Genomic DNA, 55,470 nt, shown 5'->3' with positions numbered 1-55,470 from the left:
ACAACCGAAGTGTTACGTCCTGTCAGATTTTGTACAGATGAGTGATGGGACACGACAACGCTGCTCTTTAAATGTAAGTTAATGATAGCTTCTCTAACAGTGGAAGACGTGAAGCCTAATAGAATATATAGCATGATATAGATTACATATTTATCTGATTTCTCACCCTCTGACACACCATTAAGATGCTAATGCGATTCCGTCTCTCATTTTGCGAATGGTTTGTGTGTCGGTCGGGTCAACTGCTGTAACAAAGTTTTGTATTAGTCTTAGTTTCAAGTTTCTAACATGTTGGAATTTGTTGTTGAATCAGTCTAGTTAACCCTAATGCTAGTGCTTTACGTCATTACTTAGTGTGCATGCATGCTGTGTTTTTTCTTAGTGGAAACTTAAAGTAGAGGTTTTTATATGTTGTCCTGTTAATCGAATCAATGGTTTGGTTCATCCCTTTTTGACACATGCTGGGTTATAAATAACCAAGCATTTTGGCCTGTCAAGATTCCAAAAAGCATAATAAAAATCAGCCTTGTCTAATTGTTTATACGTAGGTATTAGTACATAACGTTTATAAGCTGTAAAATGTTTTTATTGATGCTGAAACATACCATTTGGACATATCGCACCGTATAAAACAGAAAAATAGCGAAATTTTTATACTTTATTAAAAATGCAATATACCTTTTATACCATTACGATATTTGCCTCACAGTGCGTTTCAATAATTTATTGATAAGTGATTTAGATTTTCCCCAAAACTAAACCTAGTTTTACCCATAGCAAATACAAAAAGATGTCAAAAGTAAAAGGAAAATTACCGTTTTCGTAACAATTTAGCATTAAAAAGATATTTAGCTATTAGGCTTCTGATAGAACTCCTCTAAAACTAACCATAACGGTTACTTAAAGACATGTACCATGTACAAAGAAACATGACAGACAGATAAAATAGTATAGATTTTAGGTGTTGTCATTGCGTTAGTATTGTACGTTTAGATGCTGTAAATACAGTATGCCAGTATTGTACGTTTTGTGTTTGTGCAAGCGTAAGGAAATTTAAGTTTCTAGAACCACATTTTACATAAAATACATACGAATTCTCATGAGATCATATTATAAAAATAGACAAGTATTTGGAATTAAAATGTAACAGCTTCGCGCAAGAAACCGAACAGAGTTTAAGTTGTCATTCACTGATAATTCTTACCTCTGCTGAAGCTTGTGTCCATCTCTCATACGATTTAAAATAATTGTGTGTCACAGTATTCCTGTCCATCAGTTTTAACGTATGAAGAAACGGAGTAAAATTTGTTTTGATTCTAAACGCACACACGCTTAGAATAAAGACAGTGAATAATAACTTCCGTTTGTTCCCTGCAAAAAGCATATCGTTTTTTGAAGACATGGAATGTAATTTTCAAACTTGAGAGCCCTTGGTCACTTTGAGCTGCTGTTGAGTTGCAAATGCTGCATAACAAACATAAAAAACCTACCAATCTCTTTCGCAGCAAAAAAATAAGCGTATGAATTAAGAACAACATGAGGGTGAGTTAACAATGACAGAATTTTGGATGAGCCTTTTTCTTTCAAATACAGAATTTAGTAAAAACTTGCCAGCTTATTTCACACATAAATGATAACTGCTCTTATCAAGAGTTGTAATTGATGCAGAGTCCTACTTTTTCGCAACTGCAAGTTGAAAAATACTGCATGTCAGGACAGGCCACCCGCAGAGATATGATAATTTTATTTATGAATTTGAATACGTTCGCTCGTGTGATGCAACCAGAATGTTCTAGTATAAGCGGAAACGGGACAGAATGACACAATGCATTATGGGTATGCCATGATACATGTCACTGTCTGTTTTTTGTTTTAGACAAAACACAAAATAGTTAATTTCCTTGCACGCTCCAGTGAATCCATTTAACCTCGTTTTTTCGACAAAGAACAAATGCGACTTTTAAACAGATGCCGACTAGATGACCATGAATGATGTGCAAATGGTGCAGTTGCCACAGATGAGAGATGCCAATTTTTGTTTAGTACTCAGCTGTCTACTTTATATGTCTTTCAGATCCAAGCCTAAATGCTTGGACCCCATTTACAATAGTAATAAATTATTAATCACAGACACTCAAAGTTCACTACAAGGACCGGGTTAATCGCCTCCGGCGCGGAAAACAGGCACACAGGTAAGCGTGCACTCATGAGCGTCACGTCTGAACCTTGTTTGCTCAACCGTAGAACTAAACTAAAGCAGACAGGCGCATTAAAAGAGAACGTTCATGCATCAGAGCATGCAGACGTCAGTTTCTAGCCAATGCACTTTAACGCGACCTGAGCAATAAACATAACCTCTGCATTAAAAATTCACGACACTCTGTATCGCAGTCAAGCAGATGCTTAATGTAGATATCCGCCGCTTCAAGAACAACTGAGAACAAACTAAATTCTTTGGCAGTGCAGAAGCCCTTATGCCCTCACATAATCCCACAGGGCCAAACTGAAGATGCGAACAGCTGAGCCCGTGATGGTTGACTTTTATGGTACGAAATGATCCGCCTAACTAGATCACAATGGGCATGTTGGTTTGATGTAAATCCGGTGTTTCACCGTATTTGATTGCTCATTTTCGACCGATTTATATAGTGTGAGCTTCTGTCAGCATGACTGCGCGCATAACAAAGCTTAACAAAATGCGGTTGGTGAATCTCGCAAAATCCCATAGCGAAACATTTCTGCCAAAAGCAAGAGTATGTCTACACAAAGAGCAAAGTAACAATGCAAAAAGAAACCATCTTAATAGTCATTAATTGGGTTCCATCTTCATGACATTACTCCCACATGTTCTCATTACTGCAACGTGAATGATACTTTACATTTTTATTATTTGCATTGATGGTTCTCATTAGGAACTGTAATACAGTAATGAGAATGTTCCTGTCCTGAACAAAATGTATATTATTTTCGTGAGCATAAATTAATTGTGTTTCTTGTTGTTATGCCTTTATGTGTGGATACTTGTCACTAATATATTTTATATAATATAATGCTCAGTTATTTCAAATCATAGCTGGGTCACATATGGACCGACCCACCTGTGGGGTTAAATTAAACTATATTTGAAGAGTTCATTTGAATCATGTTTTAATTGTGGATTCCAATTAATATCAATCAAACTTAAGTTAGGTTGTTTTGATTAAGTAGTAATAACTTAATATAGAGCTAACAAACACAATGAAAACACGGTAACATTAAATAAACTCTTCTATTTTACAATATATATTTTCAGTCATTACATAATGAGAAACAGAGTTGTTTAAATTACAGTATCAGTGTGAAATATGCATGATGACAATGCAAAAAAACAACTAGTGGTTCATGCAGAATGTGTTTGTTTTCATCGACATTTGACTTTTTAAAGACCAACAGAGCCTTTGTCATAATAATTTTCATACCATAATGTGTGTGCATACAGTACACTGTAAACGTTTTTGGTAAAGCTATGCAGCTAGTTACCAGTAACTTACTGTAGATTTATATTTATCTAATTTATTGGCAACAGTTTGTTAAAAGATAAATTCACATTAAACATTAACAAGTCTTTATCTTTACAGAAAAAAACTATACAATGACAGCCTCATGCAAAGCATTCTGGCAAACAGAAATCCACATAAACGTTTTTCTAATTTTGGTTCCCAGAATGCTTTGCACGAGGTTGTTATTTTGACGTTTTTTCTGTAAGCATAAAAACTTGTTAATGTTTAATAACCATTTATCTTTGAACAAACTGTAAATCTACAGTAAGTTACTGGCAAACTACTGCCAGTAATACTGTAATTTCTACAGAATATATTAACAGTGTAGGCATGTGTTACAGTTCGACTGGGTGACATCTTCACGTCTAACAGCTGTAGTCCAATGAGCCAAGGGCACCATTGTTTCTGGCTTGTCGTTGCTTTTTAATACCTTAAGTGAAAAAGCAAATAGGATTTGAAGCCCAGCAAACACGGCTGCTCTCAGGGACATTGCTTTGTCACTTTACATTAAACACACTCCATTGGATTTGCTCTGACTAACATATAGCCGCGTTCGGCAGCAGTTTGCGCATCAACATGATATCAGCATGGAGAAAAACAACCGATAGTGATACTGTATGAAATTTCAAGGCATTTCTTTTGCTTGAAATACTGATTCCTTAAGAAGATTAACTTACTTGCACATGAAGTTAATAAACTAACCTTTCTAACTGTGTATTAAAAGAACAGTTCATCCAAAAAATGAAAATTCTCTCCTCGTTTATTTGACCGAATTGTGTAGACGTGTATGTTATAAAAGCAATTTCTATCGCTTTCAACCCGTCTCTTGTATGTTTGTGAAGTATATATTGCTTGACAAGTATTAAACGCAATGCCATCCGCACTTAAATCCAATCTAGGATCCTTCAACACAATATACTATAAATATAAACTTTACAATAGGGTCCCTAGTTTCTAATCTTCCTGTCGGAAAGCTTCCAGGCTTAACGTCATCAATCAAAGGCCTGGATGCATTTGGTCTATTTCTTTTGAATGTGATTTCCGGTACTGCCGGGGACTTTTGCCCTTATTAAAGATGCCCTTTATTGATCTGTGATAGCCACCCCAGGTTGTCTCTCAGATGGCCACCTTTATAGCCAGAAATGGCCAGATATTGATTGCAAAGTAAGAAACTGAGGGGATGGTGATAATCTACTACAGATATACAGCGCAACACCAGATACCTTCAATTCTGGGTATTCACTGGGTATTCACTGCACTGCTGATTATATCTTACTTGGTATGGAGACAAACATTTGTACAGGACTGCATCTCTGTGCCCGGGGGGGATTATGTGACCTGTTTAAGATATACATGAGAATGAGAAATCTTTTCTCACCTTTTGGTAGAAACAAAGACAAAGTCAAGCAAAGGAAGGTTAAGCCCTCACATGAGATATTAAACTAGATTTTATTTATGTTAAATCTGACCATAGATCTATGAGAGACATTTCATAATAATTGTGCCGCCTTTAAAACGTGCCTGTTTGTTTCATATGCATAGAAATAAATTTGGCATCATTATTAGGGATGCACGATACACTTTCAGCCATATCGGTATCGGCCGATAAATCTTTTAATCTGGTTTAACTTCACAGTTAAAATACTGTACAGTACTGGCTTCATGTTGTGATCATTTACTTACTGCTGTTAGCAAAACATTGTTGATGTAGGTACAGTATGTAGATACAGTATTTATGAATGTGCAAATTATAGGAACAAAAGCATATTGTTTGAATCCGACTGATGTCTGAGTGCTTTCGGTCTTGAGACCTGTAAGACACATGGACTTAAAGAACATTTTTCTGGGTCGCTCGGGAAGAACATCTATAATTTGTCTGTTGAATAAAAAATATACCTGAAAAGTTTGAAGGTTAAAGAATCTTTAACTAGCGTAAAGTAGACCTGTAACATGACTTTCATTGGGAAAATAGAGAACTAACGGTTCCCTTGTTTTCTGCAGTCAATGTTTTGGGTTTGCTGCGCATGGTTAATTCTGTCGACGGGGGTGGTTATGCGGGGAAAGCCAAAGTTTCTTTTGCTTTCGTTTTGCGTACGCTCGCATTAATAATTCACCAAAAACATCCGCTACCGGCCCCAAACGATAACGGCCGACCGGGAAAATGCCCAGTACGCCAGATGGCCAGTCCGCCCCGGTAATCGTCAATTTTGGCCTTCATCAATTACAAAAAGGTAAACGATTATTGTGCGGCATTCCATTTAGCAAGGATCCTCTCTTTTCTTGTAGTATAAATCCACAGTGCACCCTTTCCTTTACAGTGGTTCAGCAGTGCTATTTCTTTACATTTATTTCTCAGATAAATTCAGAGTTTTAAAGCCAAGTTTTTGAAATTTTCTATGTTGTTTTAAAGGCTAATGAGTAATCGTGTTAAATAATCGGGCTCTAAATATCGTCCGAAATAACCCACGCTTATGATTGTTGTCATAATCGAGCAGCCCTATAACTAGATACTGTATATCGGTTATCGACTTCCCATGTTAAAGAATTATCGGTTGTCGGACTAAATTAACATATCGGTGCATCCCTATTTATTATTATTATTATACTCTAAATAATAAAAGTAAATATAATTTATAGTAATAATAATATCCGTCTGTCTGTTACGGTCTGGGACGCGGAGCACAGTAGCAACAAGAGGTGGAGGCTGTTAAGGGGTGGAGTGTAAAGGTATATTCCTCCTCCTCAGTCTGAAGGGCTGATATTCTTCAAAGCACATCCACAGTTACACAGCAAGTGCAGATCAGCTCTCACGTCGGCGAAACCTTCATTTCGCACGGTCGCATCAACCCTCTGCATCGGGATGTCAGTCTGCCGAAGCTCTCGCTCCGCCATGTGATCGCCCTTGACTGTCGTTATGTACTTTCATTTGATCTTTATTTTCGTTTGTGTTCTCCGTCATAAAGACTCGAAGTAGGACTTCTAATCGAGCGGCGCGCAGTCGTCCCGTGGATTTGCCAGGAATAATTCGTCCTCTTTCCCGGTTTGACGTTTCTTAAAAGGGACACGAGACGATCACAGCGCGAGTGTATAAATAAACGGAAGAAGACGGCAATAACCAGCGACATTCACCTGTCGACAAGACGGACCTTTGGTTTAAACATCCATTCATTTTATTCGCGTATCATAGAAGCATTATAAAGGATTTGTTTGTCTCATTTGGGATCGGGACGGTCTTTATTCATCTCTAACGGTAATGTGTGTTTTTGTTATTAGAAAATATCGAATGTGTTTTTTTTCTATCAGATGTTTGTGGGATCAGGTGGACGGACTCTTGCTGGTCGAGTCTTCAAGGTGGCCAGTGATAGTTTTTATTCAAGAAGTACAAATCAGGCCACGGTAGTTTTTTACGTGGAAGTAAAGTCCATTTTTGTATTATTATTATTATTACTGTATTCTATTATTCTTATTGTTGAAATAATTTTTTAAATAATGAAATGGTAGAACACCGAAACACATTTTTGTACTTTGTTTTGTTACAACAAAGTTGTACACAACTTTTAAAATAATATTCAAATAAACCAGAGCGAATAATAAAGTAGATCGAAACTGATATTTCAAAATCAAAGCTAGAAACCTGTGCAAGTGGACAGCAAAAGCACGCGTGAGTTCGTGGATCTTCGCTCGGCTGGTTGAGTCTCGAGGCTGCACGGTGAGGTGTACAGATCGACGCGAGCGTGTCGGCGTTCGGCTGCTCTGGCCTTGAGGCTGGACAGCGAAAGTGTGTGTGTGTGTGTGCGGATTGATTCGCGTAGATGAAGAGAGGCACAAGGGCGAGATTTCTTCTCCTTCTTGCGCTCGGATGCACCCACAAGTTTGACATCCAGACGTTAAAATAGCCGAGATGTGCAAACGGAGGTAAGAGACCGCGCGGTGGGCTTTCGGGGCAGCTGGAGGAAATGAACGTTACTGGTGGTATTTTTAGGCTTGGCTTGTTTGTGCTGCAGAGAGACTGGCGCTTCTGTCGCGAACCGAATGCAAACAGGTGTAAGACCCGCGTATTAACCGCAAGCGAGCGCCGACGCGACACGCCAGAACGCCTTCGTTATAACCCGTTTGTCGCGACGCGTCGTTGGCGGTTAAGATGGGCTTTTAAATGGCTCGCGCGCTATCGAATAATCGGCGTGATTCGCGTTTGAACGAGCATCGTCCAGTCTAGCGAGCTGTAACGTTAGTTATGGGGTCTTTGACAACTGTCCTTTGGGTGTTTTTGGAGGTCTAACGTTAAACGAAGGTCTCGGGCGATCGATTAAATAAACTGTCAAGTTGGCGACCACTTAATAAGCGAACATTACTTGGGCTTTTGTATTTACGTGCTGAAATCCCCGTATGGGAAACTCATTTTCGGTGTAACGTAACAACATCATCCGCGTTTGTTATCGCTGTGTTCGTTTAGTCGTTAAAGGACATGAGTGGGTCATTTAAGGTGTTATTGATTACAAACAGAATCAATCTTCATAGAAAAGCGATTAAATCTGATATCGCTCGCGTAAATCGTGAATATGGTGCAGCCGACCTTCATTTCCGCGTTGCTTTCAGATGATTTCTTAAGGTGTCATTTTGTACGGTTATTGCGTTTGGCGACCCCGTTGAACGTTTTGGGCTCTTCAAGGTTGTGGTGTTTCTAAAAGACTCGTTTTGTTTCGTTTACGGTTCGCGTTTTGCTTTGATGTGTGGTTTTAGGTTGTAAATAACGTGACGTTGTGACGTTTTGGATGGAAATGTTGTTAAATGAGCACAGGCTGTTTTGGGCTGTAGATCAAAGTGAATCCCTATCAAATCCCCGAAATGTGTTGTTTTCTCTGCCTCCTAATAGAAACTCAACAAAGTGGCCCAGTGTGTACCGCTGATGAACCAGGAGAATTTTTTTGCTTATTGGCTTGTTTGGCTTTTTAGCATGTTCGTCACGTCCGACTCTCCATGGAGACGTTTTCAAACCTTTCAGCTGTGTGAGGGTTTTTTCCCACTTCTGGTCGAGGGACACGAAGACCTCCATAAACACCCCAGACATTTCCACGCTCTCTCTTCTCTCTCTCTCTCAACATTTGCTTTCTTCGTTTAATGCACCTCAGTGAACTTGAATGTGTCAATGTGGAGACACCAGATTGACTCTAAAACAAGGAATTGATGCACTGTAGACATCAATATTTATTCATAGTATCACATGCATTGTTTATAATGTTGTTCCTTTGTGTTGAATAATGATATTCGGTCAGGGGTCTTTTCAGTCATGTTTAGTCTAACCTTGACTAACAAGTTGTGCTTTTGTAGATTTCACAACGATTTTTATGGTTTTAGTGTATTTTGTTTAGGCTTATTCCCATTTAGATGCTATAAAAATAACCAAAAAAAAATATGCATCTAAAATATTTCTATTGTAATAATATGCCATCATATATGAAGAGTTTGGTTCCAAACTTTGATGAGCCGTTTCATTTTTTGTTTATAAATCATGTTTTTTATTGTGCATTCCAATTCATATCAATCAAACTAAAGTTGATTTGTTTTGATTTAAGCCGTAATAACTCAAAAAACACTGCTAGCTAACACAATAAAACAATAAAACCATGCTGACATAAGAAAAAAAGTGATTTTTGAAAAACGGAGTCATCTGATTTTCATATAAAAAAATTCTCGATATGGTTGCAAATCTGAATTCTTATTTTGCTCATAAAGCGGTACACACTTCCAACTTAAGAATATAAGGCTTTAGGAAAAAGGTTGTTTTTGTTTGAAGTCGTTAACGTGACGTGCTAAAGGTTTTATTACATCTCCGATATTACTTTAAGATATTTCCACTAAGAAGTCCAGTCTAACTCAATACTACATTTGCTATATTGTGTATAGGGCTGTCGAACGATTATTTGCGGTTAATCTCATCCAGAATAAAAGTTTGTGTACTGTGCATATTAATATTGTATTTAAAAACATAACATACACACGTGTGTATATATATATATGTATGTATGTATGTATGTATTGAAATGCTATATAAATGTTTATATTTTTGTTTAATATATGAATGTGTTTATAAATACAAAACAAATATGCACAGTACACAGACATATGTTATGTAAACACAAATTTTAATTCTGGATGCGATTAATTGCAATTAATATTTAGCCAAGATGTGTTTAACATGTACCTAGGTTTTTTTTTCTGTAAGCAGATAAACGCATTCTTAACTTTCTCAGTATTGAGACACTTTGTAGTGTAGGCTTTGAATATCTCATATGAACAAGGCTTTACTGAGTTGTTCTGGAATAAGGCCATATATGTGTCTTGGCATGTAGTTAAGTCTATTTTCTGCTACCCCCTCATTCCTTCCCAAGGGAAAATCCAGCGAGTAAAGAGGGATGAAATAAGAGTACAGGTATACGTCTCTTGCCTACCCTTTTTTCTTGTATAAGTTCTGTAATGGCACGACTGCATATTGGGTTTCACGTTCTAAACATAATCTCAGAGGTTCTTCCCCGCCCATTCCAATCCGAGTTTGGACTATTGAAAGATAGACTGAATTAGTCCTAGGTTTTTTCTCCCATGTCCTTAATTTAATTGCGATTGCAGGTATTGCGGTGCCCCTTGGGTTGATCGTCTTGCAGAAGATGTTCTGGCCCGTCGTACTGTTGTACTTGTCAAGAGTTATTGATTTGTTTGCCCCTGAGAAGAACTCTCTTGCTTCTGTAATTGCATGTGCATTTATGTTGTAATTTGTTGAAGCTAACCAGTCCACCGAGATATTTATTTCTAGTGTAGCTTGTAAAATGCCCAATTTTACGGCGCAGCCCTTCTGGAGGAGCGCTAAGAAAACGTTAGCAGTAGGTGACACTATTGATTTATTCTCTCACACGTGACTTCGCCGTTGTTTGGATTTAAAAAAAGAAAACGTATGAGGTGCTTTTCTCCCAGCGGGTGCCATGAAGTTTATTGTACATGATTGTATGGTGGAGTCACAAATATGTGTTTGTGAAGTAGTTATGTGCTTTGTTGCAAATCTCTCTGCTCAAAGCCTTTAAGTTTCATTATACTATACTTTCGTCGACCACAACAAAATTTATCATGTGTGGTGTCGTGCAAAACGGATCTCTCATGCTTTCGTAATCGGACGTTGTAATCTTGCAGCGTGATTGGATTTGAGATGACGCCGCAGCCTGAGCTCCGTGGCGGCGGGCTGCTCCTGCCACAAGCTTGTCTTTCTTTGCATGCACATATATACGTATCTCTTGTTTATTTTCCAGCGACCAGCTTCAGTCTTTTGAAGGACTGTCTGCTGCAGTGTGTGCAATAGTTCACACTTCAATTGCAGCCTAACCTAGATTTCTGTAGCACCGCTTGTAAATAACCCCGGGTCTCTGTTCTGAGGGAGGGGGCTTTAAAGGCAGTGGGAAACAGCTCTAATGCAAGGCTCCGTACGATCTGTGCTGTGATAAGACTTGCATTATCAGCAGAGGTGTGGAGCGCCGAGAGGAAGAAAGCAGAGAAATCCGGATTTCTTACTGGCACGGGGCAAACAGATTTTTTGTCTACTAGCGTGCACATCTGTTATGTGCAATAACACGCAATACCTGTGAGCAGACGTATGTTTTCTTAATGAGTTCATGTTTTGTCATTTTTCTTTGCGCATATGGCCAATGCTTGATTTGCAATTTCTGACATATCCAGAATTTAGAAAAGGGTTCATTTTATAGCATGTTGCAGGTCTTTATCCCCCCAAAAAATGGGTAGCATTATAATCACGATTATTTAGCTAATTTTCAATCACATTTTTATTGCACTTCCACGTATTTGTTATTTAAAACCAAACCGTACAATCCTAATATATACAGTATTTGTATTTGTGATCATATATAAATAATCAACATTAATTAGTCGATTATCAAAATAATTGTTTTGTTGCAGCCCTACTAGTTGTGCACAATTACCATGAAAAATCTATATCACTTGGACGTGAAGTAAACAAACAGGCCATTTGTTGAAATTCTTCAAATAGGCAGATTTCTCAGATTGGTTTTGGCTGTGCCGATTTTACATATTTTAAAAACAAGTTATGCTGCAGATTTCTAATTGACTGTATCATTTGTGACGGGCAAAACCAATATTTGCAACAACAGCTTTAGAGTGTTGAGAAAAGCAATAGTACAGTATCTGGTGAGGAAAAACATGTAGCTGTAATGCCACTGCAAGACTTTCTGTAGTGTTGAGACCTTTGGACCAAAACTGCACTCTGACATTTTTGAGGAAAAACAGCTTTGAGTACAACACACGACCTTCTCTGCGTACCTCGAACACAAATAGACGATTAGAAAAAAAGCTGTTTTTCATCGGTGATCGACTTGCCAAGTTCAGGTTGATTTCTATGGACTCAATGGAGACGTCATGGCCTGTGGTCTCAGCAGAGGGTGAAAAACAGGAGGAAAGAACTGTCTTACAGGGAAGACGGCATGATTCACTAGCTCAGCACGTTGTTGATCGTGAGTTTAATGTAGCATAGGATGTTAGCGCGTTGGCCTGGAGACTAAGACACGTTGTCGGCTCTGGATGGGCTAAGCTGAGCAGATAAAAGCCAACTCACATGAACACACACTTAAATTACCTGCTTAAAAATGCAATAATATTGATTTTTAAAGATGCTGTTTACATATCCTGCCCGACGCTACGGCCGGCTGATAAACAGTGTGTTGTGTCTGCAGGATTTAAGAGGGAAATGAAACGTTGTGCACGTTTAATGTTTGCAAGAGCCAATTTGTGTCCAGCATCCTTTTAGATGAAGGGAAGACCCCTTCCGTGCCCATGCTTTGAGTTGCTTTTAGATTCAAATTGCCCGCTGTTTACCGAAGTGCCACTGTGTCTTCTGTGATCTTTACAAGAATGCTTCAGGAAGGCGACCGTGGAGTTAGTCTTGATCGAGCTTAGATCTGTCACTACCTCCAGAGCTACACCAAGCTGAAGAGGGAGGGGGCAACACCTGCCATTGCTTAACAGATTAGCCTGGTAAACTGTGAAGTGCGAGGTTGGTCGTGGACGAGAAAGCCAGTTGTACTCAAGCCACCTGCGAAGTCACAACAGAGGTCATGTGGATCGCTTCAGGCGCTGAGTTCTGAAAACATCCACTTTAAGAAAATGATTTACAGTGTACTAGGTTTGAACAATTATAGTTTGGCTTGTGTTTTTTCGGGCTGGAGCTATTTATTGCATTCTTAAATCCACTTTTTACTTGTCTCAGTGGTTTTGTGTCCATACAATATAAGTGAATGGGGTCCAGTGCTGTTTGGTAACCAACATTCTTCAAAATATCATCTCTTTGGGTTCTGCTGAAGAAAGAAAGTCTTACAGGACATAGTATTTCGTGCACAATATCTACTTATTCTCCTATGAAGGGCAAACATGTTTCTGCTATTTTATGGCACATACTAACTCTCTCCTATCGTTACACTGCATCTATAACAGAATATTCCTTTGTGGTTTTTGACACTGATCACTCTTAACATCCATATGTGCTAAGCCCAGGTCACATCTTTCGGATCATATCGACTACCCTTTCGAGATGAGCCCTTCTTTAAAAAAAAAGTGTATCGTTATAAATATTTTTCTGCATTGCTGCATGTGTTTCGAGGAAATATGGTTTCTGTATCATTCACAAGCGACTGTGTTCGGCTACGCCATTTGCACCGCTCGATGAAATCAGTGTGGCCAATAAGCAGAGGGTCTGATTAGAGCTTAAAATTCAGGGCACGCGTCCGGCTGCGCTCCGTCCACTCCTTGTGAATCTTAAATCCGTCAATTTAATTTTCCTTGAATGGCACTGTGCGGAGGAGGAGGGGGTGTCCTCGTGCTGCACAACTTGTCAATTTGTAGAATATCGCTTCAAGGAATTATACTGAGTGCCCATAGTGAATTTTTCAGTCGGCTCTGCCCCAGACTAATTCCAGAATCAAATCTGTCCACTCCTGAGACGGTACAATCAAAAGACAGAGTGCAAGGTGAACCAAAAACATGTCTTTGTTCATCTGATTTGTGGTGTTTGGATTGCTGTTGCTCGTATTCTGTTTAGGGAATTTAAGCACAACCCTGGCACAACTGGGGTGTTATTTTTGAAGTGACCAGACGTATGATTTTTCCTGACAGACAACCAAACAGTAACAAATCATTGGCTTATAATGAAAACAAAAAGGTGGCATTTATTCACCCCCACGTTGTTCAAAACTTGTATATGACTTTCTTCTATGGAAAATATCTTTAAAATCATACAGGTTTGGAATGACAAAATAATGTTGAATCTCTTTGCCATATAGACACTTAGGGATGGTCTAGAAAACATCAACATTTTATAGCCTTGCTAGCATCTTGGTGATAAACATTTTAAACAAAAATAAATGTAACTTTCTTGTTAGGGCTAGGTTGTGTAAATTTATATTTGCGACTAAACATGCAAACTGCAACTTCTTTTGTTCGGTTTATACCATTGTATGTAAATAAGTGGGTGTGGCCAACATGTCTGTGTGTTTTGCTGATATTTGTCATTTTTAGTCTAGCGTTGCCGTTTTTCTATTTTGAGGTTGTGACGTGTGATATGTGCAGTAGTTGATCATTAGTAAGGCCTCATCTAACCCAGCAGTCCTTAAATCATTAAACATCTTGGACACCAAACATCACTCCAAGCGTGTTTTTTAAACCGCCTTGTGTTAAAATCTTGGCCTGTGATAAAGAGAAGAGAGAAGGAGGTGGGTAAAAGAGGGGCAGACCAGGTGTGTTTGACACTGACAAACAGTATAAGCTTCCAGCTGCTCGGTAACTCAAAGTGCTGACCAGGTAAATACTGCAGAAGCGCCGTGGAACCAGGGAACCAGAGGAACGCATGTGTGCTATTTCTCACAAGTCAACTACACCGTGTGTCTTCTCACCGAAGGACGTTGTCTGTCTTTATTTGGTTATTGAACATCGGCACATGCACTGTTGGTGGTTCCTCACGTACTAGTGCAAAGACATAACAGATTACATACAGATTGTGTTTTCTGGTAGCATCCATTTTGTCTATGTAGTCTGCCATCAAAAAGGGTGTTGTTCAGATTTTCCATGTGCAATGTGGGAAGGTTGGCAAGGCGATACCACTTCAGGAATGCATGTCTGTACGGAGGAAGTCAGCATTGCTTTGGGAGTATTGTCTGAAGATGGCTGTACATTGGATAGGAAAATAACTAGAGAAGAGGGATGGGACATAATGGTGTCCTGTTTTGACATGCTGTGCGGCTCCAGATCCAAAAGATAAAGAATTGTTTTTATATCATGCAAAGAATTATTTTAGTCAAGGAGTTTTCTACCGTCTAGTTTATGGTTTTTAGGTTGAATAAGTAGTAAGTGGGAACAATGACAGATGTAAAGTTGGCTGTAGTTTTGAAGTCTTAACTTCTGCAACGTTAAAAAGGCATTTAAGGGTTAAAAAGGTATAAGTGTGGAACATAAATTTGTGGCTAAGAAAACATGAAGCCCTGTAAAAAGCATTTTCGTATGTCTGGTTAGTTAGTTTTTCATAGTTTTTAGCCTTTCTTGACTTGAAATATAGCTCTCGTAGCATCACCTGGGGTTGTCATCTAAAAAGTCACAGAAAATGTGATTTATTTTTAGCTTTTTCTCATATTTGGCTTCTTATTTCTTTAATATCTCTGCGCATTTGATTTATGTGGCTTATATTCCAGAAAATATTTTTTTCTCAGGAAAACGCCATGACTTTTCAGTTTAGTCTTCTCAGGTTTTGCAGATATAGAGAGATGCCTCGGCACAGTGTTATCAGTGATGTTGTCCTGTGTTATGTCTGTAGGCTTTATAACAAACAGTGAATTTTCTCCTGCAAGGTTGTGTTCTTGTCTAGCCCAAACCAACACGTATCTAGGCGTCTTTGCTGAGTTGGGAAATAGGTTGTTGATGTCTATTGTGAGCTGTTTATTGACACAGGTTGTTGAACCAAGACACGCTCAACAGATGTGTTTCTGTTAAACAAGTCAGCGGTTGCGTCTCTAAGGCCATCTGTCGGCCCCAGGTTTGGGTTAAGAGAGTTGGCTACCGTTCTCTTCATGTCAAATCTGTGTACTTTTTGGAAGGACAGTGGCCTCTCCTTGATTTGGTCTAAGCAAGCTAAAATGGGTTATTCTATGCTGTCTAGCTGTCGTTTGTTCTGAACAAACACTGATCTTCTTTGAAGAGCTCTTTTTCTCCTGAGCAACATGCACGTGTCAGTAGCACGGTGAAGCACATCCCTGTGCCGTGGGCTTTATAGAGTCCTGTTCTCTGAAATTCTGGTTGTTGCATGTGCCGAAAGCCATCTCGCTTCCCCTCTCATCCACCCTGACTGTCCAGACTAGTGTGCCAAATGTGACAGTCCCGACATTCCACTGCTTCATCCCAGGAACTCATTTACACATCTTCAACATTCCCTCCTTCGGTCACCGAGAGCTGTGAAACCGGGCCATCTGGTCCCTTAAACCATGGTATTCTGAAACCTGAATGAGATTCAGTATAAACTCACAAGGCAGAATGTGTGTCCATGTTTTTGCTTTACTTCTGCTGGAAATAATGAAGCGTATATTTCTTACAGCAATAAAACTCTGTTCAAGGACGTATCTCATTTAATCTTCCTGCCTTGGTCACTTTAGAATATTAGCATTTAACATAGCCATGTCTGATTCATTAGGGTGGGTGATTTGGTTGGCCCACCTTTTGGTTTGTCGTTCACAGAGCAGCTTAATCTTAACTTTGGTTGTCTTCCTGATAACCGTTCTTTGCTGTCTGGTGCTCTTTGAATTTGACCTTGCGGAAACTATATCTGTATGGGTGTTTGTGTTGTTTATAGACTTGTCTATGATAAAAACGGACGGTGACCAAAGACAATATCTTTCATTGGCTGTGTAGTCCAGATATCTTCCCAGAATACCAAAACCAGCAGAGTCAGGTCCAGTTACTTTTGACGACATGAAATCAAACCCACCCTGTTGTAATTTATTGAGAATGATTCATTGCTCGCTTTTGTTATTGTAAAAGAATAACATTTCCAGATCGACATCGCCAAGCTAACATTTTCCAAACCCTCCCCTCTGACCACCTGTCACACAGATACCACTTTTCAGATTCTGATGGATATTTTCCTCTTCCATTGTCCTGTTTCACAAATACGGATGTGACATATTGGAAGCATAATTTAGTTTTATGTTGACTTTAAAAGTTAGATGGTTTGTTAAAAGTTGCATAAGGGAGACATAATGCCAATCTTATTCAAGGCTTTTTGACATGGTTTGAGCCAGAGATGGGTGACTGGCCCTACAAGCAATTAGGATGTATCTGTCAAGTTATTTTGGGTCAGGATGGTGTCTTGGTACATGTTAGGAGCCTGTGGGTTCGCAGCTGTCACTGCCGTCCTTTTACCAACTAGCCCCAATCTTCTCCAAGAATGCGATTGTATTTGTTTTAATTCATTTTTTTAAATGTAATTTTTTTTAATGATCATTGCAAGATATCTGCCCCAAAACGCATCTGCCAATTTAGGTTAATCTGGATCCTGGATTGCCCTGTGGTATGCTGATTCGCACCAGGATGACAGTTTTACATGATCATAGCGGAGTAAAGCTTGTCCCTTACGAAGGTCACCGTGTTCGTAGAGGGACTCCTCTTGCTCTGCATGATTTTTATTGAAAGGAGTGTTATCAATACTATAGCTGCATTTTTGTCCCAGTCACGCTAAGGGTCCGAACCACAATTTGTTGAGATTTAAGGATGCCGTTTGAAGTTCTGAAACGGCTGGCTGGATCGCCCGAGGACAATCATTTCATTAATTGGAGAAATTGGATGACTAGCTATTAAACCTTTTAGAGTCTTGCTGTAAATTGCATCCTGTGATGCATCTGTACTGCACTTTCCCTTCATTTACAGTGTCCTAGGTTAAAGGTTTCAAAACAGTGTTGTAAGCAGTGTAAATGATCCTGCTACCAACTGACTTGTGTGATTTAACAAAAGTTTCTTTTGGTTTTTAATTTCGTAATTGTTTTGTTGCCATCACATAATTGCAGGCAACCGAGGAGACTGTTAAGTGAATCACAGTCAGACACTTCGCGAGCCACACTGCCATCAAAGAGAAATAGCTGACGACCGACTAAGTTTTAATCAAAGGGTACATGCGTTCCTTTTCGTTTGGGAAAGCACTGCAATTCCCTAAAGTGTTTCTCTCAATTCATTTTAGCTCGTCATCAAATTAAAAATGCATTAGAGAGGTGTAAAGCACCGCTACCCTTGCCTGTTTTCATATCTCCAAGCACAGAGGCATCAAACACGGATTCCAATGCAATACATCGACAGCAAACCAAGTTACATCATTCCTGCACGTAGCCATTATCTGATACCGTCGTTTGATTGGCCGCTTCTAACACGTCTTATTAATGCAATGCGCAAAGCGGGGGTGGATATAATTGCTTTGTAATCCATTTAAAGGTCTAGTTTTAAAAAACATATTTTGCGGCGGCTTACAGAGTGATGACACTTGAGATGGAGTTTTTGTAAAAAGCCGGAGGCTTTTAAGACTCCCATTGTTGTAGGAATGAATGCGGGGTCAATATGTCTTCCACACCTCTTTCTCAAGTATCAAGATGCTGTTGGGTCTTCCAGTTCATGTTTGCGCCGTAGACACCGTGTGTTTGCAAGGGCACTTTCCTTTAAAAAAGGACCCTGGGTGTGACGTCCCTCCCCTTGCACCAGTCGACCTGCTGATAACTTTTATTATGTTTTATATCACTCTGTTGTTTTAATATGGATTTACCCCATACCGTTATTTCCTGTTGTGTACCACAAAGAGTCACAAAGCCTCACTCATGCGTGCCATGAATTGAAATATGTTTGGGGATATAGCGTGGCATAAACTGGCTTTGTTTATGTTTTAGTGTGTTTAAGTTTGCTGCTTTAAAGAATCCTGCGAATGCGAATCATGCATAACAACCCATTACAAAAATTATGCATGGTTTTATTAGAAAAAGTTCAGTTACTAGGGATGTAAATTTGAAATGAATCCATTATCGTTAAAGTTATTGATCAATTAATCGATTGATCAGTAAAATCACTAAAAGCAACAGTATCAAGTCTACATAAATGCATGCAACATTACAGGATTGTATATTACGGTTTAAAAGTTTAGGTTGACTTGACTGAAATGTTTTTCATGATCTCAAAAACATTTTTAACTGCATATGTTTGATCGCTTAAAGTAAGGAAAAACATATCAGACATTAGCGTCAGATGCAGTTTCACAGTTTCACCCATTTGCATACATGGTTATGAAATATAAGATTGCTCTAATTCTTATGGAGCCATTCGTTGACCAATGAGCAGTTTTTTTTGCTTCACATGTGATTTCAATCTGTCTCAAAATTTATATTTGTATTCATTAATACATCAACTTTTCTTAATGTGAATTCTGGCCTGCCAAGTTCTAGCCACGTCCCCCGTTTCTACATGTGATGTATTCTTTTAGATAAGTAGCAAAGCTCCCAACATTTTTGTTCTCAACAGCCAGAAACGCACAACAAAATTATCGATTCGTTCACTGCCATATCCATTAACAACATGGCTGTTCAGCCTATATTTTTTACTGCCGTTGCGCATGTATACTGCCCAGAGTCTGTGACTTTCATCCTGTTGATACGGCTAGAGTTCTTTTGCAGTAGAGAATATGGCTTCTCTAAACGGCTTCTATCTTTTTCCTCATGCCCTGCGGTTGCCATTAATAGAAGGCTCAGCTGTGTCGGAGAAGGGCGGGGAGAAGTACAGAGCGAAGCGGAGAAGGTCAGCTTCGAGCTGACCGGGGCTTAGGCGAAAACGGGTCGTATGATTGGCTCCTGGAGGTGTTCCAGTGGCTGCGGACATGCAGGCCGACTGCTCACACGAACGCCCGTGCTATTGATGGCAGCGTATCTGAGTCATTAATCACTGCAGGCAGTCTCTTTAGGGAGAGGCCCGCTCTCTGTTACTCACTCGCCAAATGAGGACTGTGGTTGTAACCTCTGACCCTGCTGAGGGTGCATACCTCACTATAAAGGGAAGAGTGCGACTGAGGGACTCCACTGAACTATACCGGGATAGTGTAAGCATCACCGGATGAACATTTTAGTGTTGTGCTAGCTCTTTTGGGATTTGAAGCTGTGGCATCGGGTTGCTTAGCCATCACCAATGAATACAGAAGTGTTGCATGAATTGATTTAAGTGAGCTGTTAACAAGCGGTTCCGATTCAATTTGGGATCTCTGTCTGTTTAATAATGAATTAATATTACTTTCTTGAATCAGAAATTATTACATTAATGAACAAAATGGGACCTGAGGGTGTGTACATTTTTCCTCACAGTTCAGTTTCTTTGTGGCTTTTTACTGGCAACATAACTCTTAAAGTTAGTTTCTGGAGAAAGACACTAAGTATTCGTGAAGGCAGTTTACTTTGTTTGCTTGCTTTGAAATTATATTGGGTTTATATAACTTTAATAAACTTCTTTGAGATCACCCGTCTGTGGTCATATTCTTAGTTTTCTGCCTGAAGCATTTTAATTGAAGTTATCATCTGAACTCTGTCCGGCTCTGGTTTCAGAATTGTTAAAAATAGATCCGACATCACCTTGCCTATGTTAGGTTACTGGGATCTTGGTTGTTGAGGTTTATTAATATCTGTTTTTTCAGATCTTGGTTCGTGGTGAGATGTTGTCAGGCATTTATATTTTACAGCAGTCAAAGCAGAGCCGAATGCTTGGGGTAAATTGTTTTTTGAGGCTTCAACAGGCTTTCCTTTACCTTACTACAATCTAAATAAAACATATTTTGTTGGATTTATATTTGTAAACCACGTGTTAATAAAAATATTGCACATTTAGTTTTGTAATTTGGTGACTGGGTCCCATATTACTATACATTGTCACATAAACATCCAATCGCTCAGTTACTTGTCAATATAGCGTTAATAAATGTCAGATTTAGCAAATAATTTCTTGAACAATTAATTTGTGAGTATTTCGAAATAAACTAGCTAGCTCTTAAAAGTAACTTGGTTTTGAAAAGGACTGAACCGGTACCCTATACGTTTACTTTAGTGTGCAGCTTGCAAACTGAACAGTGAGACGTGTTGTCTGTTTAATGTCTTAGTATTATTTTGTGGTACCTGGCCTTTTTATCTCAACACATTCAATTCAGGCTGCAAACCCACAACTTGGGTAGAATATAATTGCTTTTGCCATGGTGCTGTAGATTTGGCGGTGACGCATAGCGATGCGGGAAACATTATTTGTGAAGTTCGAATAGGGACGGAGGGTGTGCGGGACTAAGTTTACCCAGTTGGAGAGGAGTGAAATATTTGTGCAGATATTCTAGCATTCCAATTTGGTGAGTAATGTGTTTTCCATTTATAGAAAATAGGATTAAGATGAATGCAGTTTTGTGCATTGTCATTATATAAAAGATCAGATGATAAGTGGCCTTCTAGACTAATCCGGCGAGGCACCTAGGTTCATTTTTCAAAGGTGAAAGCTGTGAGTAAATTATAGCGACTTGCACCAACTGGAATGCGCGACTCCATGCCTTTTATAGTCTTGTCCAATAGCACGGGCCCCTGGAGGGTGATGGACAAGGGGTGTCGCCATGGTACCGGGGCAAAGGGCATTCTCTCGCCTCGCCAGCTCTACTGTTTTCTGCAAACCTATTACCGCCTGCCCTCTCCCCCAACCTACATACATCCCTGTCAAATTCTAATCTCCCCGAGCGTCTAGTGAACTGTTTCAGAGGCCATACACAATGGCCCTCTGTAGTTGTGCTGTCACATATGGGCCTTCAGGATTCAAATTTTTTTCCTCACCGATGAAATTATTTTCATTCCCCTTTTTGAGTCTTGAAATCAGAAAGGTCAGTTTCAAAAGCTTCTCTGGTCACGATCGACTGCTGAAAGGGTCCGTGTGTACCGCCAGTAAGCCTGGCGGCAGGGTTCCTGTGACCAGTGCAATGCCGGACTGATCAAGGGAGGAATGCTGTGATAGGCCTTTTTTTCCACCTTTTTGTGAGCAGCCCACCATTTCTGAGAACTGAAAGGCCGTCTTTATCCGTAACCGGAGATGAAGTTAAAGTACTTTCATGTACCTGCCAGTTCCATCAGGCTCCTTTTGTAAATGCTCAACAGTGGGAATGTAGTGGAAAAGCATGGAAAGCTGAAGAGGGTCATGTCTTCGACTGTACCTCAAGCCGTATCCACAGACTTCCAATCTGAGATTGTTCAAAGTGGATTGGCAGATCCAGGTGGAGTCATTGTCTTAAGTCAACAGCTTGTGCCAATGATATAACACTTGTTTCAAATGTGAATGACAGGTGTTATAAACATGACTGGAGGTGTGGAATGTTTAAAGTGTGTGTCTGTGATTTAGTCTTGTTGAGGGAACAACTAGATTTAGGTGTTTCAGTGGTGGAATGGTCGTGATACTTAGAAAAGTAAATGTGGAATTTGCAACCCTTGTACTTGCATTATAATGTACTCTGCAAAAGAGATCCGGGTCCCAAGAGTAATTTGTTCTTGAACGAGATGATACCGGTTGCGCGGCATGTTTGGTTTTGCCAGTCTCGATTTTATCAAACCACAAACTCATCCATACCTTTTATGAAATATGTATTTGTTGTGGCATAAGATTCAGTGGCCTCAGAATACTACTAAAAAGCAGTGATAGAAATGATATACAACCATTTTTGCCAGTATATCTATTTAACTCATATAAAGCTTTGCTCAATTACAAAAACTTATTTCGTTGAAATCATGTAAACAAATGAGTTTCCTCATCAGTTAATGTCTATAAAAAGCTGCACGATATTAAAGAAAAATGCATTGCGATAATGCCATTGGTTTGTAATGTCAATTTAAAATCTTAAAATTTAAGATTATATGATCAACATACGAATATTTTTTTTTAAATAGAAACAGTCACAACATTTGACCAGAAACTCTGTAACTAAATGCTTTATTTCAAAAAGTGATTTACAGTCAATCTATTGTATGTAAATTGTGGTACTCAAATGTGTGCTATTTTTGATAATGTTGCCTTGATAATCCTGCTTGCAACATGCTGTGTTTTGATGCCGTGTTAACTTTATGGTATCTGAAATGGGAAATACAGGACTTTCTTCGCCTAGAAAAATCTTGAGTACCATTTTGTGGATTTTTTATTTGTCAGCAGTCAAGTTTATCAGCGCTTAGATTAGAAGTTCTTATCTTGCATAACGAAAGTTTGTGTTTGAAACCCGTGTTCTCTCTGCATTCACTGACTCTTTACGGATGAAGTCTGTGGCTCTTAAGATCTGCACCAATTCAAGTTTGTCACTAAATCCCAACGATTCAGCCTGTGGTGTCTTGAAATGAATAGTTTATTGAACCGAACGGATCGGATTTAGATTTACTTTTATCAGAAAGTCTATACAGGAAGCGGCCCAGGTGATTGTGAGCCTTTGATGATTTTTGGCTTGCAAACCGTCAAGTGAATCTGATGTTTTGTAATACGTTCTCTAAAATTCCAGCTGTAGTTTACGAATCTCAGGGGTCCGTAATCCACAAACGCACCTTATGTTCTATCTCAACCTTTAAATGTTTTTGTTCCCTACAGTAGTTCTGTTTTTCCGTTGACCATGTGTCTTTGATTTCCCTTCCGTGTCTTTGTCAACAGTCCGAGACTGTGTTTTGCAAGCGTCTGGTTGAGACGGCAAAATAAACCTGACTTTGAAAGCGGACGTTTATTGTTTGATAATTTTTTAAATAGATAACATTCCCGCTGGTTTTTAGAATGAATCGCAGAAGGATAGCTGGGCGGGTCACATCCACGATGTTGTTCTTTCTGACAAGGATGTTCTTCAGAAGAAGCTCCTCTTGAGAGACAGAGAGCGTGAGAGACCGCCCCACCTTTCTTATATCCGCTCCTGTCGTTCATAGGTTGGACGACACGACTCGAGAGCAGTTCTCTGGGGAAATCATCTGCATTGTATGGAGCTGCTCCCTCTTCACATGTGTAAAATCTGCAGCCCACCCTGCACTAAACCCCATCCCTTCACCGTGGGCTTTCTCCTCCTTGCTTTCTTTGAATGAAAGACCTGCATGAATAACAAACCTCTAGAGTGTAGAGAGCGCCCCCCCCATGAGACAATTCAGTCGGTATATGCATTCTTCTGAAGTGTTTGAACCGGTCGGTCGTGCTGGCAGCCCATTTCTCTCCCATTAGTCTTCCTGTGCAGGGGGCTTTCGTCAGAGCTTAACTTAATGGAGCTATATAGATAAGATGGGCTTTCTTAAAATTAAGAACTTGTTCAGGACAGAAAATCTAAAGCATTGTTTAAGTGCATGTTTGCCTATTCAAATTTTTTTCATCATTGTGTGTTTGATTGTGTATGCGTACTTGTTTATGTACATGTAATACGTTTGTTTATCATTATATCGTTTAGTTATACTCCTCTTACGTATATTTACAAACAAACAACATATATACAATTTCAATATATCATAAGTTCTTAAGACCTCCAAATAATTTAGTTGTAATAGTAATACTTCAAATAAGTATTAAAAACTAGGATCTAGTTGTATTGTAAATTTGCTATATTTTAATATTTTCAATATATTTTTTATCTAAATCTGTTTATGTGTCTATTTATTTATGTGTTCATTCAGCAATATGAACTTTCATTTAATTTGATGTTTACAAGAAAATGTTGATAGGGCAGTTAAAATTATTTTCTGGCTCATCCCTGCCTACTGTAAAAAAACAAATATTTTCGTTGAACCCTGATGAATGCAGGGAGCAAATAAAAGACACAGTGCGTCAGGGGAAACAATGCAGAAGAAATCTCTGAATGGTAATCAGATTAGTCTTGATCCACCTGTGTTTGTATGTGAGTAAGCAACCGGTGCGAAACCCTGACGCTGCCAGGCACCCAAAAAAATAAGATCTGGCTTATACCATTAACCCAAAGTGATTTACGATGCAGTTGTGATACGTCACGGATGCCTCAGTCGGACATGTCGGTATGTTCTATTGCTATTGAAATGCCTGCTAATGAATTCCTCTCTTTTTCTTTCGCACCACAGGTCTTCGAGGCAGCCCCTAAACTATGGGATTTGAGAACTACTGAGGGCGCTTTGACAAAAGGAGGGAAGAGGGGCCAACATCGAGAACAAAACGAAAGGATTGAGCTTTTCAAAAGAGGATCAGTACTTTCGGACTCTGCGGGGTGCATGCTGCCCCCTCAACTGGACGTCCTCTTTTGTGTGAGAGAGAGAATATAAAAGCAGGCATGCGCAATAAACTGAGGAAGTTCTGGGACGCCGGCCGCCCCATGCTGGGGGACAGGACTGATTTGGTGCTGCTGGCTGTGATGGTGCTTTTAGTTGCGGATGTCCGGGCGTCCTGGGAAGTTTTTGGCGATGTGAGGCAGCTTGAGGCATCTATGCAGTCCACCATGCTGGCGGACCTTCGGGAGGCGGAAGCGGCCATGTCACAGTCCAGCGGCTTGCCGGATTCCTCTGCGGTGGTGGGCAGGGTTTTCCAAATGCAGGTGCCCATCAAAGCCAAGGGTTCCGGGAGCAAAGTAAAGGTTAGAGGCTCTCCTTTCGAACCCCAGATGTGTTGCAAATGTATGCTAACAAATATGTCCTCCAGCAGGTATATCGCATCAAAACTCACCAGCCAGTATACTCAGTCGGTGCGAGGCAACGTGACTTTGCCCCGAGCGCTGCTTAAATCTTATTCTACGCTTTGCTTATGACTGATGGACCATAAAATGTGGTGGTCTCCTTAATAATAGTTCGCAAGTAGCAATACTACTTGCGAACACGTGGTCTGCATGCATGATGGGACAGAACTGCGGCAAGACGCATATACATAGATGTAGATGCATAACATAAGCGGGTTTGTATATGTCAAAAATGAAACCAGCTCTACCATTCAAAACTTTTGAAAAGCACTCAACTCACAAATGGTCAAAACACAATGTCAGGCTGACCACCCAGCGCCCATTTTTACTAACCAGTCCCTGTTAGCTGTTGTTAAAAGCACGACCCTTGCCCTTTTCTGGTCATTGTGTTCCTCTGTCCCGTCTGAATGTTAGGCGGTTCTCTCCGGCCCGCTCTGTAATCCTACATTCACTGGATCATTTCTGCCCTGTCAAACGCATTTTTGAGTCGCAACCACAAGCCCCTTTGTGCACTTTGGGAAAATCTGTCTTGACAGCTGTGCCAAAGAATCTAACGCCCAACAGTTAAAGCTGCCTACAGCTGTTCCCTTCTATAACCATTCAGACCTGTCCAGACCATCAGCCCGCAATGAATTTTGCCTTTGTGCCATTTAAACTCGGTTCGGTCATCTATAAATATATTTGTATTCATAAGCATAATTCATGACCTCTCTGTCTTTCATTTCAATGTTGTTTATAAGATAAACTAGATGTTTTATTTTCTGGAGATGGTGCCAGTTACCATATTGTTGTGATCGGTTGCCAGGGCTTTGCATTGCAATGAGGTCAAAGGGACAGAAATGTACTCTACCATTTATTCACCCCATGACTTTCTTTCTTATGCAGAACACAAAATAAGATATTTTGGAGAACATTGGTTACTATACCTTTAAGCATGTTTTGTATTTTTAAGTGGTTTATTATTTGATCCTAGTTAAAAATGCCCCACCCCCAAGTTTCAGTGATATTCTCGTCCGCTAATATGATAGGACTTGATTTATTTATATCTCTTCCCCCAACAAACCGCACTAATGTGTTATCATGATCAGTCCTGCAGTTTTTTAAGCATATTTTGAGAGGCACAACATTCTCGTTGAGTCACTCAGGTCCTCGTCGTTTTGTTCACACCGAAAGCATCACTGCAATTCCCACTAAACACTCGGACCTTCAGATATTGGTAAATAACTCTGTGCACAAGACCCTTTGAAGTCACTGACCTACTTCCCATTTCTCGCTTCATTTTCATCAAAAGCAACCGAGGGGATACAGTTAAAAGAGAGCAAAGCAAAGCTGGTCTCGAAAACATCCCCCTTGTCCAGTTTCGAACATAAATAAAAAGCACAAAATTGGAGTCGAAGGCAAATGACAAGTGCTCATACATCTCTCCAAATCTAATAAATAGAGGCAGATGTTTCTGTTGTCGCTAATGGCGTCTCTGTTTGAACAAGAGAATCGCTCTCTCTCTCTCCACGTCCCTTTTATTTATCTGAATTCCTCTCCCGCTCGTCCGTGACAGCAGGAATCTTCGTCGTCTCCTGCCCCTCCATTTCTTCAGCACACAGACTGGCACTGAAACCTAATTAGCTTCAGCAGCGAGGCAGTGGAAAAGTCGTACCCCTGCAGCCCATAATAAAACGGCTTCGGAAATTTGGAGTCACTTTATGTTGATGTGCAGATGCGAGTAACTCGAGATAGCTCCGTGTTTGCTGTTTTATTTGTTATGAACAGGATGGTCTGCATAGCAACCGGGGCACTGCCATCGCGAGATAGAATTACTGTGCCGCACCGCTGCCTTTTCCCAGAGTCTTTATGCTGTCTTGAACGAGGCTGTCGTTTTCAGAAACAAGGTCCTGTCTTGCCTCATTTTAGTTACGTTTTGAAAAGGGAAGGGAACTAAATGAATCAGAATGACTGAGGAACCTGCCCTGCGGTTTGGTTTATGTCCACTAGAGGGCAGTGAGGGGTTGACTAGTTAAGTGTCCTTGACGGTTCTCCTTGTGATTGTTTCTGGAAATGGAGCTCTGAGGATTTGCTGCATATATGAGCTCCTGTGCTACTCTCTATTCTGCCTGCCCTTATTTTGCTAAAATGACTATAGGAAATGGGACCATGTTAAATTCAAATGTCGTGCCGCTGCATACGCAAGTCTGTTTGCAGCCATGGTAGTCGGAACGGCTGTAATTTTCCCTCTTTCATAACGTGACCGTGTTCCAATAACAATCCAGGATAACAACGCTGCTTAGCATTCATGAGTTTTATCTTCAGTGCCTGAATGTCTTTTCTCCCCGTCTTGCACATTCAGAGATTTTCTTTCTTTGTTCATACTTGCTCCACAGCATAGATCAAAAGCTGACATTCGCGCCTCGTCGCATGGCAATTTAAAGTTTTTATATAAACAAACAGCAGCTCTCTCGGTGAGCCTTTACTGTGTTTGCTTTCTCCGAAAAATGTCAGCGCACAGAATCGACGTTCATTTGATAACTTTCATTGAAGGAAGGGAGCGGAAACGGCCGCTTCAAGTCTGTTTTGATTTCTGCCACACAGAAGTCATGAATACCTCTCTCAGGTGACCTGAACACATTTCGTTTGTAATTTTCGGCTGTGAAATGGGTCACGTTCTGCGGTCCACTCAAAAAGCAGTTTTCCCTAAATGAAAAATTTGTCGTCACTATCGAAATTAGAATCCAAATCCTGCTCTCCGCACAAAATGTGATATCCCTTTATTTAAAGAAGCATGTGCAAATGTATTCAGAGGTCAGGGTTAATTTTTAACCTAAGAAAATGGGTCGGTTCTTCTAAACATCAGCCCAAACTCTCCCTCTTCAAAATTTCCGAGCCAGTTCCTTCACCCCCTGCCTTTGTAATATTAAGAGAGAGAACCGGAGACAAAGAAATGCCTGAGCCTACTCCTTCAGAACTATGAATCTTATCTTTCTGGCTGTCTTCATATCCCAACAATGGGATCTTTTCTTCAGGCAGTCTCCTCCGCAAGTGTGCCTTAACAATGGGCTGCTTTATTCGCCCCGCAACCAGGCAAGTTTCGATTCATCCATGTAATTCCATTTCAGGAGGGAAAAGTTTATTCTTCTCATCAGAGCTTTTTAGATTTTGATATTACCACCTTATTATAGAGATTAGTGGTCCTACGGTATGTTAAATTATAGATGGTCCCTTGTTTTTGTAGCTCTGGGATCTAAAGGAAAGTCTTTCGGCTCAGACTTTTTCTCTTGTATTTTCTATACATGCTGTTCACAAGCACCCTGGCAGGCGTGCAACAGCAAGCAACGTATAAAAGAAATAACTCACTCCCCAACTAACAAAATCCTCCCTCTCATTGCTTTCTTAAGTTAAGAGAAACATGCCTTTGGCAGAAGTTATACGTCTTTAGTGTGGGTTGCATGAATCATCACTATGGAAACTGTGTGGTTTCCTTAATGCTAGTGTACTGTTTTTTTCATGCTGACAGTCCTGTTCTAGTTTCAGAGGGAGGCGGTGAAGACTTGCCGTTACTCTGTTTGCTGCTGAACGGAGCCTTACTGTAAAATCACGTGAAATTGCTAGCGTATTACTTCATAAAGAAATCTTCATCCTCATGTTATTCCGAATCTGTATGGATTTTCTCTGCAGAATACAAAAGATATTTTGAACAATGTTGGTAACCAAACAGCATTAGCCCCCTTATTGACTTATAGACACAAAACCAGAGACATTTCTCAAAATCTTCTTTTGTGTTCAACAGGTTTTGAATGAAGGGCATGTTTCATTGCACTTACTTTCATGAAACAAAGCAAAAAAGGCTATAAGTGATGCCCCAAATGCATATTTGTACTACATTTGCTTTAAAGACCCCTCGTCAAAAACAAAGTAATGAAAATATGAGCTAGTACAAAATTCAAACACTAATTAGTCAAAAATCCTACTACAATAAATCAGGCAAGGTTTTTTTGTATCGACTGCCAAACGGATCAATATATAATTTTTGCTGATTATAAATTGAATGCGCAGAAATGCTATATTGCGCAAGCGTCGCATTCAGTCACTAATTTTTGTCTCCCCCCTTCAAACATACACTTATCTATCAGTACCCCCCCAAAACGTAATGCATGGGTGTTAGAGGCGCATGTAATGCTTTGATGAAGCAGAAGGACAGACAGAGCAAACTGAAATATGTTTTGACGCCTGCAGAATACAATCATTTCCCCGGCAAAGGTACAGAACAGCAAAGATAACGAAATGTATTGCATGCATGTGAGCTAATGCAAGTAACGTGTTTAAACTTTAAGCACTATACTATTGTATAACGCTCTCTAACAAATACGTAAAAATTCACAAAATAACAAGAATCCTTGTAAAAGTAGTCCATTTCGTGAACAAACAGTTGGATCAAAAGGGATGTGCGTTCCAGTGTTGTTCCCTAGCTCTTAAATGGACAGCATTTTATAACGAATAAATAACGGAAGAAAGTAGCTTTAAGAAAGATCGTCAAGTGTTGAACGAATTTTTTATTGTATAGCCCATGTAAACTCTATTATATCACACATATAATACACGTATTAAACACATTTGAATGAACTTTTAGTGTTAATTTTTCCTTACCTCACCCCGTGACTTTGGTGCTACCAGTAGCTTGGTTATTACAAATACAACATTTTAATCAATCTTTAATAATGTATTTTAGGGCGCTATTATGTCCACTGCTGTCGGGAAGGATGCTATTGTGAAACTACTATTAAAATACATTTGATAATACATGGTTTTAGAAGATATGAAATATAGCAACGTCATCATTCACCACAAATCACACTCTCTTTTGTAAACTAATTTTAACATTTGCATTTTAGCCTAGTGTGAAGTGATTTGTTCTACTATATCGCCAATTCCGTTTTAATCATTATTTTAAACATCTTAGCTAATGCATATTCATAAGATTTAGGAGTTTAGTGAATTGAGTTTGTATGGCCTTAAAATACTTGGAATATAGTGCTTAAGTTGTAAGAGCTACTTTTAGAGTGCCGGTCTTTGCTTATTTTTCCTTCATTATACTTTATAAAAACTCCAGGAGCAACATGAGCGAGAAAATGGCAAACTTTGTATGTGAACTAACCCTTTAAGCTTTCAAAATACTGCAGATCTGTTCAAGTCACATACCAGTCGAAGTGCAGCAACGTTGGAGTTTTAAACGCACTATCAATCAACAGGACTGCAGATCAGACTATAATTAGTCTCACACCTGAATTATTAACGTCTCTCTAACCTATCAAACAGGTTCACGATCAAATGCGCGCACATGCTCTGACTGGTTGATGAAAACATTCAAAAGGAGCTGGTGTGGCGCTGGTGGATTTTTAAAAACCTTTGAAGCCCATCAATTTGAAATAAAAGCTCATCTGCTGATGCCCCCCATTCCCTTAGTGACTGCCTTGTACTGGTTAGAGTTTTATTGACCCGACTCATTAGCGCTGGCTCGGCATAATGTACGAATCGGGAATAAACAACAAACTAAGAGAGAATTTACCCCAAAATGTAAATTCATTTCTTTCGCGGTGCAATGCAATGACTATTGAAAAGGCTGGCCTTTTGAGTTTCACAGAATAAATTAATCCTGGTTTAGAAAAACGTGAGTAAATGTGTAAAATTTTCCTTTTTTGGGGTTAACAATCCCTTCACAAAGCTTAGAGCAAAAAACATATTTTTGTATTTGTAAAGAGGCTTGTTTGGGTAATGAATCTAAATGCCATTGATTCATTATTGGTTATTTTTGACTGAGCGCTCATTGAACAGCTCTCCAGCTGGTGAAATATCTCATACTGCAGGGAGCTCTACGCCACTAAGAGGGCTCATTCATTATAGTCTTCTCCGCTCCTGCCGTGATGCAGAAAAGACTAAATATGAAAACTAACAGTGACAGAACTTTGATTCTTCTAAATAATTATTATTCACTTACTTTTAGGTTAAAGTCTTTTGGCTTGCCATTGCATCCCTTGCAAGCACATTTGTCCTGTTGTATTTTAAATACGAATCATTCAGTTGCACTCAGTTTTTTCTTTGTTCTGTTTACAGATCACAGAAGCGAGCAAAGATGAGCTCCCAGCATGGTTGCATTGGGAAGCCGAGAGTGGCACACTTCAAGGCCTTCCTCTAGAGACAGACAAGGGCGTTCACTACATTTCTGTTTCTGTTTCCAATGAGAGCAAAGTCTCCCAAAGCCCAGATGTGTTTTCCATTGAGGTGCACCCAGAGGAGCACGCAGACACAGACCCTTTTCAGCTCGCAATCCAATCGGTCAGCAACGAGGCACAGCCTTTCATATGCGGTGTTGAGAAGCCCGTCACAGTGCTTACTGTTATTCTGGATGCTGACCTCAATAAGATGAGCTCCAAGCAGAGAGTGGAGCTACTTGCCAAGATGAAGAAATTCTCCGGCATGGGGCTGCAGCACATGAAGATTTTGCCCGTGGTTAACAACCGTTTGTTTGACATGTCTGCTTTCATGGCGGGACCGGGAAATGCCAAAAAGGTTGTGGAAAACGGTGCCCTTTTATCCTGGAAACTGGGCTGCAATCTGGATCAAAGCAGCATACCTGATATCAGTAGCATTCAGGTTCCAGCAAAAGAAGGGACCATGTCCGCACAGTTGGGATATCCTGTCGTTGGGTGGCACATCGCTAACAAGAAGCCCCATGTGCCCAAAAGGGTGCGAAGGCAGCTGAACAACACCCCAACTCCAATTCCCTCATTACTCCCCCCAACATCTTACCCTGAACCCCCAATTCGTATTGTTCCCACACCAACGTCTCCTTCCATTGCTCCATCCACTGACAGTTCTGCCCCACCTGTTCGCGAACCTATCCCACATCCTACGAAACAAACCCTTCGGCCGCGAGAACCAATCTCTCACACTCCAACCTTAGGCCCCCCTCAGCCAACACGAGTAATGGAAACCACCAGCACAATCACCATCCAGCCCACCATGACCCGGCCTGTATACGTTGGAGCCTCCGTGACCCCAGCCACACCCACCACTAGGAAACCAGTGAAACCAACAAAGCGACCAGTGAAAAAGCCAAAGACAACCCCTATACTCAAGACCACTACAACCAAGGCCCCGAGACGAACTACGCCGGTAGTTGTCTTACCCAATGGCAATATTAAACCCCAACTCCAGAACCCAATCGATCAGGTGAACGCCTACGTGGGCACGTACTTTGAGGTGAAGGTTCCGCCGGATACGTTTTTCGACAAAGAGGACGGAACTACAGATAGGTTGAAGCTTACCTTGCGATTTGGGAACGATTTGGTCGGGGATGATTCTTGGATACAGTTCAATAGCACAAGCCAGTTGCTTTACGGATTACCCGATCAAGAGCATGAAGGAAAGCACGAGTACTTTATGCAGGCAACAGACAAAGGAGGTCTTTACGCCATTGATGCCTTTGAGGTCCGTGTCAATCGCTGGGGAAACAACGTTAAGCCTGCGGTGTTGTTCACAGCCGTATTCGACGGGGATGCGCGTACTGTCACAAATGACATTCACAAGAAGATCCTCCTTGTCAAGAAACTCGCCCAATCGTTTGGCGATCGTAACAGCAGCACCATTACCTTGAAGAACATCATGAAGGGCTCCATCATAGTGGAATGGACCAACAACAGCCTTCAGCAAAACCCCTGCCCGAAAGATCAAATACAGCTTTTGAGCAGAAGGATTTCTGACAACGAGGGGAGACCTTCACCACACTTCAGATATGTCATGGAGCCAGACTTCAAGGCCTCAAATATCACCGTCAGAGGTACAGGAAGCTGCCGTAACTACATGTTCGTCCCAATGGGCGAAATCCCAGATCCGACCCAATCTCCCGTTACTCCTGCCGTGGGTGCGGGAAGACAGAGCACGGACGACGTGTATCTTCACACGGTCATACCGGCTGTGGTGGTTGCTGCCATTTTGCTAATAGCAGGAATCATCGCCATGATCTGCTATCGTAAGAAACGCAAGGGCAAGTTGACTATCGAAGACCAAGCCACCTTCATCAAGAAAGGAGTACCCATCATTTTCGCAGATGAGCTCGATGACTCCAAGCCGCCTCCATCTTCCAGCATGCCCCTTATCCTTCAGGAGGAAAAACCTCCTCTTCCCCCACCGGAGTATCCCAACATGGCTAGTCCAGAGACAACACCCCTAAACCAGGACCTTTTGGGAGAGTACACACCTTTACACGATGAGGATCCCAATGCCCCACCCTACCAGCCTCCACCACCCTTCTCCGTCCCGATGGAGGGTAAAGGTTCCCGCCCCAAGAACATGACCCCATACAGATCCCCACCCCCTTATGTGCCTCCCTAATGTTTGCAGGAGCCTCCGGATCTGGAGGACATGGAACTTTCGTAGTTCCGAACCGTTGTGTTGTCTGCATTATTGGATTGTTTGAAAGGGTGTGCTGCAAATGGGGAATGTGGGTCTGAAAGTGATGGGATGTTTTTGTTAAACTGGACTCTTATCGAAGGAGTGGTGGGAGTTATGGGGGGTTACGTGGATAATCTGCTAAAGACAGCAAGAACAACCTCAGCCTCTTGACTACTCTGGTTTTTGCTAAACTGTTGGGGATGTACCCTCCAGTCCTGGCGCTTTTGTGTCTAGATGGGCTTTTGACTAATTTGTTTCTGTTTCTTTGTTTTTGGTTTGTTTTTGTTTTCTGACACGGAATCAAAGTCCTTGCCTAACAGCACTCTTTCTATCTTCTAAATTCGTTAATCTTGAATAATATAATCGGACAACAAAACTGACTGCAGGTGCAAAAGATTTCATAGAAAAATTCAATAACGGATGGGAAATAAAAGAATGGCCTTGAGGGACTTGGACAGCGATGCAGACAGTTTCGTGGGATGTCGATTCATTATGGTTTTGCCTTTTAACACAAAATTAAACTGTTTTTATTGTTCTTCACATGTCTAGTTAAAATCACTACAAGAGGTAGCCAAAACGAGAGATTTGATTAATCCAATGTATATTTGAAAGTTGTTATGCTAGATCATCTACATTAATTTTTATTATATATATTTTTTTTACTGTTTCTTTTTTCCACCCTTCGATCTTAGGAAAGTAAAGATAAAAATTAAATCACAGAGAACATATCACAGTGAGTTCTGACTTGAGATCAAAGTATAGGATACATCTCCTTTATAAACCTCTCGTCAGTCATGTGAATGGAGGTGGTAGTCTCGAGTGTGCCATCTATGCAGATTTGCTTTTGACCCGACAGTCTAGATTCTGATATTGATGACATTTTAATCGTATTTCTCATGGGCCATGGAGAAATCTTGGGATTTAATTGGATCTTTGCATCCTTAATTTCTCAAGTCAGAACCACGTATATACTGTACCAGTTCAACTCAAGCAACTGATAGCCCTTGAGACAGTCAACGACTTGATTTAATTAGAAAGAGCCTTGAGACGATTTGTAGTTTGTTTCGTTTATTTTTGTTATTTTTATATATATATATATTTCAGTGATGATTGAGTATATATGCCTTGGATCCACTCGAAATAAATAAAAATAAAGACTGAAGATTTTGATAACGGCAACCCATCTTCTACACAATGGCATCATTTATTAAACGTCATAAGAATATGTTTGCAGTTGAACGCCATATTTTGCCTTGGTGGTGTTGCAGCAAGTGTCTTCTGTACATAATATTCTCTGCCCGTGGATATAACTGTATTTATAGTCCAAGAGTGTGTAAATCAGATGGTAAAAACAATAGAGAAAAACTAGCTGTGTTTAGATGAGGGATGATTATTTTTATATATAGTGATGGTTATTAGAAAAAAAAACCTTGAGCAAATACTTGAGGTATAAGGAGTAAAAAAACTGGTTTAATTTACAAAATCATCAGAAAACCTAAATAAAATATGTTTTTATAAAGTTTTTGAAACAGCCTCAAATCGTTCATTAAGAACACGTCTACAGTGTATAGCGATTTGTCATTACGGGTTGTTTGTTTTTCGATGTAATCGTTTTATGCGCTCAAGTAATTTTTTAATCAGAAGTGTTATTTGCAATAATAAAAGTGTGGCGTAGTTACAGTTGGTTAGTGTGAAGCATGCGGGGTCTGTTTGAAACCTCGAAAGTCTGACAACCCGTTGAATCAGAGACGTCTGAAAAATTTCTCCACAGATATTTTATATAAATGGTTTTTTGGTCGCTACTTGTAATTTGTTTCCTAATGCGTCCATTTAACCCACACTGAGATTTTTTTTACAAAAGCTGTCACTTATGTGGTACTTTTATAAAGGTCCTAATATTCATTATTTCGGTACAAGCGTACTTTTAAAAGGGTACCAACCCAGTGACAGCTTTTGTACCTTTTTCTGCGAGAAAGCAAAGATGTAGTGAGGGTTGATGTTTAAATGAAGTGTGATTGAGGTACAGTATGTTTTTAAGAGCCTATGATGTAAACCCATTTATTTCAGAGTGCTGGTATAATTTCTTTCATTTAAATTCTCTTTCAAACATTCGCTTCATCTCAGTACAGCATACGACAGACTTCGAATATCTGATATCAGAATGGAAGTGTGTTTTGTAGCAATTTTAAGTTTCTTTTATGTTGCGTTGTTAAAATACATGATTTATAAATCAGCGTAGCTATAAGGCTACTACTTTTTTATTACCACAGCTGAATAAATGTTTAGGTGGGGAAAACCAAAGATGCAGATTACAAAACTTAACGCTGTCTTTACTTGCCGTGTCAAATGAAAGCAATGAGAAATAAATATACGTTTTCCTCCATCCCAAGAATGCTGACAAAACAAAAGCACATAAACAGACACTTGTGTATATATTACAAAACTTGAGTTGAAGACTAAATCTGCCTTTAGGTTTGTCAGATCAAGTCAGCCATACATATTTGCAGTATTTTAATCTGCCTTTTCAATACTTTTTTCTAGTATTGATTTAATAAGTTTTGAAAAAATCAGATGGTATGAAAGAAGAGGGGAAATGATAAGTATGTTGTATATGAGTCATGTAATTCACAGAGATATATTTTAAATTTTTTGTTCATTTTCATCGATGTAACCACGTGTGCAAGCTGTATTGCAAAGACGAGTGGAGCTGACAAAAGATTGAATCAGAACATTAAAGCAATGAATTATTTAAGGTGCTGACGTTGCTTGACCTCGGTGCCAGGTGTTACAAATAACAGTGCTGTTTGAGCTCTGTCAAAAACAGAGGAAAGAATCTACATCTACAACATTTCTTCATGTTCAGCAGCGTTGGTCAATTGATGCCTTCAGACACTGTATGATTGAATCTTGTATTAAAAAGTGTTCTCACTGTGAATGTTTGTGGGTTCCTTGATGATGTGAATGTTTGTACGTTTTGCAGTTTGAGATTGACGGCTATCTGTTTCATTCATTTATCATAAAGGCCTCGTGATTGTATACTTGAACTTTGAGGAGGATGGGTTAAAAAGAAACGTTTGGGATCAAAACGGCTTTTCCTCAAAAAATCACTGTTCCATAAAATTGAATAAATCATGCTTCTGGAATGAGACGATGGCAAGTGAACGCAGATAGGTTATGTAGGATACTACATACGAGCATGTTTATCGTAAACTGAAGAAATGTATAATCACAGTGTCCATTTCGCATTCTTTTCATTTAGGATCTAGCGCCATTTCATACGCCTCACAGTATTTACTGCTTTTCAAAAGACCCTCCTCGGTAAAACCCCGCTCTCATTACCATCAAAGAACGTGAACCCTCAAGCTAGTGACCTTTAGTGTGGAGTGCCCTTCACAAAAACCTTTCGTTTTCGAGGATCTGAAGCCCCCACAGTGCACCGCAGCCTTTAAACCCCGTCGACAGCTGAAGATCAAGAACAGGGCTCCCGATTTTCTTTTACCGCTCAACTGCCACAAGATTCATCTGTTTGTAAGATAAAGTGCACGTGCTATACATGTTACTTTACTTTGTCTTCATTTTCAAAGCACAAGGTAGTGTCTGTTTTGTTCGTCAAACAAATTTGAAGGCCAAAGATGAAAGCAAAACGGTCGGTTTCAAAAGCAAGTCGAACGCTTGATAAATGCGTTTTTATTTAGACAATTCTAGACGGGCGTTTTGAAGAAACTTTGCCGATTACTTCCCGGCAGTTTCAGAGGCTTCTGGCAAAGAGAAAACATTTATATCAATGGTATTGCACTGAAAGCGAGATTTTTTTTGAAAGCGCACAAAATCTTGTTACCCACAGTTGATGACCTTGAAAAGACAACACTGCTTCAAGGTGGAAATATTAATTCAAAACAATCATTGTGTACATTCACCTTAATAAAAGCCTCCCTAAAAAACAAGATCTTATAGTCTCCATAAGGATTACATCTCAAAGCCCTTAAAGATTCTAATAAGATGCAATGTTGCGGTTTACAGATTGTAGTTTTAGTCCAAGGTACAAATGAAGATTAAAAGCGTTGGAAGTGAGGAACGCACTGTGTTGAAACGTACAGATGGGTCTGTCTCCATACTCCTGTGTTTACTTAACCATGGCTATTAGGATGGATGAGCCCCTTAGTGTCCCCAGATACTACAATGATATCCAACGAAATACAAACAGGAGGTGGGAAATGCTTGTACGTAATGCCTTTTTGATTTGCTGTATTAAATTTTGCAATAAACATGTACTTGGAAACGTGGCGTCATCTTGGATGTATTAAGAGAATTTATTTATTCTCTAATACACAAAGCACAAGGGTTCTTTGTGTGGTTGTGTTGCTCTTACCTAAGGCTTGGGTAAATCTCAAGAATCACGTCCAAAAGACGTCTGGGTCACAATTCATCCTGAATGAAAAATAAAAAATTAAGACTTTCATTACAATGATGGTTTACGTTCATTGGAAATGAGGCAACAGAACACTACGATCTATGAATACAATAAAGTTTTAGTTCAAGGGTATGAAAAGTCCATGTTTTAACCATCTCATAAGATTAAAGTACTGTCAGAATAGGTTTAGAGGTCTCTTTTCATTGGTATTACATTACCACTAAGCAAACAAATGGCTGATGAATAAGTCACAGATGATATCTAAAAATCTATACATAAAATAACGGGTAAACATACTGTGTTACGTGCTATGTATGACTGTATACAGAAGTGAGGCTGATTTTAAAAACAGAACAGAAATGTGGAACATATTAACATGCAAAAAAAGAGCACTGTTTGTTTTTCCCCATTGTTCTCTTTTTCTTTCTAAAACATTCAGGCGCCACACAGTAGACATTGGCAATTTATCATCGCTTTTGATGCAGCGTCGCAAACATCGAGTGGAACATGCGGAAGTCCACGTGGCGTCTCAGTGAGGATTTATTCCCGAGATATGTTCACAATGTGCAAAGAATCTGGACTGGAACCATACCCACTGTCAGCATTACATGCATGCACGATGTTGGAGAAGAGGAATAGTTTACTACAGTCATCTGTGTTGTGCACAGCAAGTAAAATGTATTACTATGAACCAGCTTGTCACACTGCTTGAAGTGCCGGAGTTTAATAATAAATGACTTTGAGTCAGAATGTTGTTTGTTATTAAAATGTATGTGATCTGACAGGAGCCCCTCGCCGTGTTTTTTCTATTAATAGTACTAGCTATAGCAATACCAAGGTGTTTTAATAAAGTTATTTAGTAAAACTAAATATCATGCTATTACTATTCGGTACATCACTCAATGTAGTTTATTATAGGGTATAAAAATGCAATTTAGAACGTATTGTCTAATGTACTTCTCAGTGAAGAAAAGAAACTGCATGTTGGATCTGAAGGGAGAACTCATTATGAGCCGGAAATATTCATGAAGTCAATCAATGCAAATTCCAATCAGACACGCGCTGTGCTGGAGAACCTATCTGAAGGACCACATAGACAAAAATTACCTAAATTAAGTCTGTTGTTAATTTTGAATTATACCCACATGCGAAGAGGTTGTATGGTTACCAAACACGTTCTCCTCAGGATGTCACAGTACGAGTGGGGTACTAAAAGGATTGAACATTGAAGATTTACTAATAGAAATTACTTCTTTGATCAGTGTGAATTGCATTTCACTTTCCTAAACTGTTGCTACTTTCTTTTAAAGAAAATGTAAAAATACAATAAATTTTGCACTATCTGAAAGAACATTCATAACATTTTTATTACAAATGAAAAACCGAAACCGTAAACAGGCCATATGACACCTGGCATTTAAGGGAGCTATGTAAGGGATAATGTATAGGGAGCCGGTAGTTAACGCAGAAATAAGCCTTGACGCGAAGTAGAGGGTCTTGTATCACACTGAAGGGGCTAACAGCCGGCTGCTCGTACATTATCCTACGTATTAACGGCTACTTGCCACATGAAAGTAAACGGGACATTGTGTTATTTTGAAATAATTTATTAGCTCATTTTTACCGACTGCAGACATTCTGAAATGAAAAGCCGTTTACTTTTGGTTTTCAGATAAGAAACGACGTTCAGATTTCACGAACCGGTAATATGGTTTAATAATTTGTAAATTTAAAGACATAATGTTAAAAAAACCTGTCAAAATGATTTGCTGCTTTGAGAGATTTGAGAGGTTATCTGGGAATAATGAACCTGCAAATGTCGCGACTTGCCAATCAGAATCAAGCATTCCAACGAGCCGTGTAATTAGGTAAAGATATATGAAAGGGTTGCTGACGTGTTGCACAAACCTCATATTTTCTTTATTCTATTAAAGGAATTGTTCACCTAAAAACATCGTATATTCACTGTCAAGTCATTCCAAACCTGTATGACTTTCATCTGCAGAACACAAAAGAAGATACTTTGAAAATATTTTGTAACCAAAAATAATTGACCCCCATTGACTTCCAACGTACGAACACAAAACCACTTAACATCTAAAGCACTCTTCTTCAGATTATAACAAAGTAAGAAAGAGATGGGTGTTTTTGGGTGACCAAATTCAATGGTTGGTTTTTCTAATCACCATTTGTCATACTTGCACATCCATTGAAAAACGGAAAAATTGACATTCCACGCTTTTGCGCTTTATGAAAAATACAGATAATGAAGCGTTAGAGCGACACAGGTTCCATTTCCTGGTAAACTTTTTCTTTAAGAGCATTATTTAACACACAGATCAGATGCTGTCCATACACAGCAGGAAAAATAAGGTCAGCATAGATGGACTAGAAGATTAAAGACCAGAGGACATCAGATGAGTATGTTCCTCTGCACTCTCGCTCTCTCTGATACATGGCAAGCTCATTCAGATTCATCCTTGGTAACCCAGGTGTCCCCTCTCGTTGCGCCGTTCCAGGCATGATGAAGCACTGGGTCTCGAGAGCTCCACGCAGGCTGTTGGCACAATCTATTATGCATGATGAGATTTGGCCTCTCTCGATCTCTCTCTCCCTCTCTTCCTATCTTGTTGGCCAGCTAGCTAGAACTCATTACTTTGTGCTTGTTGAGTGGAAGCCGTTATTTCAGGCCCATTAGTTAGCCATAAGGGATTTTTATGTGACCGCAGATGCACATTTTCTACATGCTAGCATGGAATCGTTTTTTAATCTGTCGAAGCGAATGGACGTTTGTGGCAAAGCGCCCCATTTTGTTGCTCGCCCGCGCCTCTTGCGTACTTCCTGCCATGATTGAAATCTGTCCAAGTAGTTCAATGGGTATGAAGGGCTGAGGTGCCAAAATGAAAATCGAGGAACATTTCAATGCGAAAATGAACATGCTGTCGGGGACACAAAATGAAGATGTTTAGAAGAACCTTTCTAAAAAGCGCAATAATAACAGTCAAAACCATGTGTGGGTTAAAATTCAAGTCTTACAAAGATTTTGTGTCGTTTCAATTTTTTAAATGTTGTACTAGCTCTGATAGCACACCTTAATCTGGAAAACGGCTATTTGATGTCTGGATTTACATCTGTAAGAATTTTTTTTATTGTTTGCTCGTCCAGGAAATGTTTATAGAATGGATGTAAAACTGCTCTTATAAGTTTATCAGGCATTTTCCAGATCTTTAGCAGACATCTTACAGATTCACTGTGCTATCTGGGAGGTTTGAAAACACAATTTCTTAGCAATTTGTAGCTTTGAAGTCGCATATTTAATCGTACAATCTTTGCTCCAGTAATGGCGGACGGGCTTCATTATTGACAAATTCTAACAATAGTTTTTTTGTATAACATTCCAAACATTACAAATTCATACAATTCCTGTGGAAAAAACTTCCTATGAGATCATGCTGTTTGACATTATTAAATCTTCTTTTACGTTTAGCCTGTTTTAAATCGGCACACCTGTGTTTGATTTAGGGCTGTACAATGATCAGTCTAAAAAAATGATCAAATAAAAGCTGTTGTTTACATAATATATATATATATGTATATAGAAATACATGCATGTATAATTTAAGATGATATATATATATATATATATATATATATATCATATAAATATAAAAATGTTGTAACGTAAATATTTCTATGAAATAAAATTAGTCGCGACTAATCGTTGTGCAGCCATTACCAAAATTGTCCAGATATCCTACTTTATGAACGGCTTTGGTATTTATTTTTTGTCCTGAAGTATGACAGACATCGCTATGAATTGTCATTATATGGCAAGAAATGCGTAAAGAAACTAAATAGAAGTCAATTAACAATAGGTTTCTTCCCAATACTCTACAAATCAAAATAGGCGAGCTAATCCAGTAATCTCCCATAATGCGTGTTTACGTTTAAATGGGCCACAGCCTCTGCTGTGGATCTCATGAATCCTCTTTCAACGGTTGGAATGGTAACACGAATCTTGTCAACGATGAGCAGAATTAATGCAGCGCTGATAACTCCACGATGGCCCTTCAGCGTGATCATTGCTATTAACGGCAGCTTTCTCGTAGGGGCCGCTTGACGCATATTATTGGATCATTGCGCTAGCGGGCTGGATGACACTTCAGCAATCTTTTTTCATTACCGGGTCACATAAATCCTTATGTCCTCTTGTCACCCTCTCATAAAGCCATCTAAATGTTATTTCCCCACTAATGAGCTCTTTAGTGTAAATACAGACTTTTTGGGATTTGGTGTAGTGGCGAATGATTCAGACATTAGCACAAGCAGGATGTGCGAAAATGGCATATCGAAAATGCCAACTGACTCTGTGTCATTTGGATTTCTGTTTAACGTCTGATGTTGATGATGTTCCATTTGTCTTTTTGGGTTTTAGAATGTGCTCATGAATGCCACTGCACCCCCTCGGTGAAGATTTTTGCCCACACTCATCTAATCTACATAATAGACCATTTATTTAAGATGCTTTCGTCACCTAGCATGTAAAATAACTTGTAATTCCAAGAATTTAACTTTTTCTGGTGGCCCAGCTGCCGTTTATCTGGATATTTTTTATGATGCATAACATTGTAACATTGAACATTGTCTTAAAGCGGCCCTGCAATGGTGTGTCATGCATTCTGTCTTATTTACAATGTTAACGTGCAATCTTCTCATGCTTAACATGGTCAACTTGTCAAAAAACTTGTTGGACGTAGTATTTCAGTGTTCGATACACTTCCACAGTGTTCGTACAGTTTTTTTCGAACATGAAAAATCGTTAGGTAACAACTATTCTTAGTCCCTATTGGACAATTCTTCCGGAAAAGCACGCAGTACGCCCAAGCATAAACCATGGAGAGCAGGAGGAGCATGCGCACAAGTCACTTTCACTTGTGTGCAGGAAACAGAGAGACAGAGAAATACTTTTGCAAAGTTCAGTTGTGTGCATTTGGGTGTGAATGTTATATAAAAGGTGGATATAACGCTAGGTTTGGAGATCGTTTTAAACTGATAGTTGGAGCAACGGTCCCAGCACTAAAAGATGCCGTACATGAACCGCATGCGGTGAGTGAAACTGTCTGTTTTCTTGGCAATGTATGCGCACGACGCACGTGCTTTAGTTCCGCCTCCTCCTCCACCCCACATGCGTCGCATGTTGTCGGAAATAATAGTTCAGCTTTATCTGTATTTTTTAAATGTGATCAAACTAAAGACTCTAATGATATTTGAAGGGTGCGATACTATTTTGTAAATACTCAAGATTAACATGAGATATGCGGAAGCTCTGTGTGTTATGGGCACTTTAAAAAGTACATTTAATTTTTTATAGTTTTTTTTGGCACTAAGACGGTCTTTTTCTTTCTGGATATTGGGGCTTTTATATCACCCAGTTACTGCAAAATTCATCCATGTTATTTAGTCAAATTTGTCATACCTTGACATACATTTTACTATATCGCAACTGGAAACTATTTTTTTATCATAAGTTTTTTTTTTTAAGTAGTCGACATCTATTATGCATTTGTATCGCTGTGTATGATTAAATGTTTAATTATCTATCCTAATCATATATCCAATCTCTTTTATCACTGTAGACGTATGAGGAACTTCCACTTCTCTAAACCACAACAAAAGAGAAACTCTAATTCCATATCACCTTTTATGACTTTATTATCCGAGCTATTGATTCAATTCGTGTTCAATGGGGTGCCGATTGAAGTCTCATATTTCCACCATATGCTCGTAGCAACTCCTCTGAACGACGCATGCTCAAATTACGATTGATAATAAATGGCTTGACATTTTGTTTTTGTAATGAAGTCCTCCAAGCCCAATTTTGCCGTTTCGCTGATGGAAACATAAGCCATTAAGGGGTGATTTGCAGTATAATCATCAGGGAGCTATTTATGACTTTTTTTCATGTAAAGCATAATGGGATGTTTGTTTGTCAGTGATCGATGCACGTGCGTGCGATTCGCAGCGTCTTGTGGGATGGGCTGCCAGATGAATTGCAGGGCTGTAAAATCACAAGTTGTTTTGATATTATGCAAACGCTGTTGTAATTGGACGCGTGGACTGCAGAGCACATGGTTCTGCTGCATGTAGAGTCCTAGTTAACATTTATGTTTTGTAAGTTCCACTAAAAATGTAAGAATAACATTTATACCAATGTTCTTGGGATGTTTAACAATAAGAGTGTTGAGAACAACAAACAAACAAACACATAATACCATTTTGCTTAAAAGTAGTGTGTTGCAAGACACATGCAGTATAAAAATCTAAATTTTCATTGTATTACAGCAGATTTGTTAGTCGTTTGTTAGTGAGCAAGCCTCTTTAATACCTTAGAAAAGATACAAGTGCAAGAATCATACTGCTGGACCAAGACATACTATATTAGATTTGTATGTGTATTTGATTGATTCCTATTTGGTTATTGTTTATCGTTTGTAAACAGTATTACTGCAAGAGTCAAGATTTTGTGCGAAGGTGGTCATGTCCAGTCTAAATTGACCCCTGAACATATTCGACAAGCATTACAAACCTCCTTGACATTTTCAGATATAGCAGAGCATAAAACTGTGACAGTCTTCAATTCTCAATGCAGAATCCATTGTCGTCTTTCTTTCTCGACACTTCCCCGTCTTTCTCGGCATCACACATCCTTTTCCTCGCACCTCTCTCACTCCTTCGCTCTTTCACATTCACACTTTCCTCTCCGTGTCCATTTTCTCTGGAAGTCTCAAAGTCATTATGTCTACTCGTCCCTGTGTGAAGGGCAAGCTGTCACATGACTCTCCATCAGTCACTCCTCATTCCCTTGCACAGCCAGGTAATTTGGAGGCAAGGTTTTTCCGGACCATCCGTGCAACGCAAGGTATGTTTCTCTCTCCCTTAGCGTTCCAGCACCTGGCATGGGAGGAACTGTCTGAGGACGGTGTGATTTGCAATAGCGGTGGGCATGAGGGAACTGCCAGTCCTTCTGCTGTTTTGACAGACGGAGTTCTCATGTCTTGACATCTGGCGGGCAATCGTGGCTCAATTTTTTTACTCCTCTCACTTGTTCCTTGAGAGTAACTCCGTCTAATGCACATTGGGGCCATGTTTGGAAAGAAAGACAGGCAATTAAGTTTTATTGCTTCAAAATTGAATCAAATTACTTTTGTTTGAGGTCCTTGACGTTGCCAGCAAGAACTCAGTGTTGTCTGTCATTGTTAAAAAGTGTTATCTGCTATTTGCTATTGCTTTATGAATTGGAACAACCCTATAAGTTTATTTATGTTAACCCATATAAACTTATTAACATCCTAAATGTTGGCAACGTTGTCATTTTTTCGAAATGCCTTTTAAAGTCTGTCTAATAGTGAATTGCACATTAAAACAGTCATCATCATTATTCATAATTTTATAATATCATAGTTATTTATGCAAGCATGAGTGTGATCCGCTCTGCCATGTGTCTTGTAAACTCAGTGTTGTTTTTTATTTCTCAGCGGGTGGCCTTTTTCTGTGCAGGTGGGTGGTTTCTGATCCAAAATAATTTGCGATTTATCTTCTTGGGTCCGTTTAACTACGTTCGCCTGAGTTTACGGCGTGAGAACGGTGGTCGTTCTGTGATAAGTTGCTGCGACCTCAAAAATTTTTTGACCCACTGCTTTATGGGTAATAAAGCTTATGTAGCCGCTGCAGCGTGCGCACAATTCACTTGAATGTCATCTCGGGCTGTGAGTGGCACAATTATCCAATTGGCTCTGTTTATGACGACCACCTGGGCTTGTGATGAAGGGATGTGTTGAAGAGAAATGCTCTTTAAGTATTACCCACAATAAGATAATTAGTTTCAAGCAGAAACCCCTCTATCCTGTTTCAATGTTCCTATGTCAGACTGTGCACATGCATCAAGTGTTATCAACTTTAATTTGATTTTGACTGTACGGTAATTGTGGTAAACTCTGCAAACGGTACAGCTTGACCTTAGTAAATGGTCAGAATGGGTCAGCATAGATAACGAATGGCTCGAAGTGTCTCGTCTCTGTTCTTAATATCTTTTAGGTGGCAGTTTTCATTTATCATTTTATCTCCTTGACTTTTGTTGTCTCTTCTGATTTCACGGTTTCATCTTATCATTCATGGCAGAGGCCTTCCATTGATTAACTAGAAACTCTCCAGCACACGTCTGGATTTGTATTCCAGGCTGAAGTCGAACATCGCATGAAAATATCACCGGCTGTTCATTTGTATGTTGATAAAACGCAATCTCCCGGTACCTGACCAAATTTGTAAATGCGATCCCTTTGACATTTCCGAATGCCAAGCAACAATTACTCCACGCTGAACTCCTATGCGTCCAGGCCTCGCGGATATCCGTGGGGATTTTCCAATGTTTACACCTGGCTGTTGATAAGATTTTAATACCCTTCCAGATGTGAAATATAAAGATAACACTTTAATGCGTTGGCTAGAGCGGTTAATCATTCCACCTTGAATAATCTTCAGCCGAGTGAGCGAATGTGTGGCAATTATGCAATTGTCTGACCGTATATTTAGCGTGTGGCTTGATGTTTCGAATTACAGGAGTAACGCATGTCTGATTTTATCCAGCCCCTTATTTAACTAGCCCTCGATGTGTTAGTTCCAGATGCAATTTCCAGATAAAAATCAGGATAAAAACCCCCTTTAATACGCTGGTAAATTTTTGCCCAAACACGTTTAATGGATAATGTTTATCCTCAGAAAGTATTTTACTAGTGGTCTTCAAATATTGACTATTTTAATTGTATTCAAATAATTGTATGTAATTTTATGCATATGTATTCATTGTTATATTTATATCAGCTTTTCATCTACGTGCAATATCTGAGGATCCATGTTTTTAGGGTGTGATTTAAAAAAGCTCCAAAACCATCTTGTTTGCTTTAATGTGAGTGAATATCTGACATTGTGTAGGAGTATCACAAATTCACTTCATTGTTAAAAATAGTGCGTAATTATTCAATTCAGTTCAAATTTGCTTTGTTTCTACAGTTTTGAATGATTGCAAACTACCTTTACAGAGAATAAACTTCAACAACTGTATTGGCATTAATAAATGCTAAAATACATATATTGCTTATTATTAGTTTACGTTAGCAAATGCGTTTACTAATGTTAACAAATACAAACTTATTGAAAAGCAATACCGAACAATTTGTATAGAAATAAGGAAATTACATTACATCTGAAAGAATTACGAAACACATGGTATACCAAGTAAATAGTATTATTGCACATTTTCCATAAGACATGCCATAAAATGTACCTAATTGTCCATAGGATTTCTCATTAGCAGTCTTAGCAGAGTTAAAAACACATAAATATAAGGTTTAATTGTAAATCTTCCAGTGTCAGAACACTGTTGATTTTCACTTCATTATACGTTGAATTCAAGATTCATACAGTAATTTTGATTAACGTACACAGCTGGCAAATGTCAATATAGTGGGGGTGCTCGATTATGACAAATTATAATCGCAATTTTGGCCAATATTGAGATGCCGATTACACATTAACCTTTAAAACAACATAGAAAATAAAAAACTTGGCTTTGAATTTAACTGATAAATAAATGTCAAGAAATAGCACTGCTGAACTACTGTAATGGAAAGGGTGTTCTGTGGATTTATACTACAAGAAAAAAGAGGATCCTTGCTAAATGGAATGCTGCAGAATAATCGTTTACCTCGATAATTTTGTTTTTGTAATTGATGAAGGCCAAAATTGACGATTTCGATTCATTTTCGATTTATTGCACAGCTCTAAAATACAGCTGGACCTGATTTTGCCAACCAAGTGGTTCATTTCTTGAGGGCAACTTATTTTATTGACCTAAGGACATCATTTTTATATAATAAAATATATAATATATATATATAATAAAACCCAACCCTAACCAAAACACACCCCTTAAATCAGAAGGAAATGATAAGTGAAAAAACAATGGTCTAGAAACACCAAATCTTGGTTGTAAGATTAAACTTAAAACAAACTGTAAACATATTTCTGAAATATGATTGGTTGATTTAAATGTTGTCCCAGGGTCAAAATGATGTTGCCCTAAGGACATCAACAACTTGGCAAAATCAGGATAGCCGTTAAACTACCTCACTTACACTCCGTTTCGGTGTCATGAAACATTTTACTGGATTCTTTATCAAGCTGCCTCATCTTGGTTGTCAGTTTCCAGTGAGAGAGAGGCAATAATTGCTATCTGTGCTTCCAGTCAGAGCAGAACTAATTGGCACTGATGAGTTTGCAGAGCATCCTCAAAACATGACGTCAACGCACACATGTCTTTTTGGCTGTCAATGTGTCCACGCAGGCACTCGAAAGAGAGAGAGGGGAAGTTTTAATGGTTCATTCGAGTCAAATGTCTGCAGTATGGTTATCCCGCTGTGTTCTTGCCGGTGAGTTACCGGCAACAAACCAGAAACTTAGTACATTAGACACTATTATCACACTAATTACAAAGTTGGCTCAATTGTTTTATTTCCAAGCGTACCAAATGGATTTAAAATGTGTTAAAAGCAGAAGCAACAGCTACTTATTGGTAGCTGAAAGCATTTTTAAATTAGCCAAAATGTGTAAAACAAACAAACGTAGCTGAATTTTTGTGCATACGGATTTGGTGTTATGAACTAATTAGTCCGCTCAAGTAATATGAACAGACACATAAAATAAGCACATTTAAACGCTACAGTAATGTTTTATGTGCATGAAAATATGTTAAACTGGGTTCCCAAGCAGTCTGACAGAATTACGCCTGGAGACAGGCGCAGGATGAAAACATTTCATTATCTTTTCCCAAGACGTCGACGTGACTTTAGGCCCAACTCCCTACTTGGCCCAGCGTGGTATCTTCATGGGAATTGTGTCGCACACAGCGCTCAGAATATGAAAAGACTCGGCATCCCCTGATCTTCGTAGCTACAAGCAAACGGGTCAAGATGAGTGGAATTCATAAGATGACGCATGCTGGGATGTGCCGATGCTCTCCTGATGGGCTGCGCTTCGGGGGAAAAAGCCCCAGCCACTCCCGAAAAATGACAGCGTCTTTTGTCATGTACCATATAAGTGCGACCCATCAATCAAAACACAGAGAGAACAAAGAGGGTCACTGAAAAATGATTGCGCTGCCAAAAATGCTGAAGCAATGGTTTGGACCACAGCCAGATTGCTTCTGTTATGCAATCTGAAAGAAAATGTTGAATAAAAGATTAATCCGGTATACGTGTCGCGACATATTAAAAACAACTGTTGCAGAGGTTTTGGCGTGAAGCTCATTAAGTGTGATGCAATAAATGTGAGGCAGTGCAACGAATGTTCGCAACAAATAAGCACTGATAAATATGGCAGCGGCTGACCCACCCCTTCGGAAAGCGACGTTGAAAGAGTTTCGGCTAATTGGCAAATTGGTATTTGCGAAGTCAGCCTCCATTTTCACAATTTGGTGGGAGTTCAAGTGATCATTTGCTCTAAAAATGAGACCCAAAGGAAGGGGTAAACATCAGCAATTAATGGCTGGAAGTCTGGACACCGCAGTTGGTCTGGCACTCAGAAGTCGCCGGGAAGCCAAGGGAAGTCTATCAACTGATGAAAGAGCCCGTCTACTTCTTTTCCTCTTAGGCTGTCGAATCGCGCTAGTGCATTTTAGCAATTCATTTCGTCACCGTTGCCAGTCTATGTAACGTCATTGCAATCGCGATTGTGAATCATTGGAATATTGATTTATTTAAATCCTCTTGGTTTATGTCGGCCAGACAAATGAAGACAGAGAGGTAAAGTTGGGAGGAGGGTTATTGATGGCGGTGTTCCCATGACTTGCCCTTCAGGCGGTCTCGGGGAACTTTGAATACGGTTGGGTTTCTTAGCAACCTCAGAGAATAAACTGATAATGTAATCCCCCATCCCGGCTTACATGAATTTGTGAGGGGCACACAATGAATTTTAAGAATCCTCGATGCCCGTAGTACAAAGGCTAAAGTTGTATGGATTATGCTAGCCATCTCTGTCACACGAATGTGTGTTCACATTGAATGTTCTTGTTGTTAAATGGATTTCGCTCAGTTTAGACTGTGACAGCTGAATAGAGCGAGATGCTCCTTTACACAACAGAAACCTTCAGATGGGGCCAGGAGGCCAGTGCGAAATGTATCTTCTGTGTCCTCAGTTGTCAAGGGCAGAGCCATGATGTGCTCACGGTCAAACAAGGCAAAACAAACAAACAAATACATGGGCATATGGCACAAAGCATCTGAAATGTTTGCAGAATCTGTACAAGCTTCAAAATGTAATCTTATGAAGAAATTGATTGTCTCTACCATAAGCAACAAAGAGGAAAGCACTCTTCAAATTCTCCTACATTCTTTCTATCAAATAGCTTGATGGTAGCTGAGATCAATGGAGGACTGTTGGGTTTCTTTCTTTCAGACAGAATGTAAAGTTATCTAAGTTTAGGCATGAGAGATGTGACAGTTATTGTGTAATCTTGTCAATAACAATGGGTTTATTTAGAGCCTTAACAAACACATATGCCTACCATAATATTACCATGAATTATAAAAGAATAATACATTTAAGTGTGCATATTAGGCTTTTTAATCTAAAATTGTGTACTTACAGTCCATTTGAGGTACTTCTCAGAAATGTTCTTTATTTACTTCATTGAAAAACACACACTACCATCGGAAGGTTTTGAAACCTTTACCCCCGTTGACTCCAATTTTATGGACACAAAACCAGTGAGACATGCCGGTTAGAACGACATGAGGTTGACAAAATGACACACGATTGATAGAATTTTTTCTTTCGGTGAACTATCCATTTAACGTGCTTCCAGCACAGCTTGATAACGGTTTCGTTTTGATATTTAAAACAACATTTAACCTACTAATATCATAAAGTACAGCTGTCAACTTCCCCATTTGTCCCCATTAGTTCTTTGAAAATAAGCATTAAAGTTATCCTGAAATTTGTGCACATAGATAAGTCGAGTGAAGAGTGCCGCTCGATTATTCACATTATTCAGTAATCATTCATACAGCTACCAAATGCAGTTTGCCCTCACAAGGATGGTCGTCTCTATCTTAATCTTCAATCTCTATCTTCATTTTTGAGATTGATTAGGGAAGATGAACCGCTCGGAAACAGTAGCCGGTCACTCCGCAACACTTCATAACCTGTCTTACCCATTATTGCTTTATTTAATTGGTTTTAAAAGGTGATGTCAATGATGCCAGCAGTAATTTGACTGTCAGCGGGATGTGCCCTTTGTCTTGGCTAATGAGCGCAGGCAGCAGGGAGGAGTAATTAGCCTTAATTTGCACAATACTAACTTGCCGAAGGTTCCTAAAGCTCGCCTCGACTTTTCCCCTCTCCTCAGCCCCGAGAAATGTCAGTTGCCGTTGTGTTAAGCGATGGTGGCATCTAATCAGCCCTAGTTGGCATGTGCCTGTGCGAATGCTCATCATTAGCTCCCTACTTCTTATAACACAGCCCAGTTTTGGGAGGAGAAATGGCAAAACTTTCAATGTGACCTTAAGAGCTGGGCCTTGTTAGTACAACTTTGCATTAGAGCATCATGTACATCCAACTTAAACGTTAAGTAAGCAAAAATATTATTTTATTTATAAAAATGGATAAACAATTCACATAACGTCATGTTCCGTAAGATGAAACAATATATTGAAATGCTACATGGCACTCTAGCATCTTGGGGGTGACTTTGCAATAACAAGCACCACTTATATTTTGTTAATAAAATTTAAAATTTCAGTTGTGTTTGAGAGAAAATTCCATTTTGGTAAGATTATACTGAACAGGACCATTTTTGACATTGTACACAATGATCACAGACACTATATGATGTTTTGTAGGGGACTGTCCTGACAAAATGACTACCAATAATTCTTACAGCACTTAATGGAATTTATTACACGTCTTTATTTCCAAACATGATGTTTTCATGTGTTTGTACCTGTTTTTTATACAATGCAGTGCTACTTTTGTATTTTTGATTTATATGTAAAGCTGCTGTGCCTTACAAACAATTTAAATACTTCAAATTAATTCATACTTTATATAGTAAACACTAGTACTAGTATACTTGTAAGTTTACTATTTCAACTACCTTAACTTAGCGAATCATCGGTCCAATCCCCTCCTTTCCGCCAGCCTACTCTGATCTGATTGGTCGGATGGTCTATAATGCTATGATTGGTCTACCACGAACGAAGCTTACACGCAACAGTGTTTCGGAAAGAATTGTGATGTTTTTGTGGGCAGTCCTAGCAAATTGTTGGTTGGGACTATACACTCACCTAAAGGATTATTAGGAACACCATACTAATACCGTGTTTGCACCCCTTTCGCCTTCAGAACTGCCTTAATTCTACGTGGCATTGATTCAACAAGATTGATAGGATAGCATCTTGCAGTTGATGGAGATTTGTGGGATGCACATCCAGGGCATGAAGCTCCCGTTCCACCACATCTCAAATATGCTCCATTGGGTTGAGATCTGGTGACTGTGGGGGCCATTTTAGTACAGTGAACTCATTGTCATGTTCAAGAAACCAATTTGAAATGATTCGAGCTTTTTGACACGGTGCATTATCCTGCTGGAAGTAGCCATCAGAGGATGTGTACATGGTGGTCATAAAGGGATGGACATGGTCAGAAAAAATGCTCAGGTAGGCCGTGGCATTTAAACGATGACCAATTGGCACTAAGGGGCCTAAAGTGTGCCAAGAAAACATCCCCCACACCATTACACCACCACCAGCAGCCTGCACAGTGGTAACAAGGAATGATGGATCGATGTTCTCGCCTCTAGCATCAACAAGGCATTTTCGCCCACAGGACTGCCGTATACTGGAGGTTTTTCCCTTTTCACAGCATTCTTTGTAAACCCTAGAAATGGTTGTGCGTGAAAATACCAGTAACTGAGCAGATTGTGAAATACTCAGACCGGCCCGTCTGGCACCAACAACCATGCCACGCTCAAAATGGCTTAAATAACCTTTCTTTCCCATTCTGACATTCAGTTTGAAAAGGAACACACCCCTAAATGCATTAAAGCAACTGCCATGTGATTGGTTGATTAGATAATTGCATTAATGAGAAATTGAACAGGTGTTCCTAATAATTCTTTAGGTGAGTGTATGTAGTGACATACATCCGCAGCTGTTCGCTAATCGGACTAGGGCACGACTCGTTATATTGCCGTTATTCAGAGTCGACTCACTTTTTACCAAGTGAATGGGGTTCAGTATTGTTTGGTTGCCAATGTTCTTCACAATATTTTCTTTTGTGTTCTGCATACAGGTTTGACATGACGCAATAGGTGAATATATTTTTAGGGTAAATATATTTAAGGTGAACTGTCCCTTTAAGAAGTAAACTTTTTTCTGAAAGTACTATTTATTATGTCTTAAATATATATGTATTTTAGTATTTCTTTTCTATGAATATTCGTTTTTTCTATTTCTTTTTCATTTAAAATTAAGTAGTATGCTAATTGCAAGGGTTGCAACAATGCACACTCAAAATCACAACAGAAACAAAATTGAACTGAATTGTCAAATGTTATCACTCTTCCTTCTACAAGGACAATCCATATTTGCCTGTTGCTTCCTGGAAATACAAAAAATAAATATCCAGAACGATTACAATTAACATCCATTCTTCATATTTTGTAGCACCTAGTGTACAGGCAAGAGTGTGCACTTCAGACACTAGCACACTTAATATAACGATCATCTCCCTCTGCTGTTTACCTCGAGATTTTCAGCCCCAAAAAGGCAGAAATGTCATTTTGATGTTCCGTTCAAAACGCCCAGGCACTTAAACCTCAGCGTAACAGTTGAGGAGGGATCCAAGAAAAATCCAAGTTGTTTAGTGCGGTTGCTATTAGGGTAACAGGATGAGAAATCACTGGAGAATCATGCTTGAATCTCCGCGGTGAGGATTTTCGAGGGCCTTCCAGTGAGTGCCGGTTTTAAGAGGGTTGAAGTCTCTGTTTGGGAACTATAAATCAGACCAAAAATCACCCGCTGCCTCCTGCTCAGCTCTCGAAGAAAATAGGCCAGTCTGCGAGTGGCGTCTCGCCTCGCAGCCGAATAGCAGAACATCATAAAACCGGCAGTGATCCGTATGGAAATATGTACTCGTTTTATAATCTGGATTATTCATGAACCCAGTGGCCCGGGAAGGCTGCGAATTTCCCTCAGATGTGCATCTTTATTTATATAAATACACAAGCGTGCATGTTAATGAAAGGTCATGCGATAAGATAAACATTTTGAAGGGATTGTGGGAGATAGTTATCCCTCTTTTTATTATCCGTCTGTACCATTTTCTCTGCCGTTTCGTCGAACCATTTGTCGTCCCCTGTAATGTTTCTGCAGAGATGAGAAACTTGCATAATTTGTTTGTGGCATTTCGGACGAGGAGATGAAGCTCGTTCCATTTGACTAATGACTCTACGCCACTATCTCCAGCCTCCCTGACCCCCTCCTTCATCTCTCCTGTCACTTCCATCCTCAACTCTCATCTCCCGTTATCCCTCCTTATTTGTCCAGGCACAGTGCCCACCCTTTTTATCCTCAGCTTGCTCATCAGCAGAATTTCGTTCCGAAATCTTTAATAAAGTTTTACGACTCGTAAGATTTCTCACCCACTCACGTTGCCAGCAGTCTTCACGTTCTTTTCCCCCAGCCCTTATTCGTACTACCGGTTCCTTCCTAGCGTATGACATATGCCGCCCAGCTGTTTGGAAAGATGTGGCTTGGTTTCTCATGAACCAGACTTCTGCTCTTCTGGGTCCATCTTCACGTCTCTTTAGCTGCTTAAGTGCCGTTTCCATCCCATGAAGCATATTCGGGTCAGTATCCAAGTGTCGGGTGGCTGATATCATCTTGCTAGATCTAGAATTGGCGATGCATAAAGTACTTTTTATTGGGATTTTCTGGCTCCTTCTTGTCGTTCCCTACAATTGTTGCTGTAATGGGAGGTTCGAAACCATGTAATCCTATTTCCTTCTTACATTCCAGACTGTTGAGGAAATCGCTGTACCAACTGTCGACTTGTTCTCTAACTCCACAGTGGTGCGTGGATGGTAATGATATAGTATAATAGCTGTTACGTACAGTAAAACACAGTAAGAGCTTAAGAGAGGTTTTATTATCAAAAAAGCACAGTAGTATAGATGGAGTTTGACTTGCTGA

The 55,470-nt window shown here is 39.5% G+C and overlaps 1 protein-coding gene across 2 annotated transcripts; it reads left to right on the top strand.

Annotated features, from left to right (window-relative positions):
• Positions 1–6,296: 6,296 nt before the first annotated feature.
• Positions 6,297–35,272, top strand: dag1 (dystroglycan 1). 2 transcript variants are annotated; one of them, XM_079471499.1, is made up of 3 exons: positions 6,297–6,789; positions 24,713–25,218; positions 31,417–35,272. In XM_079471499.1, exons 2-3 carry the CDS (start codon positions 24,919–24,921, stop codon positions 33,694–33,696), a joined length of 2,580 nt encoding a protein of 859 aa, XP_079327625.1. In that variant the 5' UTR covers positions 6,297–6,789; positions 24,713–24,918; the 3' UTR covers positions 33,697–35,272. The 2 variants fall into 2 exon arrangements, with proteins under 2 accessions (XP_079327625.1, XP_079327626.1); XM_079471500.1 differs by lacking the exon at positions 6,297–6,789 and adding an exon at positions 7,301–7,454.
• The last annotated feature ends 20,198 nt before the right edge of the window (positions 35,273–55,470 follow it).

The sequence above is a fragment of the Barbatula barbatula genome (assembly GCF_947034865.1).
Source record: "Barbatula barbatula genome assembly, chromosome: 13".
Lineage (NCBI taxonomy): Eukaryota > Metazoa > Chordata > Actinopteri > Cypriniformes > Nemacheilidae > Barbatula > Barbatula barbatula.
This window is presented reverse-complemented; position numbering and strand designations above follow the sequence as displayed.

Bases quoted from the DNA above. Each gene is read 5' to 3' on its own strand.
- dag1 (XM_079471499.1), top strand. From the start codon at position 24,919: ATGCGCAATAAACTGAGGAAGTTCTGGGACGCCGGCCGCCCCATGCTG. The intron at 25,219-31,416 runs GTTAGAGGCTCT...TTCTGTTTACAG, and splicing joins GTTCCGGGAGCAAAGTAAAG to ATCACAGAAGCGAGCAAAGA.